Source organism: Haliotis rubra, unplaced genomic scaffold (genome assembly GCF_003918875.1).
Source record: "Haliotis rubra isolate DU_JTF1 unplaced genomic scaffold, ASM391887v1 Scf1529, whole genome shotgun sequence".
Taxonomy (NCBI): Eukaryota; Metazoa; Mollusca; class Gastropoda; order Lepetellida; family Haliotidae; genus Haliotis; species Haliotis rubra.
The window spans coordinates 27,437-87,680 of record NW_025765480.1 but is presented as its reverse complement, the minus strand read 5'-3'; the positions used below and the strand labels follow the sequence as shown (position 1 = coordinate 87,680).

At 41.2% G+C, this 60,244-nt stretch overlaps 2 protein-coding genes, 2 long non-coding RNA genes and 1 pseudogene across 8 annotated transcripts; 2 read left to right on the top strand and 3 right to left on the bottom strand.

Moving 5' to 3' along the window:
* Positions 1-1,968: 1,968 nt before the first annotated feature.
* LOC124270576 lies at positions 1,969-15,556 on the bottom strand. 3 transcript variants are annotated; one of them, XM_046705593.1, is made up of 9 exons: positions 15,439-15,556; positions 8,997-9,314; positions 8,139-8,471; positions 7,524-7,577; positions 6,610-6,678; positions 4,877-4,930; positions 3,545-3,644; positions 2,879-3,117; positions 1,969-2,771 (listed from the first exon to the last, which is right to left on the bottom strand). In XM_046705593.1, exons 1-9 carry the CDS (start codon positions 15,512-15,514, stop codon positions 2,464-2,466), a joined length of 1,551 nt encoding a protein of 516 aa, XP_046561549.1. In that variant the 5' UTR covers positions 15,515-15,556; the 3' UTR covers positions 1,969-2,463. The 3 variants fall into 3 exon arrangements, with proteins under 3 accessions (XP_046561549.1, XP_046561550.1, XP_046561551.1); XM_046705594.1 differs by lacking the exon at positions 6,610-6,678; XM_046705595.1 differs by lacking the exons at positions 1,969-2,771; positions 3,545-3,644 and having other exon boundaries at positions 2,863-3,117.
* An 8,438-nt stretch (positions 15,557-23,994) lies between these two features.
* Positions 23,995-26,851, bottom strand: LOC124270577. The gene is made up of 3 exons (XR_006896827.1): positions 26,311-26,851; positions 24,715-25,000; positions 23,995-24,285 (listed from the first exon to the last, which is right to left on the bottom strand). It is a non-coding gene; the product is annotated as an uncharacterized LOC124270577 (long non-coding RNA).
* A 4,247-nt stretch (positions 26,852-31,098) lies between these two features.
* On the top strand, positions 31,099-41,561 carry LOC124270575. 3 transcript variants are annotated; one of them, XM_046705589.1, is made up of 8 exons: positions 31,099-31,250; positions 36,310-36,627; positions 37,504-37,836; positions 38,399-38,452; positions 39,606-39,675; positions 40,140-40,202; positions 40,539-40,620; positions 40,858-41,561. In XM_046705589.1, the coding sequence occupies exons 1-5, from the start codon at positions 31,175-31,177 to the stop codon at positions 39,650-39,652; spliced, it is 828 nt and encodes a 275-aa protein (XP_046561545.1). In that variant the 5' UTR covers positions 31,099-31,174; the 3' UTR covers positions 39,653-39,675; positions 40,140-40,202; positions 40,539-40,620; positions 40,858-41,561. The 3 variants fall into 3 exon arrangements, with proteins under 3 accessions (XP_046561545.1, XP_046561546.1, XP_046561548.1); XM_046705590.1 differs by lacking the exons at positions 36,310-36,627; positions 37,504-37,836; positions 38,399-38,452; positions 39,606-39,675 and having other exon boundaries at positions 31,121-31,250; XM_046705592.1 differs by lacking the exons at positions 36,310-36,627; positions 37,504-37,836; positions 38,399-38,452; positions 39,606-39,675; positions 40,140-40,202 and having other exon boundaries at positions 31,123-31,250.
* LOC124270579 lies at positions 32,455-32,547 on the top strand (annotated as a pseudogene).
* A 10,763-nt stretch (positions 41,562-52,324) lies between the features above and the next one.
* On the bottom strand, positions 52,325-53,550 carry LOC124270574. Its single transcript, XR_006896826.1, has 2 exons — positions 53,511-53,550; positions 52,325-53,167 (listed from the first exon to the last, which is right to left on the bottom strand). It is a non-coding gene; the product is annotated as an uncharacterized LOC124270574 (long non-coding RNA).
* Between the last annotated feature and the right edge of the window lie 6,694 nt (positions 53,551-60,244).

Below are 60,244 nucleotides of genomic sequence, written 5' to 3'. Positions count from 1 at the left end.
GTCTCATGGCAAGAGTAGTATTTTTGCGGCGTCTGGCTGTGAATAGTTACTTTTTTTCAGGCAGCTTGTGTGAATGGGTGCTACCGGTGGGGACAGACGTGCTTCTCCTGATTTTAACGAACTCCTGATGCGATCAGTGATTTCCTGAGGTCGATTCATATAATTTTGCACAGATAATGTTGCCATACCACAAGGGGGATTCGTTTTCTGGGGAGAGTGACGACTTGGTATTCCTTTGCTCTGAGGCTGTATATGTCATTGCATTTGTCAGACAAATCCTTTTCGCACTAATGTCGTAATACTAGGTTGTATCTTACATTGGCGAATACGCACTTTACCTGTCTTGTTTTTATCATATGTGGTTCTTTTTTGTAACTGTACCTGGGTCCCTATCCACAAAACGTTCGTAACGCTACGACATTCGTAAGCCTATGTTACACTATAGAGTTACGACAGTTCGTCCGCTTTGTGGATCGGGATCCTGTTCTTCTTGACACGTCGTATTTGAACTCATGGCATGGTTACGATTTATTTTATGGAGGTTTCCGAAACAGACAATATTTAATGAGCACGTTTGCTTCCTGACTTTGGGGTTCAACTAAAGTGTACAGATTGGCAGTTACACATGGAGGCATTTACGTTTTGTGACTCCTTCATCCATCCGATGAAGAAGCAAGAATTAGCTCTGAATGGTTATTTCAAAAACAAAGAGATAGAGAATCTCACCCAAGTGTCTTCTGATATCAATTATATCAACACGAGTTGATAAAGTTACAAATATCCGAGGCTTGCCCTAGGAGATGTCATCATTGTTTGATCTCACACAAATATCTCACCCAAGTGCGATATCTCCGTGATCTCACACAAGCGATATCTCCTGTGGAACACAGTTTTGGATGATAAAGGTTGTTATCCATCAAAACGTGTCAAGTATTCATGTTCGTCCAACTTCTAAATACCTATCAAGATCTGCGTTGGGGGTCTTAAATGATACAACCCTATTTCTCGGGAAGAATAGATAATATTCTGAACGGAATTGTTTATACCAAAAGTAACTTTTTAGAATGAATCTGGTGAACAATACAATATGTTCTTTGTTTAATGATTCTGTTGAAACCTTATGCCATGTATATTGGGAATATGATGAAACCAAAACTTTCTGGAAGAAACTTGAACAGTGGATTACGAAACGTATCCAAACACTTAATTTGAAAAAAGAAAAGAATAGATAATGCTTCGTGTTTCAGTATTCAAGTCGCACACTGTCATTCGGGTTCTAGCATCTTCAAGGAGGTCCGTGTCACAGGGAAGGATGCAATACGAAATATTTCCTGCTTCGGGGTACAATTCAGCTAGACAAGACATTGGGACCGTTGCACTGCAGTGGACAAATGTTCAGTGCGACTGTTCGATATATTTAGGTCATGCCTTCCAGCAAATAATGGACCTTTTGGGTAGCGCTGATGAGTATGAGGCGGTCGTTTTAACTTTTAACACCAGAGAATGCGCCTTATAGCAGCATGTTTTTTCTGTCTGTTCATGTATGTGGTTAAAATGCAATCTGTATATGGTTAAAAGGCAGCCTGCCTTCATGGAACTTATCGTCTGTATATATGTAAGCTGTAAAGGGTGTTCTATACTTTCCGCGTAGTTAGGCTGTGAACCTTTCAGACAACCCTTGTCTTTAACCACCTTTAAATATGACATGATCTACAGTACGATGATTTCAAATTGTCCTCTCCTTCCCTGATCAAATTCAAACGTTAAACACTTGTTTCCGGTTTATTGCTTGTAGTAAGATGAAATAAATATCTCAAGAACGGCATCTTTAATATTACTGACAGAAGGAAATAAAATACTTATTGCAAAATAATCTAGAGGAATGGGCATTTGGTATTGTGGAATGGAAATTCAGGATAAATTCGGGAAATGTGTAAACTCATCAGACACCAACACATAAACCATTGATTTCCTTTTTTATACATTCTTTATTGTTACGATGAATACATTGATATATTATTAAAGTCGTTCGGACGTGAAAAAATAAGCATGATCTGTTGTCAAAGCTGCAATATGTATTATGGCGGCAAATGAGTGAGTGAGTGAGTGAGTTTGGTTTTACGCCGCTTTTAGCAATATTCCAGCAAAATCATGGCGGGGGACACCAGAAATGGGCTTCACACAATGTACCCATGTGGGGATTCGAACCCGGGTCTTCGGCGTGACGAATGAACGCTTTAACCACTAGGCTACCCCACCACCCCATGGCGGCAAATGAAATGAACCTGTACATGTATAATCATTGTTAAAACGAAGGAAAGATAACGTTTTGTGTATTACAAACTTATTGAATCCACGTGCTCCATTCATTTATCCAGTATATCAGTCACAACAAAAGCTAGAGAAGGATAATATTGTCACTAAAAGCACATCAGTGCTTAACTAAGGGAATGTTCCATCTTGTTACTGGTAAGGATTCACATGTTTCTCTGTAATATCATAGGTATTGTTTATGTTTTCAGTGACTGTCTTCTGTTTCAGATGATCATAGCAAGCATCAGTTTGGCTGTCCCTCGCTTGCTCCATTGCTTTAGCTGCTGACGCTGTTGTGTCATATGTTCCAGACAGGGGGGATACTCCTTGTCCCAAATGGTTGTATTCATCTTCTGGGTTGGATCCATTATTGCTCATCATCGATTTAGCTGCTGACGCTGTTGTGTCATATGTTCCAGACATGGGGGATACTCCTTGTCCCAAATGGTTGTATTCATCTTCTGGGTTGGATCCATTATTGCTCATCATCGATTTAGCTGCTGACGCTGTTGTGTCATATGTTCCAGACAGGGGGAAACTCCTTGTCCCAAATGGTTGTATTCATCTCCTGGCTTCGATCCATTATTGCTCATCACTGGATGTTCCTTAGTTTGGAGTATGAAACACGCACTTGAATCAGTTACATGATTGGAAGTTACATAATCATAATTACTCGCAAGATGTTGCCGCAAGTCGTCGATTTCGTCATAACTAATATTTTGTGGGCTATTCGCAGCTGAGTTTCTTTGCCCATCCAGAGTTGTCCTCCTTGGGATTTTTGGGATAGGCTTTGTATCAACTTTCCTAAAGATAAATAAAATAACGTACAGTTACAAACATCAAAGAGAATGCTTAATCTTGTCGAATTACAATACACATTTGAAGTACATGAGATTCATTTAAACGATTTCATTATGTCGATTAATTCATTTATGATCAGTGGACAACCTTCGTGAAGCATGATGATACACTTACAATCTAACCAGAAAAGGTTTGTAATCATAATATCATTTTGTCATCAGGGTTTCATAATTCACGACCGACATTGACCTTTTGTCTATGTGTGCTTTCGTAGACACCAATGTGTAGGAAAGTATTTATTCATCTTCTCGCGAACACCTTGTATCACCCATTGGTAGTGATTCTTTAACACGGGGTTAATCGTACCAGGGACACTTTTGGAGGAGAGTATGGAACTGTATCTGTCGTTTCTATATATTCTATGTATTACCTGTTTCTCCAACACCATAGGATTACTAAAACCACTGCTACAAATAGAAGTGTTCCAACAACAGCACCTGCAACAACGCTAGTCCTGTTCGGGCTGGAGTCTATAAGTAAAACAATTGATTATATTTTAAAGTCTATATCTCTTTGCTATTATAAAAGATTTAATCAGTTAAATACTGGTGTGTATTTGTGTTGCTTTTTCGTGAGTGAGTGAGGTTATGGTTTATATTTGCCAATATTCCAGCAATATCGCGGTGGGGGACACCAGAAAGAGGCTTTTCAAACTTTGTACCCATGTGGGGAATCGAACCCGGGTTCTGAGCGTTACGAGCAAACCCTTTAACCACTAGGCTACCCACCGCTCTTTGTTTTTAAGTGTGTGAGTGAGGTTTTGGTTTGACGCTGCTTGTGCCAATATTCCAGCAATATCGCGGTGGGTGACACCAGAAAGGGGCCTTATACACTTTGTACCCATGTGAGGAATCAAACCAGGAATTTTGGTGTGAAAATCAAACGCTCTGACCACAAGGCTACCACACCGCCCATTTCTGTTTATTTCATGCCGGAGACACTGTATATTCAGACTATTAGAAGTGTGATGTATCATGTTTGTTGCCCATCCCTTGTAACGTAACTGAATGAGTTTCAGTGAGTAGCTTTAGCAGGAAGCAGTATTTCCGTTATGTGATGGCCATCTGCAAATATCCTACAAACCGCTGAATTAAAAACAGGAACAACAATCGAAGCACGATGACCCTCAAACAGCCTAGTAAGGAAGCCCCACTCTCCTCTTACTATAAGTCATACAAACCTAAGTAATATGTTATATTTGAAGTTGTCGAAAACGTTTTACACCGCAATGGGTATAAGAAGGTAAATGTTTATTTCCTGAATGTCCTCTGATGAATATCACGAACATCGATCGACGCAACTGGGACGCGATGACCTCCACAAAGAAGTCAGTAAACCTTGATATTTCCATAAGTCACCTGTATGAGTTGCTGAATACTAATCCGACCCGCATCTACACGGTCGTGGGTGGGTCAATATACAAGTAGGTAGAGTGAGTACTTGCGTTTTAGCTTTAGGGGCTATTAGCAACATCACGACAGGGATCACCAGAAATGGGCTTCACACTTTGTACCCAGGTGGGAAATCGAACCCGGGCCTTCGGCGTGACGAGCGGACGCTTTAACCACTAGGCTACCCCACCCCCAAAAGACTGATTCATCTGTAAAGTCACATGGTCGAAATTATCAGAAAACTCCAATATTAAGTTATGGACATTTTTGTATGGTCAGATTATCTTAAATATGTTTGTCATAAGTGTTACCTGTTGTGTCTGGACTCTCCTTCGTGCTACTTCCCATCGGCGCCGTCACGGTAACTGTGGAAACAGTGAAGACTTTTACTTCATTAGACCGTACATGTACACTGGACCACGAGGAGTTCATTATTTGTTTACAGAGTAATGTGGAGTTCATTACTTGTTTACAGAGTAACGAGGAGTTCATTACTTGTTTACTGGAGTAACGAGGAGTTCATTACTTGTTTACGGAGTAACGAGGAGTTCATTACTTGTTTACGGAGTAACGAGGAGTTCATTACTTCTTTCAACTTGTTTACAGTAACGACCAGTTCATTACTTGTTTACTTGTTTACAGAGTAACGAGGAGTTCATTACTTGTTTACAGAGTAACGAGGAGTTCATTACTTGTTTACAGAGTAACGAGGAGTTCATTACTTGTTTACAGAGTAACGTGGAGTTCATTACTTGTTTACAGAGTAACGTGGAGTGCATTACTTGTTTACAGAGTAACGTGGAGTTCGTTACTTTACATAGTAACGAGGAGTGCATTACTTGTTTACAGAGTAACGAGGAGTTCGTTACTTTACATAGTAACGAGGAGTGCATTACTTGTTTACAGAGTAACGAGGAGTTCATTACTTGTTTACAGAGTAACGAGGAGTGAATTACTTGTTTACAGAGTAACGAGGAGTGCATTACTTGTTTATGGAGTAACGAGGAGTTCATTACTTGTTTAGTAACGAGGAGTTTACAGAATAACGTCCTTTAGTTTCAACGAACTAGAAGGTTGAAGTTCGAACCTCCTCCCCATGGTTGGTAGATTATCATGCTACAAAATAATTACCATTCCGCGAGAGCGCCATTAGATATAGATCTAGAAGTCGAGACACCAAATATGGGCTTCACACACTGTACCCAGGTGGGGAATCGAACCCGGGCCTTCGGCGTGACGAGCGAACGCTTTAACCACTAGGCTACCCCACCGCTCCTAGCGCCTTTAAATGTAGACTAGAAGTGAATAAATATATTATTACTGACAGGTAAAGTTTGATGGGATAGTATTTATCTGTTTGTGTTAGTCTAGTTTGGGTAAGATTATCTCATGTGCTTAAAAATATGTCAGGATAGTTACGTGAATGTATACGAGGTTAAATATAGAAGCTGTGCACACAGGGTATAAGGTGAATTCGCTGACAAAATCAGTGAATGTGGATTCGAATCCTGGTTCGATTTTGTTTCTAGGTCATGGCAGTTCATTATCCGGGAGTTTCAACAAAATGATAAACATAAAATGTCTTACAGCATTCCTTCCCCTTTAAATTGATAAGCCCACATAAAATCAAAATATTCTTTAAAACGTCTTCCAGACCAGCCCATACTCCTTATTTTGATAAAAAGCATTCTGCAAAAAATACCACCAGTCCTAATTTATTCATACAAATCTGACATCATGACTAAAAGGAAAAACCATTTAGTGTCAAAGCCTTGTCAATTCAGCTCTCAATAATTCTGATGATCGACATAGTTTCGTTGAGTGGCATTTAGAAGTTGGTGTGATGAACAACGAGGAGAGTTCTATGGATCTACTATCAATATAATATGAGCGACGTTTCAGTGTAGCTACTAACGCTTGCTTGATAACGGTGTTAGCAGCTACACCGAAACGTCGCTCATATTATATAAAAGAACTTGTATGTCCACAGAACTCTCTTTGTTGTTGATCGAGATCGTGTTAAATGCTCAATGATAAGAGTTACCTGTAGTGGGTGTACTCTCTCGTCTACTCCCTCCGGTCACACTACCAGTTGTCACAATCCGAACTGTCACTGTGGTAAGACACAATGCTTGATTTCAACTAAACGTTTAGGACTTGTGAAACATTCATGCACTGGTCCACATTACTTTGCATATAGAGTTACGCCCCTTTGATTTCTGCGGATTAGCGGGTTCGAATTTCGCCGCGATTATTAATATTATCGTTCAGGACTCTATATATGGTCATGGTTTTCACCAATCAGGTCACGTCTACAAATGACATCATTTTCGATACTCCTCTTACTTTCAGGTATCACGTCATGATACAAATAAAATCTGTTCACGTTTAACAAGCCCATTCATTCAAGTTAGAAGCTGTAAAATCGGGTTAATTAACCCGATCAAAGCTTTCTTACATGATGTCAATGCCAGATATCTAACACAAAACCATACAGCCATGTCTGCATGCTATTTCTTTAAAATGCATAATCCTACACAATCCTACACAACCAAACACAATCAAACAAAATCCTTAATATTCAAACACAACACTACAAAATCAAACACAATCCTTAATATTCAAACACAACCCTATACAATCAAACACAATCCCTCATATTCAAACACAACCCTACACAATCAAACACAATCGTACACAATCAAAGGACGGAGCTTCGCTGAATACTAAAGGATCTATTATGATTAACAACCTAATGTGTTGTTATGGTTACGAACGACTATGAATCAGAGGGTGTGTAATGCAAACCAAAGCCTGATTTCAAAATATTGACAAAACCAGTCACTGTATTAGCAATGACACACTGTGGAACCAAATTAAATCTAACCAAGGTTGTTTGCTTAAAACGTTCAATCATATTGAATTGTCGCGCTTTTAAAAATATGTAACCAGACTCACCAGTACGTCGAGTCAAATCTGTAGTACCGCAGTTGATAACGAAGTTGCTTGTGGCTAAAATAGGAATGTATTCATCAACTGACAATACAGAATTGACTGTACATTTGCTCTCTGAAGGTCTGAAGTTGTAGGATTTGACTCGGTTGAGTGATTTTACATGTGATTGGCAGCGGCCTTTGTACGCATGCCAAGATACAATGCTTTTTCTTTCATGAAGCAAGATATGATATTTAAGGAACAGAATCAAATTTGACTTTGAGATTAATTTACTTCTCAGATCGTTTGACAAATTGTTTCAAATAAAATTCTGCCCCTGGTAAACATACTGTAGAAAAATGTTACAGTAACGCTCATGTCGATGAAGGAGTATGCTGTGCCGCGTCAAACAAATAATACGCCCATTATTACGCACATTTTGTGAATGGCGGGTGCAACCGGTAGGGCAATAGATGCTTACCCTTATAGCGAACACCTGGTGTCATCACTAATTTTCTGTGATCAATTCATATTATTGTCACCGCAATGTTTACCCCTACACCTTGCGGAGTTCGTTTCTGAGGATAGTCACGAATGTATACTTTTGCAATGAGGTTGTATATTTAAACACAAACTTACAAGTGATTCCAAGCCAGACAACTGGTCGTGATCCTTCCGTAACTTCAAGTGTAATGTGTGACTGTCCAGGTGATTGAATTGTTTGGAGCTGTTTATAGGGCCAAATCTCGTCTGAGCAGGTATACGGTGTCGTAGTAATGGTCAGACGGGAACAGTTTTGGGGTTCATTCCCATCTCCAAGACGTATATCAAGAGCGGTGATATTTACAGGCATCTGTGACTGAATTGTACAAGTATGCTTGGAACTGGGTATGTCATCTGTATGCTTGTAGATGATAGTGGTTTCAGATGCATTCCGTTGTGAAGCTTCATCGATGGGTGTAATTGAATCTCCTATAACATATGAACGTTCAGTGGATGAGTTTGTAAACCTTAAAAACAACGTGCACAAATATGTTAGAAATGTAACGCTTATGTACAGTTTGGCCTCTTTTGATACATACTTGAGGCGCAACATATGGACTCGAGGCAACAGTGGATATGGCTTCCGGTTCCAGGATAGCTAATGCCACCCGTACTTAGGGGTGGATAACCATCATTTCTACAAGTTATCTTCACATCATGTTTCGTAGAAAATATCTCATAAATACGTACAATCTGAACCGGTTTAGTTCATGAATAATTATCTTTTTTACGATTGATGAGTATTCACTCATTACCTTGAGAAACAAGTATTTTGGATATTACAACAGATATATAGCAGGTTCATTATTCCGATACCGCTCATGAATCTAACATGTAAATGGTGAAAATCTGATGAAGAGGGACGTCATCTATGTACTGTTAAATTTCAATATTATTTACATTATTTAATGTAACCTTAATTCTAAATTTTAGTGTCTCCAAAAACACACATACCTTCAATGCACCGATATTTGACAATGGAGAATGTATCGGCTGCATTCATCCGGGGAGCCTGATACTCACATTGGTTCTCTGTAGAACAGTTGTTGTAGAGGGAGATGAGGTAGGTGTTGTTGAAGCTGTTACTGCACCTACTTACTGTCACATTGTCAGGGTTTACATGCTGGCAGTCAGCGATCCCTGCACCACATTCTCTGTTGAAGGTGAAGTAGGCGCCAACGATGGCGATCTTCTGGCTGGGGTTGCATCTGATGCTGTGCTTAGTGCAGGGAAGGCCAACAGGACCATAACAGGCTCTACTCGTCCGGTTCTCTACATGGAGAAATATTCAGGCTTTTATTTATTTTTAAAATTTATATTCGATATGTTACAGCGCAGCAGGCTTATACTGAGTGAGTGAGTTTTGAGCATTAGTTCAGCTTCATGCACATTTAAAAATAAACATCACTTACAACTAATGGTAGTTCAAAATTAACTATAAAACGACATGATGTGATTAAATATCAGTACACAGGAAATCATATCGTGATGCTCGAATTTGTCTCCATCCAAAGGGAACACATTTATATCCATCAAATCAAATCATGTAGATGTCATCAGATATTTGACACCTCTTATTGACACCATCGACCGGTTTAGATTGGGGACAGACAATTCTCTTTATGGTGAAATTCCTTCCTCGTGTGGATTGACTGCTTAACTGACAATAACTAGCAAGTGATATTCCAAGTAAGACACAGACCATGTGGCCTATTATCATGGTTCAGTGATTAATGATGTGTATTAAATTTAAACACACAACGAATCCAAACAACAATAAGTGAGTGAATGAGCCAAAATTTAAAGTCGCCTCAGCTCTATGTCTTACTAGAATCGGTAGTTTATTGAGACAGTGTCGTGCCAAATATAGCATCTGCTTGATTTGACCACTTACTGCACAGTATTCTGTATTCATACTTTTCGGCCGTGGGAGCCGTGGGAGCCGTTGGAGACGTGGGAACAGTGGGAGCCGTGGGGGCAGTGGGAGACGTGGGAGACATGGGAGCCGTGGGACACGTGGGAGCCGTGGGAACCGTATGAGACGTGGGAGACGTGGGAACAGTGGGAGTCGTATGAGACGTGGGAACCGTATGAGACGTTGGAGCCGTGGGAGATGTGGGGGCCGTATGAGACGTGGGAGACGTGGGGGCCGTTAGAGCCGTAGGGGCCGTGGGAGCCGTTGGAGACGTGGGAACAGTGGGAGCCGTGGGGGCCGTGGGAACAGTGGGAGACGTGGGAACCGTGGTAGCCGTCGGAGCCGTGAGAGTCTTGAGAGCCGTGGGAGTCGTGGGAGCCGTGGGGATTCGTGGAAGACATGGGAGCTTCGGAGGCCGTGGGAGCCGTGGGAGACGTGGGGAACGTGGGAGCCTTGGGGGCAGTGGGAGACGTGGGAGACATGGGAGCCGTGGGAGACGTGGGAACCGTATGAAACGTGGGAGACGTGGGAACCGTATGAGACGTGGGAACCGTGGGAGACGTAGGAGACGTGGGGAGAACGGAGGACCCGTGGAGACGGAACCGGAGACAGGCGGATGTGAGACGGAACCGACGCGAAGACGTATGAACCGGAACGAGACGGAGCCGATGGAGACGGAAACCAGCCGGGAGACGTGGAACGTGGACGGAACGGAGACCGGAGACGTGGAACACGTGAGACGGAGACGGGAGAAGGAACTGCCGGAGAAGGGAGACGTGGAGACGTGGAATGGATCCGTGGAACAGTGGAGCCACAGTGGAACAGTGGAAGACCGGAGTCGGAGACGGTGGTGAGACGTGGAGACGAGGCATGGAGACGGAACAGGCACGGAGATGGAATGGAGATCGTGGAAGGAGACGTGGAGACATGTAGATGGAACCCGTGGACAGACGTGGAACCGTGGAGCCGAGGAACCCCGGTGGACACACACGGAGGAGAACCGTGGCGAGGTGGAGACGAGGGAAATGGAGAAGTGGAGCCGGAACTGGAGATGGTGGAGCAGGCACGGAGACGTGGAGAACCAAGTGAGGTGGAACGAGTGAGACGGGAGAACAGTGGAGACGGAGGAACTGGACATGGAAGGATGGAGAATGGAACAATGGATCTGTGGAGATGAGAGCGGAAATGGAGATCAAAGGTGGAGCATGGAAGCAGATGGAGACTGTATGAGATGGAGACGTGGAAATGGAGATGGAGAGATGGAAGCTGAAGAAGGAGAATGGAAACTGGGAAGGAGATGGAGATGTGGAGATGGAACTGGAAGGAGACATGGAGACTGGACAATGGAATGGAACTGAATGAGATGAACTGGAAGGACAATGGAGATGGAAACTGTAAGGAGATGGAGATGGAGTGGAAGCCGTGGATGGAGAATATGGAACTGCATGGAAATGGAGTGGAGATGATGGAAGGAAAGTGGAGATGGAACTGTAAGGAGACATGGAATGGGATGGAGATGTGGAGACATGGGAGACGTGAAAGCATGGGAGACGTGGATGATGGATCTGGGAAGGGAGAGATGGAATAGTGGGGAACTGTGGAAATGGAGAATGGAAATGGAGATGGACATGGAGCGGGAGAACCGAAACTGGAGATGGGAACTGAAGGAACAAAGGATGGAAATGGAAACAGTGGAAGGGGACCACAGGGGCAGTGGATGTGGGAACAAATGAAACATGGGAGCCGGGAAGAACCCGGACCGCATGGAGCCGGAGCCGTGCCGGACGTGGAAAACCGGAAGGACGCCGGAGGACGTTGGACCGGACAAAATGGAAACTGAGGACGGAGACGCCCGAGGTGGAGTCAAATGGATGACCGGCCCGAAACCCATGAGGACGGAGATGGAACCGTGGAGACGTGGAACGGACGCGGAAGACGTGAGAACGGCATGAGGTGGAAACGGAAAGACGAAACGCATGGAGATGGAGGACGTGGAGGCGGATGAGATCGCGGATCCACATGAGACGCCGGAAGACGTGGAGCCGGACGTGGAACCGGACACGTGGACAGTGGAACCGGATCCCGGACACGTGGAAACCGTGGAGGAGATGGAGCCACGGAAAAGACCCATGACGGACGCGGATGGAAACGGAGACGGACCGTGGAAACCGGACGGACGTGGACAAATGGAATGGATCCCGGACCGTATGGAGACCGACGGAGCCGGAACAAGGCCGGAGCCGGAACGAATGGAGGTGGAACAAAGACGTGGACGTGGAGCCGCACGGAGACGTGGAATCGATGAGACGGAGACATGAGAAACCGGTATGGAAACGGATGGACGTGGAACCCGGATGAGGACGCCGGATCGATGGAGCCGGAGCCGGAACGGACATGAGAAACAGGATCCAGGATCGAGGAAACGGGATGACGCTGAACCGACACGGAGACGTGGAATGGAATCGTGGAGACGTGGAAGGAAGGCATGAGACGTGGAGATCGAACCGGAACGAAGATATGGAGGATCGGAAACGGAATGGAAGACGGAGGACGGAGCCGGACGTGGAGACGTGGAACCGAAGACCGGAGATCGCTGGAAATCAACATGATCGGGCCGACGGAGCCGGATGGAGACGGGGACCCATGAGCCGGATATCGTGGAAGGAACGTGGAAACCGGAAGACGTGGAGCCGGAAGACGTGGAACCGGTATGGATCGATGAGATGGAACGGAACGACGTGGAGGAAGTGGCCGCCGGAACGGATACGTGGAACGTAACCGGAAGATCGTGGAACGAAGACGTGGATCGTACGGGGCCGGAGGATGGAAACGCGGAGCCGGAGTGGAGAACACGGAACCGGAATCGAACGAAGACGCGGAACGGAAGATGGAACGGGGATCCGGTAACGAGACGTGGAGACGTGGAACCGCATGACACCCGGAGGACGGATCCGTGGAGGATCGGGAACGCACGGAGGAACGTGGAGAAAACGGAGACACGTGGACCGGAACGACGGAAAACCGGAAGAGGATCGTGGAGCCGGATGGAACCGGACGGACGGAGCCGTGGATAACGCGGAACCGATGACGTGGATAGCGGAAGAATGGAACGAAGGAATGGAAGGACGTGGAATGGAGACCGGACGGAACGATCCGTGGAAGGAACCCGGCGGAGACCGGAACGGAAAATACGGAACCGGAGCCGGAGGGTGGAGGACCGGAAGACCGGAAACGGAATGGATGGAATACATGGAAGGATGGAGCCGGAACCGATGGACGTGGAAAACTGGCTGGAAACGTGGAAACCGGGAGCCGGAATGGAGACGGAACGGATGGACGGAGGACGTGGAACGGAGTCGAACGGACGTGAAACCGGAGACGTTGGACAACAATGGACGTGGAAAACCGAAGGACAAACGGAGACGGATGGAACCGGAGCCCGGAACGGACGGAAACGGAATGGAATGGACATGACCGGAATGGTGGAGGACGGATCATGAAGGATGGACGTTGGACGATGGAGCCGGACAATGGAGGAATGGACCCTGAGACAACGAATGGAGCTGGGAACCGGACAAAGAATGGACGTGGAGATCGGAACAGGACGTGGAGGACCTGGGAGCCTGGAGCCGTGGACATATGGAATGGATCCACAGGACGACGTGGAATCGATGGATACGTGACATGGAACCGGATCCTTGGGATGGAGGACTGGGAGAATGGACCGGACGTTGGAACTGCATGGAAGACCGGATGGAATGGACGGATGGAACAATGGAGCCGGAATGGAAGAAACCGGACAACGGAGGACGGATGGAATGGAATGGAAACGATGATCCGGGGCCCCGGACATGGAAACCGGAGGAGACGGAATGGATCGTCGGAAACTGGCGGACAATGTCGGACGACGAATGCCGGAGGATCGTTAAACCGAAGGACATGGAATGGAATGGAGGACGGAATGGAAGGACCGGAATGGATCCGGAACGAAGGACGTGGAAGAATCGTGGAAGGATCGTGGACGTGGAATCGAAGGACAGGACGGAGGAGCCGGGGCCCGAGGACGTGGAAACCGGGAGCCGGGAACGGAAGGAGGACGTGGAGCCGTGGAGGCGTGGAGACGTGGAAGGATCGCGGAGATCGGAAACATGAGACGGGAATGGAACGGAAGGAGACGTGGATGGACGTGGAAGATCGGGAGGACGTGGAAATGGACAATGGAACTGGAAGGATGGACAAGGAATACGTGGACAAATGGAATGGATCTGGATGGAACGGAATGGTACGGAGCCGGGGCCAGTGGAACCGGACGTGGAAGGACATGGAACCGTGGAATCAGGAACGTGGGAGACCGGAATGGGATCTTGTGGCGTGAACCGGCGGAGTCAAATGGACGCGAAACCGAAGGACGGATCGTGGAGCCGGGGCCGGATCGGACGTGGGAACTGTAGCCGGGGCCGGAATCGGATCAAATGGAATGGAAGGAATGGAAGATGGAATGGACGCTGGGAGGAATGGAAGTGGCGCGATACGTGGGAACCGTATGAGACGTGATAAACGTGGAGCTGGAACCGTATGAAACGTGGGAAGGAGGTGGCCGTGGGAGACGTGGGAAACGTATGAGACGTGGGAAACGTGGGAACCGTATGAGAGGTGGGAGTCGTGGGAACCGTGGGGGCCGTGGGAGACGTGGAAACCGTATGAGACGTGGGAGACGTGGGAACCGTGGGGGCCGTGGGAGACGAAGGAACCGTATGAGACGTAGGAGACGTGGTAGCCGTGTGGGCAGTTGAAGACGTGTGAACCGGATGGGACGTGGGAGACGTGGGAACCGTGTTGGCCGTGGGAAACGTGGGAACCGTATGAGACGTTGGAGACGTGGTAGCCGTGGGAGACGTGTGAACAGTATGAGACGTGGGAGACGTGGGAACTGTATGAAACGTGGGAGACGTGAGAGACGTGGGATCCGTATGAGTCGTGGGAGACTTGGTGACGGTGGGAGCCGTGGGGGCCGTATGAGACGTGGGAGCCGTGGGAGCCGTGGGAGACGTGGAAGTCGTTCCAATTTACACTTGTCAGAGGGGTACACAAAGTCCGTGACTAAGACTACCAGCTGTCCGAATTTCAGTTTTGTGGAAGCCACGGTGGTTGACGTGTTAGATCTCCGACTCGTAGGTTCGTATCCCGAATGGAAATCAACCTAGTTCACTCTTGTACAGAAATCGATCAGAACACGTCACATTGAAGAGCGGTTTTTTATGTACACATTTCAACATTACAATACTATTTAAAATAACCCAGACTATCACAACATTATTCATAATTAAGAACATGGGTTAACATGGGATAATGTTGAGGCTGCAGTTATTGTGTCAACGTAATATTGAATGAATGAAATTTGGGTTAAAAGTTGAAGCAACTGTTATACACTCTGTTGATATTTTGTTAAATATTTTGAAATGGTTGTGTTGAAGAACATACCCATAAGTACGGCACCCTGGAGAACACACCCTGCCAGATATATGACACGCCAGGAGATGAATGTCGTGGCTGACATGATCCAGTGTTGAGTAATGCTCGCAACCGTTATCTATTCACATACATGTACACATGTGATATACACAGATGATGCAAACAAGGAAGTAGAAGTTTCGCTGTGGCGTGTCTGCTCAGTTTCCTGACATGAATTCATTGTGACCAGTATAATCTGTTGCCCTATCCGTGGATCCGGGTTGAAATCGTCTCAAGCAACCCATGTTTGTCGTAAGAGGCGACTAACGGGATCGGGTGGTCAGGCATGCTGACTTGATTGACAGATGTAATCGTAGCCCACCTCTGTTGATTCATACTCATGATGTTGATCACTGGATTGTCTGGCCCAGACTCGATTATTTACAGACTGCCGTCATATAGGTGGAATATTGCTGAGGGCGGTGTTAAACAACAAGCAAAGAAAAACATTTCGTCGCCTGCAAACCAGAGTGTTCTAAGTCCACGTTTGACAAAATTAGAGTTAGTATGCTCAGGGTAGGTTTTAGAGCATAATTTATTACTGTAGCAACTTTTTACAGTGCTATCTAGCTTTGAAAGTGGTTTTTCAAACACAAACTTTGTTCTATCTCAATGAAAATTCGATCACGGAAGCACAATTTGATCACGTGACATTGAGATTTACCAATTTTGAAGTGATTGTTATAATGGAAATGGAACATTTTAACTCTGTTCTTATTTCTGCTTTATTTAATTAAATATAGTCCTTATGAAAGTAAATCAGATTTAAACGACAAAAATACAACCTGGTAATAAAGAAATAACAATCAAATATCGATATAATAATAACAAAGCTGAGTTTTTAGCTGTGTTTTTTGACACTTAAAACACTTTCTTATTTATTTCAATAGTTTGATCATATAATTTGAATTTTCCGATACTGTTTAACATGTCACTTGCATGTGCAAAATTTGAAAGAACTCGATTGAAAAGTTTAGACGATATTGTTGTCCTAAACTTCAAGATAGAATTTCTCGAAAATAGGTTTTTGTGACTTAGTACACTCTGGTTTTCAGGCGACGATTTGTGTGATACTGTAGTTTTCACAATTCCTCTTGTCAGAGTGTATGTATGTGTCGCGTTATTGACCCTATGACTTGCCTTTTATTGATTAAAACCAAATTGAGGATCAGTTCAAAGCCAGAATTAGCAATTAACCAATTCCAATGAGTGAGTGAGTGAGTTTAGTGTTACGCCACACAACGCAATATTCCAGTTATATGGCGGCGGTCTGTAAATATTCGAGACAATCCAGTGATCAACAGCATGAGCATCGATCTACGCAACTGGGATACGATGACATGTCTTAACCAAGTCAGTGAGCCTGACCACCCGATCCTGTTATTCGTCTCTGACGGCAAGCATGGGTTACTGAAGATCAGTCCTAACCCGGATCTTTAGGGATCTAACCAATTCCAGACCAAAGCAATGTTGTAATATTTTTGAGCGGAAAAGATGTGCCACAAGTTGAACGCGACACAGATGAACAATGTGTCATTCGTTAATTCTATCGTCACGCAACCAGCTATCGTGTTGCCATCTCTAAATACATCCGGTGGGCCAGGACATGACGCCCTCACTACATTGTCATTGTGTTTGAGTATTTTTGGAAGTCTGCCAGAACATTGTTTCTGAAACTCGTGATATAATATGTAAACCATCTGACTTAATATATGCAAAACTGTACAAAAATGTATATAAATCTTTGAAAAAAAGATTGTGTACACGTAAGCCGAGTTATGGTGTGAATAATTTATAACACATTTTTCTATCTCGAGTGAACTCGACATAAGAAACTGTGAGTTGAGTGAGTGAGTGAGTGAGTATGGTTTTCCGCCCTTTTTAGCAGTATTCCAGCAATTTCACGGCGGGGAACACCAGAAATGATATCATCATTTAAAGATTAGAATACGAATGCAGCAAAGAGGGGATCCTGGCAATGTTTCATCAGAGCCCATCTGTTAGACCTCTCCCTTGTTGCACCAACAGAGACCTTTGTGAGAATGTGACGTCTCCCCAGCACTGCAGCCCCATGCACTACCCACAATGTCAGAATGCCTCTCAGTGGTAGTGGTCAATACCAGGCTAGTGTTTGCATAATCATAAATAAAGTAAATTGCACCGAACAGTGCACAATGATCGTAATCTCAAGTGTTCTGCCCATATAAGATTTGCGTTGATCGTAATTCGAGCCAGATAATCTTGCCAGGAAACCCATAGATTCTCTATAAATTATTTTTCTGGTTTTGTTGGGTTCCCCAAGGAGTTTTTCAGGAAAGGGAACATTTCGTTCACCGAACAGATGTGCACTATTTTGGATATATTGACTATAGCCCCGATAAACAAACGCAGGTAACCACTTAAGATGATCAAACAGTATTCAAACTGAATTATGAACATAAGCAATATCTCCTACAATCCTGGTAACAAACAAATGATCATATATGCATAATTATCTACAATATATGAAGCCCGTGGGGATGCAGAGGAAGAGCACATGTCCTATGCTTGTCGTTGGAAGACACTAATTATATGCATAAATGGAAAGGGTTGTAAGGCACGGTGAGTTGGTTGGTTACTCGTGTATGCATGAATCGAATCTTACCATAACAATCATGATTGTCTGACCCAGACTTGAGTATTCGCTGTCGTAAAGAAGGAATGAGTGAGTGAGCTTGAAAATCAGACCCGGACCTTCGGCGTGACGAGTGAACGCATTAACCACAAGACTACCCAACCACCCCCGTCAAGATGGTATGCTGATGAGGTGGCGGTACGTAGCTAAAGGAAGATAGAAACAAAACTGTAATGTCACATGTGCATTGATACATTAGATGAATAATGTTGCGTGTACTAATCCTATGATGCTGTACCTTCAATAGTCCAGTGATAATGAATGACACATCTGCTATAACGTCAAGACTGACTGACTGAGTTTTGGTTTTACGTCGCTTTTAGCAATATTCCAGCAACGTCACGGCGGGGGACACCAGAAATGGGCTTCACACATTGTGCCCATGTGGGGATTCGAACCCGGGTCTTCGGCGTGACGAGCCAACGCTTTAACCATTAGGCTACCCCACCGCCCCTATATAACGTCAAAATGATAATGTAACAGGTACATTGGTATAATTTCAGTTAAAGAATTAACGTATTCTAACAATGGAGCACGATGTTAATCATTCTTGTTCTTGTCTGCCCGCTCGTCATCTGTATCCTGGTAGTGGTTTTGTGAAACTCTACCTAATGAATACGATCCTTCTGATGTGTCAGGAATGTCATCAATTTTGCGACTACATCTGATTGCCAGATTCAGATGCCATGTCGATGTGTATCATCAATATAATCTATAGGAGGAGTTCGTCCAAACATGTGGTCATAACCTGTATCTTTCCCTCTGGTAATCCTGAAATTTTAGGCATACCAGCTGCATTCGTATCATTGTGGTGGCCTGGGGGTCTCACCAATGTGATCATATACACTGGAGTGGTTAGATAGGTTGTCATTATCAGATACAATTACACGAGGAGCTGTCTTCTCGTCGATGTGATCATAGACATTGGAATGGTTAGATAGATTGTCATGATCAGATACAATTACACGAGGAGCTGTCTTCTCGTCGACGTGATCATAGATATTGGAGTGGTTAGATAGGTTGTCATGATCAGATACAAGTACACGAGGAGCTGTCTTCTCGTCGACGTGATCATAGACATTGGAATGGTTAGATAGATTGTCATGATCAGATACAATTTACATGAGGAGCTGTCTTCTCGGCGATGTGATCATAGACACTGGAATGGTTAGATAGGTTGTCATGATCAGATACAATTACATCAGGAAATGTCTTCTCATGGATGTGATTACAGACATTGGTGTGCTTACATAGGTTGTCACAGTCATGATCTCCAGCAGTGGCCTGAACACATGTGATCATAGACACTGGTTTGTTTAGAGGGGTTGCCACAATCCGGATCAGACACAGTTACGTGTATGGATGCCGTCTCACTGATGTGATCATAGAGATTGTTGTGGCTAGGTGGGCTGTTACACTCACGATCACTGGCATTGACCGGAGCAGATGCATTTCCACGGATGTGATCATAGACACTAGTTTGGTTAGATGCGCTGTCCCAGTCATGATCGCAAGCAGTGTCATGAGCAGTTCTGTCCCGACGGATGTGATCATAGACACTGGTTTGGTCAGATGGGTTGCGACAATCACGATCAGACACAGTTGCATGAGGGAATGTCTTCTCATCCAAGTGATCATAGAGATTGCTGTGCCTAGATTGGTCCTGACAATCATGATCACAGACAATGACCTGAGCAGATGTGTTTCCACGGATGTGATCATAGACACTAGTTTCGTCAGATAGGTTGTTATAGACCAATCTTCCATCTCGGTATTTGTGAAAATTTTCCATAAAATAAAAATATTTCTCATCAACAAATCGCGTACGGACGGAACAACAGAATTTTTACATTCTACACTAGGAGTGAGTGAGTTTTGCTTTACGCCGCTTTTAGCAATATTCCAGCAATATCACGGCTGGGGACACCAGAAATTGGCTTCACACATTGTACCCATGTGGGGAATCGAACCCGGGGTCTTCAGCGTGACGACCGACCGCTTTAACCACTAGGCTACCCCACCAGTTCACATAAGGAGATATCAGGCTACCAAAAAAAGAACTCGCATATATCGCTTGAGACACATGTCTCGAGGGGAGGTGGGGTAGCCAAGTTGCCAAAGCGTCGCTCGTCATGCCGAAATCCGGGTTCGATTCCCCATATGGGTGAAACAAATTTCTGGTGTCCCCCGCCGTGATGTTGCTGGAACATTGCTAAAAGCGGCATAAACTCACTCACTAGCATGTCCCGACTGAGAAAGGTTAAGAGTAAGCGGATGATGATGCACGTAAACATCCTTGACAAACCATGGTCCATACTGCCATGTAAATTAGTATGTTGTGCCGAGTACTGCCCCCCTTTCCACGTCAGAATGAGTGAGTGAGTTTAGTTTTACGCCGCACTCAGCAATATTCCAGCTATATAACGGCGGTCTGTAAATATTCGAGTGTGGACCAGACAATCCAGTGAGCATCGATCTACGCAATTGGGATGCGATGACATATGTCAGTCAAGTCAGCGAGTCTGACTACATTATCCCTTTTGTCGCCTTTTACGACAAACATGGGTTATTGAAGATCAATTCTAACCTGGATCTTCACGGGTCTAACCAATTCCAGAAGGTATGATGGTAGCGATTATGTGTCCAGATTTGTCATCATCATGCCCTTGTTCTTGGGTTCCACCCAAGTGGTAACGCCTCAAACTTACATTACTCCAACTTACATTACTCAACTTACATTACTCAAGCTTACATTACTCAAACTTACATTACTCAAACTTACATTACTCAAACTTACATTACTCAAGCTTACATTACTCAAGCTTACATTACACAAGCTTACATTACTCAAACTTAAATTACTCCAACTTACATTACTCAACTTACATTACTCAAACTTTCATTACTCAAACTTACATTACCCAAACTTACATTACTCAACTTACATTACTCAAACTTACATTACTCCAACTTACATTACTCCAACTTACATTACTCAAGCTTACATTACTCAAACTTACATAACCAGGATGCTACTGAGAAGTGGCGCCCACTCACTCCCTCACTGCACTAAGTGAATGAGGCTGTCAAATTTCGTCATAATTCGTATGGCACACTAACAAAAATGACACACAAAATAACGGGTTCGATACTCTGTATCAATATGATTCATGTGTAAGATGAAAAATAGTTAATCCCAAAGACCGTAAGACCTGTGGAACCCCAACTTGCTGTAAAAAAGTGAATCAAATGTACGCTCAGTCATGATACCAAAGTGCCAAACCAAAGGATACATACATCCGTTACCTGCAGTTCAACATGTCGTCATTTAAACTGTTTGAAAAATACATTTAAGAAGGATACATCTAAGAAGACAAATTTGGAGGGGTATTCTGAGAATGGCAGATGATAGAGGTTAAATGGTTATATCGGAGGTGGTATCAAGGCATCAGTTGTTTGTACCGGGTGGGATATCGGCTGCTGCAAACATCATGAGCCTGTATACACCATAAACCTTTATATAATCAGCTGCATACAGGTACAACCTTCAATATTTCGAGTTATACGACCATTCGATACAAACCCAAAATAGTAACTGAAGAATTTACCTCCATACGAGAACAATCGTAAGATCTACACCTCGACCAAAAATCGACATAAAGGGTATATCTGTTTTCGTTTTCAACTCTTTCTCGGTACAACCAGAAGATATATACATACATGCTTACGTACCTACCTACCTACCTACCTACCCCACACACACATACATGCATACCTACATACATACCTACATACCTACATAAATGCTTGCATGCAAGTACACTGTGTATACTGAATACTGATACTCGTGGTATACAAGCAGACTCTGGGTGTGATTAAACAATGCCATTCTGCGCCAGTCAGTGATAGGAGAGACGCATTCCTAAAGGTATATGTGACTCATGTCGACCACGAAGTGTTCAGCATCTGTTGTAGGTTTGTGGTCGAGAAAACCTCAATAATATTCTCTTGTAAAAAACAGGCTCTTGAACCTTCTTCATGGTGAGTCTTCAATTAAAGCAATGCCGGTGGCACTGGTATAAACAGGAACCAGTGGCTGCATCAACAACAGTGGATGGGATTACATTATTGATCAAAATTATTTCCAAAAGTTGTCAATCTAGCGTATATTAGCTGTGGATAATACAACTATCTCATACAAGGATACTACCATAAGTGCAGTCATACAGAAACTATTGAATAAAACACTGCGGTTAACGGAAATGATCAAGTGGTTTGGAAATATTTAGTTGGTATACGTACCTTCTCCGATTTGAGGAAATCCAGTTTCACACTAAATATCAAAACTGGCAGAGGCTGATACACACGTTGACATGTATTAACATGTTATCTCTAAGGGCAGGCATGTTTAATGTTTAAAAATTGTTCTAAGGGGTGAACTGAAATTGGGATTTGACGTCGATTTCAAGATAGTTTCAGGCAATCACCTGTCTCAAATATTGGCAGAAAGAGTTTTAGATTACGTAGATTCGAATTCAAAAAAAGGAAAGGAAAACAAAAGAAAATTCGAAATCAAGTATGTCCTGGATTATTTTGCAATCTCAGAAAAGACGAAATTTCAATCATAACTGCCTACAGACTTGAACTAAAACTTCGTTCAACACGACGCCACACTATGAATTCCTTCCTGATATATATATGTGGCGATCATGTTATTCCTATGCCTTCAAGGTTTAGGTCAATTAAGCAATTGTGATCAGAGTATACGTGGAATGTTAGTCATCATTGTGTAAAATTAGGGCATGTGGGCAAAAGATATTCAAAACTATACTTCTCTTCAAAAGTTTAGATTGACTTACAACACTCACTATATATGTTATGTGTATATGTTTGGTTACATCGAAGATTGATTTGTCCGCTAACTTGAAGGGACCAACTGCAAACTTTATGCAGATGAATGGCACGATAATCATGCATCAAATTGCTGAAAGCATGTGCAAACATCGTGTACGTGAACAGCTGCGTTGTTGCATAAAGGTTTGTTAAGAATTCTCCAATTTTCACTGTTTTTTATCATTTATTCAACTCATGACAATGATCTTTTTAGTTCATGTGTAAACAGAACCTTTAGTTTAGAACAGTTGCGTGAAGTAAGTGGCTATATTTAAACTAGCGAGTCTAAACTTTTGATGAGAAGTATATATGCATCCGTTGTGGTCGCTCCTTGCTGATCTGCTTCTAGGGCATGTGAGTGTGAACTACAGTTTGGAAAGGCAACTGGACTGAAGCGTAGATGCATTGATGACCAAATATTGTTCAATAATGGTCAGATATTAACTTTTTGTCCACCTATTTACTGACTAGGTTGTTTCTTGTTAAGACCTAAGCTTGAATATTAAGATTATCGACAAAATATGAGACAAGGATCATGGGTACAAACATCACTCTTCCACATAGAATTGAAATTACAAGTCTTTATGGAAGTTGTATAGGACACGACATTTCAAACAATTAATAGGACGTTTCTTACATGAAGAGATAAAGAGGTCTCTGATAGTAATAAAATGATTTTGTCGCCATTATTTGAATGGCGACGTGTATGCGAGTAAAAGTCGGTTTTAAAGTCATTTAGATATGATACCGTGGTTTAACATTGATCCCCTGCTCAGAAACAGAAAACAATTCCTTCTGTAATCCTCATATTGCCCTCTGTGGACAGACGCTTTATCGATCGATACACACACCACATTGTTTAATAATGAGGAAAACATAGCTATTACATGAAATCCAAAGCCACGACACAACTTCAAAGCGACTACTTTCGGAACGGTTTTCCAAGAACAGAGTTATGATGACTTGAGTAGAGGTGGTTTTATTATATCTAGGACAACGCTCATCTTCAAATGTGCAGACACATGTCATGTTTAGATCTCTATTTTCTATTATCAAGTTTCCGGCACACTGTCCCTGCGTTCCCAGTCGCAGATCGAGGGAGGAAATCTGTATAGTGGAACGTGTGAAATTTACCGCACATGTATATACGGACGCATTTCGCGTTACAACCGAATCTTGGGAAACGTACTGAAGTGTCACCTCAGTTTTGTTCTGAACTTGACTCCCGTTCATACTGATGATGTCGGTATCTGCAATAGAATAGTGACACCAGCAAACGTTTGGTCCTTGTTGAAAGCGTAATTCAAGCTACGTCACTATTTGCTCAAATAATTACGTCTGCCAAGGCAAGGCTGCCAAGCCAAGGCAAACCAGAGGTTGTTCAGAGCACGATGTACATTAATCAGACAAGTCTCTGAGTCTGAGCCACAAGAACATATTCTTACCTGCAATTCCATTAGCGGACTAACAGACACACACAATATTACTTTATAGATACAGTTTGGACTGTCAAACAAATTGATTCCGAATTAAAGTGAACATTCAGTCTTCAAAAGCTGAAATTGAGTCTGTTTTATGAATAGAACGGAACACATAGTTCATCTATCTTCAAATCTCTTTAACACGAATGTTATGCTTGAGATCAAATCTATTTAGGTCATTTATCTGAAACTAGTTACCTTCAATGTAGGTGTGTTTCACCATCGACACAAAACAATTCCCATTTGGCCAAGGAGGGACGAATGTGCACCATGTCTAGGCGGAACAGGTCATTAAAAGAGCTTGAATCTCCGTGTGGTTGTATCTAGTATCACATTCTGAGCTTGAGTTCGTTGACGAAGCACACTGTGTATCTGATGTGTAACATGCCTCTAGTATTGCGATCCTCTGATTGCTTTCACACGTGGCATTGGTGACGTTGTATATCCCCCGCACCGTAACACGCTGTGCTTGAATGCATTGTATCTACAGATTTCAGCATTTTAAAATAGAAATAGGAATATGCATATAAATGCAATTCATATCAGTAAACATAGACTCATCAAACCTATGTTTGTCATCTCTGAACCAGAGTGTTCTCTCTTACACCTTTAAACACTTACATAGAGCTGACATTGGTCCTGTCGCTAATTGTGTCACGGCTCGACTATTGTAATTCCTACAACGTGTTCGAAATTATGCAGCAAGGATTGTTACACTAACTAAATCAGAGCACATCACTCCTGTTCTCCATAGCCTTAATTGGCTCCCTGTGGAACACCGTATCACATACAAGCTCCTTTTTTCTTGTCTTCCAGTGTCTACGTTCCCAAACAAAAGCCCTGCACCATGCTCCCATGGTAAAAAAGCTATGGGTAGAAAACATTTGCATATTCGGCCACTATTGCCTGGAACTCTCTGCCCCAGTACCTCAAAGACTGTGAACCATTGTCATCGTTTAAGACCTAACTCAAAACCTTCCTGTTCAGACTTGGCTTCTCAGTGTAACTTCTCTTCTCTCCTCTCCTCTCAGACATGTGCGCTTAGAGCTTGTAGTGTACAAGGATTCAACGCGTTTCAAGTGGACTATTATTATTATTTATTACACGATTCGTACCAAGGCCCTCTCAGTACTACGCACTATAAATAAAGAGATACCACCTCCTAACAAAATGTTGAAAAACTGTTGTTAGTCATAACTGACTCAAGATCATATCAGCAGTCGAGAGGAGTGATATTAATTAAATGGTCAAACACATTGTTCATGGACAATAAGGAGATAAACATACCGTGTTGGAAAAGCAGAGGTATATAACAAAACTATAATAGCTCTAAATTTGATTCAAAACTGAAAGCGTAGAACGTCAGAGTCATATATCCAATATATTGTCATTCCTATCGTTTGACGTTATTACCCAAACGCTACGTGTACATTGTCTTTTGAATATAGATCGTGGCTACCCTGATACATTCCACCTTCAAGAAATACATGTATATCACTCTAAGCAAGGACAGGTGCTATCTATCAAATGCCACTTGCATTTCGTATTTCATATGTCTTAGTATCAGGTCTCGAAATTATAATTCTTTTCAAGATTTAGTGAAAGCAAAGTATATAGTGTTTACTTTGATTAGTAATCCTAGTTATATCTTAGTATCCTACTAATACCTATATAATATTCCATTAGAGCCCGCAGTAATGGGATTTCTACTGTTCTCAATACATGAGAGTGCCTTAAACAGGTGAGCTACAAGGTTCCCATTTACCATGAATCATTTCACACACATTTCCTCACCTGAAATACTTGCTTCACAGAAGGATGTGTAGATCCCCACACTGCACACGAAGTATCTCAACCACCGTCCATTTGGTCTGCTTTGTCGGGTGACACAACCGCTGTTTATGCAGTTAAACTCTCGACGTAAGGGAATTCAATACGATCGTTTTAATACTGCAATGTGATACCAGATAATTTATGTGTACCAGGTAAAGGCGTACGGGATCAGGGTGTACATGCATTACATCCGTGTGCACAGAGGCTGGTAACGTCACTCAATCGGGTTTGTGATAAATATGAATACAGGTTGCAATCCTAGGCTTATATGTACTGCGATATTCAACATCGTGACATGCCTGTATATATTAAAGTCATACAGCTTGTGTAGTTTAAATTAGAATCCAGGGTCACTTCATGAGAACAATGAAATGGGGCATAGTCTTAAGACAGTGTGGTCCACGGCAGTGAGTACCCTGTACCTAACAATAACTACGATTTGTTTCTTATACTTATCATTGGAAACAGTTAAGACAGTACCAGATGTCATATCCTGATGACTCAGTTTGCATATTTCCAGAATACATGTGTTGGTAAAATCATAATAGTAAAAACCGTATATACACTGACACTGAGGTCGGTTGTTACAAATATATTGTTCTACTTTATCGTAAGGGTAAGGTATGCTTACGATTGAATCTGAAATTTCAGCAAAAGAGGTATAAATATTTAAATAAATCACAGTCAACATCTCCTCTTCACAAGGAAGCATTACCATTAGCAGGAGATGCTGAGAATGCATCATGCATATGAATAATGCATCACAAGTGTATTCGTACTTCCAGATTCTCTATGTATTTAAAAAGGTGAGGTGAGGTGAGGTGAGGTGAGGTGAGGTGAAATTGGGTTTAACGTCGTGCTTAAGAATGTTTCGCTCATATGGCGACGTGCATGCGTGTGTATGTGTATGTGCGGTGGCTTGTACCAGCCCAGATTTAAGCTGGTTTTATAGTGCTAACCCACTGAGATACCATGCTGCAGTGAAGCATTAATACCCCACTCAGACACAGTATACTGATTCCGAGCCGACCAGTCCCTGATGTACCCATTAATGCCGAGCGCCAGACAGGGACCAACAAGTACCATATTTTAACGTCTTTTGGTATGACGCGGTCGGGGATCGAACCCGCGAACTTCCGCTCTCCGGGCGGACGCTCCATCCACTACACCACGGAGGCGGTCTGTTTAAAAAAGAAGTCAGGTAGTTAGATAGGATTTATCGCTCTCAAGATCAATGCACATGTATAAAAGCATGAATGCAGATGTGTTTGCTTAAACAAGTCCGGACTAATACCGGCTTTATATGCAAAGTCCTAAGATTCCATATGCTGATTAACTCCACTGCACATTATACTGACTGGGCCAACAGATATTTGATACATAAACTTAATGGTGAGAACCAGGCAGGACAAAAACAAGTATATCATTTTACCACCAAAGCTTTTGAAATGAATCGAACCACAGACCTTTCAAGGCAGACACTCAATCCGATTTGCCTTAGAGTCGGTCTTTATGATACATAAGAACTGTGTATCATTGTTTATGTGTACCATTTCCAGACGAGGTAGAAAAATGCAAATGTGGGTTTGTATTCAACACAGTTATAAACGTGTCACGTATGCAGTCTTTTGTAGAAATCATATAAACTTTAAAACAGTACAGATGTCCTTTAGATGTGCGTCTGCTGAGACGAATGACATGAAAATTAGGATTCATGTGACTTGAAAGTCACATTCAAAACAATCAAAATATTCAAGGGACGTTGTTGTTTTTAAAACAAGTTACCCAAAGTACTAAGCGGGTACTTTCTTATGTACTTCAGTTCATGTGGTATATTCCTACAGTCGGATGATTTCCTGAACTGACATTCACACTAACACTAAACATCCAAACAGTGTTGGAAGAGTTATACCCCTTGCACTACATGCTCTCGCACAAAGTACGTATCAGTGGTTAGCGTAGCTCCTCACGTAAAGACCGTCAACGTCAACGGTCAACTTGTTTCAGAGAGAAACTCCAAACTATACAGCTAATATTTTGTTAGTCCGCTGTTGGAATATTAGACTATTAGAATATGTTCTTGTGGCTCAGAGACGTGTCTGATAATATGTATCGTTCCCGTAGGTTCCCGCTGCTCTTAACATCAACCTGTGTTTTGCATTGCCAATCACACCAGAGGGGTTTGCTGGTGTCACTCTTCTATTGCAGGTACCCACAATATCAAGATGAACGGGAGTCAAGTTCAGAACAAGAGTGAGGTGGCGCTTCAGTATGTTTCCCAAGATACAGCGATTACTCGAAATGCGTCCATATATACATGTACGGTAAATTTTACAACACGTTTTCCTATGCAGATTTCCTCTCTCGATCTTCGACTGGGAACACAGGGAGACTGTGCCGGAATCTTGATCGTAGAAGATTGAGATTTTAACTTGACATGTATCTGCACATTTGAAGATGAGCTTTATCCTAGATATAACACAACCGCTTCTACCCAAGCCATCATAACCCTATTCTTGGGAAACCGTTCCGAAAGTAGTAGCTTGTAAATTGTGTCATGGCTTCGGATTTCATGTACGTGTTTCATTTGTTTCGTTATGAAAAACTGTGGAATGTGTATGTGTAACAAACTATATTACTGGAATAAAGTAACTGTGCATTATATGATGTTACGCACTTTGTTAATGAAAAGATAATAACATGATTTGGGGTGTTTTCCTATAATTAATCACTGTATAAGTGTTGACAGGATAATAACAAAATATCTGTATGATTTGACTATAGGCATCGTGATACTCCCTTGAAGAGATGTAGTGTTTAATGTCAGTTCACAAATTCAGTATCGTGTGTGTCCACCATTGGCGTAGAAGCAGACTTGACAACGACGACCCATAGACGACACCAAGCGATTGATGAAAGCTTGGGGAATGATGTTCTATGTATGTATACGAACCAACGCATGTTCCACTACTATGATTTGACTATAGGCATCGTGACACTCCCTTGAAGAGATGTAGTGTTTAATGTCAGTTCACAAATTCAGTATCGCGTGTGTCCACCATTGGCGTAGAAGCAGACTTGACAACGACGACCCATAGACGACACCAAGCGATTGATGAAAGCTTGGGGAATGATGTTCTATGTATGTATACGAACCAACGCATGTCCCACATCAGCTAACGTCGCTCCATTTTATCCCAAGCCTGCTCGATAAAGGACGGGTCCGGAGAAACAGCTGGCCAGGGGAGTCTCCGAATGTTCTGCTGTTTCAAGAAATCTGACACAACATGAGTGGCATGTGGACGGGCATTATCTTGCTGAAAGGTGAAGTTACGTCGCTGTCCTTGAATGAACGGCTACACAGGAGGCCTAAATATCTCATGCTTGTATCCCAGACCTGTCACATTGCCATTGGCAACGACAAGTTGTGTCCGACCATGAGATGTAATGCCTCCCTAAACCATAACGCTACCCCCACCAAACTATCGACGTTAAACAACACAAGTGTCAGCATACCGTTCACCCCTTGCCCTGCTGTCTGAGCTGTCCAAATTTAATCTCCACTCGTCAGCGTGCAAAACACCAACCAAATATTGTCTCCTGTACCGGAGATGTTGTCTGCACCAGGCAAGACTTGCCTGGCGGTGACATTGGAGCAAAACTGTACGTACTGCAGGCCGTCGGGACCGAATGTTGTGTTCCCTCAGTCGGTTCTGTACCGTCTTGGAACTGATTAGACGTAACCAGGAATGGTCCGAGCAGTCACACTGGCAGTCTGGCATCGTTTCCTTAGATGAATGTGGTCGTCTTGCTAACGTGACGTCACGCGTGGGCGGCCGGTCCGATGAAAACCTCTCGTGTTCCCATTGAAAACGTGTTGTCTCCATAGAGATGAGATCATGTTTCGATGGATACCAAATGTTTGACCTCTTTATATTGGGCGAGTCCAGTCTCTAGCATGCCCATGGCGCAGATACGCTGATTTGCTATAAACTGTAGGGTGACGTGCACGCAATTTAGGTTGAAATTAACGTATTTTCCACAACATTCAGCGGCAAGCGAATAATGAACTTCAATTATCAATATCAGGTTTATGAACTTCAGGTGTCAAAAAGTAAGTAAGTTCATTGTACATAAAGTGCATTGCTACATTTTAACTTAAGGTTATTTATTATAACTTTTCAAAGAACTTTAGTTTATTCAATTTTATGTGATGCACAGATATCTTTTTCCGTTAGTATAGTTTCTTTCCAAGCCTGACAACACAATCCATTATATGAAGTTCAAACTGCTGAGCCACACAGCAAGTAATATATGATGCATAGGACAGCATTCAATTTGGTTTTAATCAGTGGAAGACAACTCATAGGATGACAGTCTTGAAAGCGACACATAATATACATGAAATATATAAACGCATAATGACACATACATAAACACTGACAAGAGGAATTTTGAAAAGCAGAGTGTCACACACGTGTTTGTTGTTTAACGCGGAACAATATTCCAGCTATATGACGGTGGTCTGTAAAAAATTGAGTCTGGACCAGGCTCCAGTGATCAACATCATGAGCATCGATCTACGCAATTGGGCTACGATGTGTCAACCAAGTCAGCGAGCCTGACCACTCTATCCCTGGCATGGTCTACTAATCCAATTCTAACCGGATCCACCACGGGCCTCACACAGACAGGGATGTATATGGTTATTATACGAGTCATCATGCATGTCAGGAAACTTCTACTTCCTTCTTAGCATCATCTGTGTACATGTGTACATGTATGTGAATAGATAACGGTTGCGAACATTACTCAACACTGGATCATGTCAGCCACGATGTTCATGGCTTGGCGAGTCATATGCCTGGCAGCGTGTCTTCTCCAGACTGCCGTACTTATGGGTATGTTATTCAACACAACCATTTCAAAACATGTATTTAACATATTATTAGCTGGGTTTATAACTGTTGTCTAACGTTTATTACAACATTTCATTCAATTAATATTATTTTAACTATATCCTCATATTATTATTGTAGTATTGTTTTAACCCATGTTAATAATAAATAACGCTGTGATAACTTGGGTTATTTTAAATAGGGTTATTTAACTTGGTTGAGTATGGAATCCTGGAAGGACGTTGTCCCATTGTCGCGTTGTCGCCCTCTCAAAAACAAGTGAAATGAGGCCAAATTAACCAAAGCGCGGCCATTTGTCGCATTGTCGCGATGTCGCATGTCGCGTTTTGAATAATATTTTTCTATTCCTCCAAAGGGTGACAATGCGACAATTTTCAAGGTCAAAATATGTCGCGTTGTCGCCCATCTAAGATGTGTGAAACAAGCCTAAAAATGCGCGACAATGCGTTGTCGCACTTTTCGATTACCGGTGTGCATGCGTAGAAAGTAAATTAGTCTAAGCATGCGCAGAAAATGTTATACTCTATTTCAGACTTCACTGGTCTTTTGTTACTTCCAATGGTTTTTAAAATGAAGTAGTGCTCGTTATGTCAATGGGGGCTGCTTTTCTTGAACTTAGTGCAAATCTGTCATTGTTGCTTTGAAAATTATTTTAAATATTGTAAATGTAATTAGCCAATCAAGTGTGTTTTAGGAGCAAAACAAATTATTAGTGATTCTCCCAGGAAACGCTGCCTAGTCGAACCCCCAAAGAACTTTCCGAAGAATATGTAGACTCCCCAACACTGCAGCCTTCTGCATTACCCAGAGTGTCAGAAGGGCTGCGCTCCCGGCGGAGAACCCAGGCACTTCCCTGATCTGCGCCAAGAGTTCAGGAGGTACCAAACCGAGGGTACCGAGAACAATGGGGAGCCTGACGACAGTGTACTTGTGATGCAAGCGATAAATTTCAAAGGCGAGGTCCGTATATTTAGAATGTATTTCCTGAATCTTGCCAATCACATTGCTGTCGAAGGGGACAGAAAAAAATTCAATGATATAAATAAATTCATTGGCTTTTTCAAAAAGGACAAGATCAGGTTTGTTGGCTGGAATTATTCTCAGGTTGTATATGCGCCTATTCCACAGAAGCTTGAAAGCATCATTTTCCATGACGCCCTGGACATGTTCAGGGTCGTACCATGGATGGATCATACTTTTAGGGATCATTTCTATAGTATGCATCGCCATGACTTCAGGTAAAACTGACAGTCTACCAAACCAAAGCCACAGGCATGGCTAAGACGATAGGAGAAGCAGCGAGCCATGCCATCATGTCGTTTAAGATATGCTGTTTGTGCCAAGGAAGGGCATCCACTGACAAGGTGTTGGACAGTCTCTGTAAATTCATTACACAGTCGACATTTCATGTTAATATTTTGTTTAAGAATCACATTTTGGCGATTGCGAGTGGGAAGGTACTGTTCCTGAGCAGCAAAAAGGAAGCCCTCAGTTTCACATTTGAGACCAGCCGACTTCAGCCAGGCGAAGGAGTCGGTCGAATTGCTATTCTGTTCCACACACTGCATGTACACACGATGCAATGGTTTCTCAGAAAGCTTCTCCACCGACCGACTCTGAGCAGACTTGGTGAATAACTTCACCTGGTTTACTCCCATCACTGTACTGTCCAGCAGTACATCGCCATCAACAAAATCAACCTCAAATTTCAGATTCTGTCCAACAACCTTGGCACGCTTAAAATAGCTGTGGAATTCCTTGCTTTCATCACGTGTCTTGACATGCATCACCAGAGGATCATCCGGTAAATAAATACGTGCAAAAGTACACAAAAAAATTCTACCAGGAAGAGCCTCCACATTAATCAAACCCCGACCTCCAGAATTGATTGGCATATATAAACGATTGAGAGAGGAACGAGGGCGGTGGGCCATGTTATCAGACATGATCCTTCTGGTCAGGAGGTCAAAATTCTCAAAACTAGGAGAGGACTGGCACAGGAAAAGTATTGGTGGCTTTGACCTTGTTTCGAGCATTTAGCTTTGAGCTCCAGATTATCTTTAAGCGCGATTTTTACTCGGCCCAAACTTTGTCTTGAATATGGGCATTCTGATGGTTGTCTCGAACTGGCATTCCAAGATAGGTGTAGGCCTGATCTTCCACAAGATGCTCATAAACTCTTCCCCCTTGTAACTTGACCGATCCATCATTAGTTACCTTGCCACGTTTCAAATGAAAGGTATGACATTTGTCGAGTCGAAATGTCATGCCAATATCATTAGAAAAGGACTCGACAAGGAGAACCTGCTCTTTCAAATTGGCATCTCCTTTGGCAAGGAGCTCAATATAATCCATGTAGAGGGGATGAGTAAGTGGTGTTGGGGATCTGTGCTGAGGAGGTCCGGGATGGTAATCCTCCTCTTTATTGAGCAGAAACCTCAAAAGATTTAAAGACAACCAAAAAAGCAGAGGGCTGAAGGAGTCACCCTGGAATATTCCCCTTCTGATGGGAATAGATTCTGAAGCACCTGCCCTTTCGAGTACATCTCAAGTTGAGTCGAACTCATTAAAGACTTAAGTATATCAAGTTGTCGCTCAGGGAGGTCAATACAATGAACATACTTCAGAATCCATTCGTGAGGGACAGATTCGTATGCTTCTTGTAGTCAATCCAGCGCATGGAGAGGTTGCGGTGATATGGTTTAGTCTCTTCCAAAATAATTTTCTATACAGGACGTTGATCCTTGCACCCCCAACATCCCTTTCTCGCTCTCTTCTGCTCTCTGTAAACTATATCATTGGAAAAGCAGTAAGATGACACGAGTTTGTCAATCTGGTGATATATAACAGACAAACGACCCAGCTATTTTCTCATGCATTGCATGACCGTAATCACTGACCCATAGTGCCCCCAGGTTACAGTCGCCGGGTACAAACCACAACTGTTTCCAGAACCATTCATTGGCATCCATGGGAGGTCGTCTATCATGCTCACCATCACCCTTTGATTTGAGTTGCCTGTAAACGTTTATTCTGTTTCATAAAGATATTTTTCTTTTCCCAGTTTTACTTTCTTTCAGTCCAAACCTTTATTTTGGCCTTAAGGGACTCGACAACTCGAAATATCTTTTCTTTCGTTCTTTTGTATTTCAGTTTTAATTTTCTCCAAATTGCCTTTTGCCGTTTTGACATTGGACTCCCTGATGATCTTAACTTCAGGCACAGCTCTATCCAGGAAATGTATTTACTAGTTTCCGTTAGTTTTACTTGAAATCGGTTTTTCATTGGTGTATTGTTCTTAGTATTTTTTCTTTGGAAACTGTGTGAAGTTCCTCCAAGGTACGAGCGGCATTAACTTCATGTGATGAACAATCGGCAGAAAGTTTCATAGAAATAAGTCATTTAATAAATTAATTTCATTTTTGGGAAAAGATTCATTCGTTTGTTTAATTGGCCTCCGTTTTTCTAAAGGTAGGTTAGATATTCCATCATAAATAGAATAAAACAAAATATACACAGGATTTTCAGAAAGATCTGCAACTGAGGAAGAGGAAGAGTGAGGGTAAGAAATGTCGGGGCCAATTAGCTCTATGCCGGAAGAGTTTGTTTCGGAAAGAGGTTCACGCGGACATCCATAAGAAGTTTAGGGGCTGCTGCCACTTGAGCATTCTGCTCATGCAAAGGTTCCTGACGGGCACCAGTTTGTGGGTTGAACTGGCTCACGGCGCATGAAATTTTAAGACGCCGGAACTGGTCTCGGAGATTTTGCTCCGTCAGGTAAGCATACATGGGCATGGCATTGTCCCAATGAAGCTTAAGCGTCTTGCCATTGATACGTGAAGTTTCAGGCCATCCTGTCGCTCTCGCACACTCAAGTAGTGTCGTTCTCAGATGGTTTGACCAAGATATTCTTGGTCGGGTTATGTGTCTTCCCTGCAGCCTCCCCATCTCCAGTATGGTTTGTTTCAAAGTACCGGAGGAAGACTGACTGGGCTTTCGGTAATCCAGTGAATTACAACTGGTGTGGTGGTGTGATGTGATGGGGTGTGGTGTGGGGTGGCGTGGTGTGGGTGTGGTGGCAAGGTGTAGTGGTGTGGTGGTGTGGTGTGGTGTGACATGATGTGGACTAACTGGGTGATGCACGTTTGGATCAGGAAATAATTCCCCTATCTAGGCCCCCCAACGGAGAGGCGTACATCATCTATCATTATTATAATTATTACTGTAATATCGTGTTAACCCATGTTTCAAATCATAAATAATGTTGTGATAGCCTGGGTTATTTTAAATAGTATTGTATTGCTGAAATGTGTACATAAAATCGCTCTTCAATGTGACGTGTTTATGGATTTGTGTACAAGCGTGAACTAGGTTGAGTTCCATTCGGGATTCGAACCTACACTCTCAGAGTCAGGGATCTAATACCTCAACCACCGCGGCTTCCGCAAAATCGGAAGTTGGACAACTGGTACTCTTGATCACGTGTACCTATCCCTTTAGGAAGTGTAAATTGGCACGGTTCCCACGTCTTCCACGACCGAAAGCTATGAATGCACAATTTAATATAGAAAGTAGTCAAATTAAGCATATGTTATATTTGAGAAGACACTTTCTCTATCGATAGTAGAGTCTTCTATATTCTAGTACGAAATAGTGCTGAAGTGACTTTAAATTTTGACTCACTCACTCACTCACTTATTGCTGATATGATTCGTCATGCGTTTCTATCATAAACAAGTGTTGTACATGTAAATGTTCTATGTCTTATTTGAAATGTCATTCGCTAGTTGTTGTCAGTATTTCACCGTGGATGGAATTTCACCGTAAACTGCCTGTCTCCAATCTGTTTGTAATTCAAGTATAAACCGGTGGATAGTTAGGGGGATGTCAAATATATGATGACATCCTCATGATTTGATTTGATTGATGTGAATGTTTTCCCTTTGGATGGAGACGAACTCCAATAACGAAGTCATTATAAGACTGCTGCACTAAATATATATTTAAAATATGATAAAAGTGTGACCATTTCTCCATGTAGAGATCCAGACGAGTAGAGCCTGTTATGGTGCTGTTGGCCTTCCCTGCACTAAGCACAGCATCAGATGCAACCCCACCCAGAAGATCGCCATCGTTGACGCCTACTTCACCTTCAACAGAGAATGTGGTACAGGTATCAATAACTGCCAAGCTGTAAACCCTGACAATGTGACAGTAAGTAGACGCAGTCTCACCTTCGACAAAACCGAGCTCATCTCCCTCTACAACAACTGTTCTACAGAGAACCAATGTGGGTATCAGGCTCCCCGGAGTGATGCAGCCGATACATTCTCCCTTGTCAAATATCTGTGCATTGAAGGTATGTGTGTTTTCGGAGACACTAAAATTTAGAATTAAGGTTACATTAAATAATGTAGATAATATTGAAATTTAACTGTACATAGATGAAATCCCTCTTCATCAGAGTTTAACCATTTACATGTTAAATTCATGAGCAGTATCGGAATAATGAACATGCTATATATCTGTTGTAAGATATCCGAAATAAGTGTTTCCCAAGGTAATGAGTGAATAATCATCAAAATCGTAAAAAAGGTAATCATCCCATGACCCGAAACGGTTCAGTTTGTACATATTTTGGGGCTATTATCTACGAGACACGATGTGAAGACAACGTGTAAAATAGATGGTTATCTATGCCTATGTACGGGTGACATAAGCTCTACTAGGGCCGTAGGTCATAATCACTGTTGCCTCAGGTCCACATGTTAAGAGTATGTACCAAAAGACACCATTATTTGTACAACATAATTACGTTTTTAAGAAGGAACGCTTGAACTTTCCTGCGTTCCTTTATATGTTTCTCTCAGTATATTTTTACCCTTATGATCAAGAACAGAAGAAAAAGAAAATTTCAGACATCAGTTTTGGAAACTGTTAACTGAAAAGAAATCAAATTTAACAAATGCAAACTTTTTATGGAAGATTATTTAGTCATTCACAGAGCATTCACATGTTACAGGAGATTTAATTATACCCATGACTGAAGCCTCACAACGGAATGCATCTGAAACCACTATCATCTACAAGCATACAGATGAGATGTCCATATGTTGCGCCTCAAGTATGTATCAAAAGAGGCCACACTGTACATAAGCGTTACATTTATAACATATTTGTGCACGTTTTTTTTTAAGGTTTACAAACTCATCCACTGAACGTTCATATGTTATAGGAGATTCAATTACACCCATCGATGAAGCCTCACAACGGAATGCATCTGAAACCACTATCATCTACAAGCATACAGATGACATACCCAGTTCCAAGCATACTTGTACAATTCAGTCACAGATGCCTGTAAATATCACCGCTCTTGATATACGTCTTGGAGATGGGAATGAACCCGAAAGGTGTTCCCGTTTGACCATTACTATGACACCGTATTCCTGCTCAGACGAGATTTGGCCCTATAAACAGCTCCAAACAATTCAATCACCTGGACAGTCACACATTACACTTGCAGTTACGGAAGGAACACGACCAGTTGTTTGGCTTGGAATCGCTTGTAAGTTTGTGTTTAAATATACAACCTCATTGCAAACGTATACGTTCGTGACTATCCCCAGAAACGAACTCCGCAAGGTGTAGGGGTAAACGTTGAGGGGAAAATTGTATGAATTGATCACAGAAAATTAGTGATGACACGTGGTGTTCGCTATAAGGGTAAGCATCTATTGCCCCACCGGTTGCTCCCGCCATTCACAAAATTTGCGTAATAATGGGCGTATTATTTGTTTGACGCGGTACAGCATACTCCTTCATCGACATGAACGTTACTGTAAACATTTTTCTACAGTATATTTACCAGGGGCAGAATTTTATTTGAAACAATTTGTCAAACGATCTGTGAAGTAAATTAATCTCAAAGTCAAATTTGATTCTGTTCCTTAAATATCATATCTTGCTTCATGAAAGAAAAAACATTGTATTTTGGCATGCGTACAAAGGCCGCTGCCATTCACATGTAAAATCACTCAACCGAGTCAAATCCTACAACTTCAGACCTTCAGAGAGTACATGTACAGTCAATTCTGTATTGTCAGTTGATGAATGCATTCCTATTTTAGCCACAAGAAACTTCGTTATCAATTGCAGTACTACAGTTTTGATTCGACCAACTGGTGAGTCTGGTTACATATTTTTTAGAAGCGCGACACTTCAATATGATTGAACATTTTAAGCAAACAACCTTGGTTAGATTTAATTAGGTTCCACAGTGTGTCATTGCTAATACAGTGACTGTTTTTTTTCAATATTTTGAATTCAGGCTTTGGTTTGCCTGCACACTCTCATTCATAGTCGTTCGTAACCATAACAACACATTAGGTTGTTAATAATAATAGCTCCTTTAGAATTCAGCGAAGCTTCGTCCTTTGATTGTGTACGATTGTGTTTGATTGTGTAGGGTTGTGTTTGAATATTAAGGATTGTGTTTGATTGTGTAGGGTTGTGTTTGAACATAAAGGATTGTGTTTGAGTGTGTTTGGTTGTGTAGGATTGTGTAGGATTATGCATTTTAAAGAAATAGCATGCAGACATGGCTGTATGGTTTTGTGTTAGATATCTGACATTGACATCATTTAAGAAATATTTGATCGGGCTAATTAACCCGACGTTACAGCTACTAACCTGAGTGATTAGGCGAGTTCAAGTTGAAATGATGTCATATGTAGACTTTACCTATTTGGTGGATCGGCGACCATTTATAGTCTCCCGAGAGACAACAATCTTCATCGAAATTCGAACCTGCTCGTCCGCAGAAAACTAAGGGGCGTAACTCTGAATGCGGTCCAGTGCATGTATGTTTCACAAGTCCCATGGTCCCAGTTAGTGAAAACAATCATTGTGACAGTTCAGATTGTGATAGCTGGTAGTGTGACAGTAGGAAGTAGGACAGACAGTGCACCCACAACAGGTAACTCTTCTCATTGAGCATTTAACACGATCTCCATAATAAAGAATTATCGGCAGCTCAATATTTAAGTTTGTATGACACTTTATACGATATGGTGAATAATTTGGTGAATAAATTAGGACTGGCGGTATTTATGGCAAATACTTTTTCGTCATTTTAATGAGTGCGGGCTGGTTTTGATGCCGTTTTAACAATATTGTGGCTTTATCTCGGCTTAGGTCTGGCGGTATTGTTTGACAGAGACTGCTTTTGTCAATATGATGGGTGCAAGCTGATTTTAAAGACGGTTTCAACAATACTTTGGTTATATGAACTAAAAGCCTTGGTAGTGAAAACAATCATTGTGTCTTTTACCACAGTGACAGCTCAGATTCTGGCATCCAGTAGTGTGACAGTGGGGGAGTAGAACAGACAGTACATCAACAACAGGTAACTCTTCTCATTGAGCATTAAACACTCTCTCGATCATCTAGAATTATTGACAACTGAATATTCAAGCTGCCAAAACCTAGAAACAAATTCAAACCTGATTCGAATCATTGGTTTAGTCAGTGATTTGCGACGACCACCTTATCCCCTGTGTGCACAACTTCTATATTTGACATAGTGTACATTCATTTATCTACGTATATATTCTTGTGGCAGAGAAGGTTATCTTACTCAAACACAACCATAAATATAATCCTCCCAAATTTCAGTGATGATATTTTTGTTCACGTCCAGGTGTACATTTAAAGACGCTCTTGGGATAGTATGATAAAAGTATGATGTGACAAGGTGTGTTTTAAATAATTGTTATTTTGAGTTACGATTAACATTAAGACTTGTTCCTCAGTAACGATTACATTGGCTATGTTTTATATTGTGTGTTGGACATAAACATGTTTCCACAGGAGAGGTCACAACTTTTCCAAATAAGGATCGACTTCCCGTATCCTCCCCTTCACGATTCCCAGGTATGGACTATACAATGCGCAGGAACCTATACACAGTGTTTTAAAACTTCAGACAGATGACAACATTTTCATGTTCAAAAGTTTTTTCCATCAAGATAGCTTAAAACATTCAGCTGAAAAATGACATTTGCGTGTTCATGCCTCAACTTGTTTTAGCTTTGTACAAAATTGAAATTTGTCCTCTATGTCAAGTAGTGTTGGCCTTGTGAAGTAAAAACACTGTTGACCAAGTTCATGGGAAAGACTCATGTTCTGGACTGTGTTAAATGTTATTTCAATAAAATGTCAGAAATAATTGATCTCTGTTCAATTCAAAGTGTCTGTTTTTTGTTTCAGCTGGTGTGTTTATGGGAGGGGTGGCTGCCGGAGCTGTTATTGTCATCCTGGTCGGTCTTGCAGTGTACGTCCTCGTTATCAGGTATATTGTAAAGTACATTCACTCTCTACACTTCCGGCTTCATCCAGTGAACACTATACTATGAAATACTACAGTCATCCTGTGTATCTCATTTGGGATATGTGTGACTGTCTTTACGTTTGCAAAACCATCCTAAAAATTCGCACCAAGAATGGGATTAAACCATTTATCAATGATTGGATATTTCCTTAAGTATGCTTAAACGAAATTCACATGACACGTTACTTGTCGTTTCAGACGTCGGTACGATCTGACTGCGAAGAAACAAGGAGACACTCCAGCTTCTGTTGAACACCCCACTTACTCCGGCCTGTTAGCTGAGGCTGATGCCAACAATTATGCCATTATCGAACAGACCTCAAGATCTCAAGAGGATACTACACATGGGCCAACGGCTACTCCAGATTACCAAAACATCTGATTTACCTACATTATCCATTTCATCAGTCACGAATTTGTAAAAGTAACACAGCCAGGGTAATTATACTTTGTAATTATCTTACAGTTATCCTGAAGCTGATACAATGTGTGTGTTCAGATACGAAACTGGTGAGTGGTGTGGATTGAGACACGTTAAAACTGACTGTTTTTATACAAGTGACTATCCAGAAGGTGTTGGCTTTTACAGTAAGTAGACTGTACTACCTACTGTCCATCGAACTTAAATATTCTTAGTAGTTATACTTCTTAATTTTCGATACTTGTGTGTCCTTATATAGTGATGTTATATCTGCAGGGCAGCTCATTGTTTTCATTTTGATTGTATAGACCTACCCATAGCAAATGGATAAGAAGGAGAGATACATGCATACGTCTGGTATATACAGCGTGAACAATAGCCAGGTTGATATTGTCGCTTTGATGAAAACTGTTCCTGCCATGTGTACTGTAAACTCAAATGTTATATCTACAATATATGTGTCGATGTGACACCTGTCTTCTTTAATTTCATATTCCATCATCCTGTCTTCGCAGTATGCAACTATTCTAACTGAACCAAGTCAACAATCTCGCACGACAATTGTTTATGTATCATGTACAGTTAAGATTCCGATTACTCCATTATTTCAAATGATACTAACTTCTATGTTGTGGTAAAATTTAATTACATGGCAATCGTGCTCCTCAATGTTTGTGTAAATATCTTCTATGTACATACTTTTATATGTATATTTTCATAAAACTCTGTGCATAATTGCATAAATAGAAGCGTAAGGTATTGGAAATTACAGTGATCCACGAGGAGCGAATATATGCATATGTATTTTTGCCTTTATTCTACAATGAGTATATTTAAAACTGGTTTGTCACCCCCCATATATTCAATGTATTCCGTTTTATGTTCGCGAATTGCTGTAGGCTTTGTAAACTGGTGTGGAGGTTGAGGTTGTCACGTTCGACCTAAAGGAACCCCTGATCTACTGTATAAGGCTCTGTCGCGAATTGACCTCAATAATCCCTCGCCCTTCCCTCTGTGTACATACTTGACAAAAACGCCCATCATGTCACTATCTATAATGTATTGCTTACGCCTTTTGATACGTTGTTACTGCAAATAGAGCTTGCCCTTTTGGAACCAACGGATACCATTCCAAATATTTGTCTCACCAGTTGGTATGCCATAACTGCTTCTACTAAGTCCTAGCTGCAATTTGTAATAAAATGATGACGTTGTTTATATCAACAATATCAGATCAAGGAGGAACAATATGGTGAGATACAATCTTTACATTTCCCTCGAACTCACAGGGGATTTCCCTCCCTGACAATGACAAGGATGTTAGTTCGTCAGCCGACTTTACATGACGATATATAGCATCATGTCAAAAGCATTGACAGTGAGATCGTAGTTGAAATATGTGAGGGAAATAGTGGCATTATCTTATCACATATGTTTGCAGCCGCAGCAAATGTTGAAAACCGTCAATGTTGAAAACAAAACCGACATCCCAACAAACCGATCATGCGATAATTAATTTGAATTATACCAGCAACATGAATATAAGTACTTAGGTTGTATATAATGTATGTTGAAGTAAATCATCACAGAAGCGTGACCGTAGGAACATGGTACGAGTACGTAACCATATGTTAAGGAAAAGGGACATTTGAAATATATTTACCTTACAATTATAATGTAATACGTTAACTATAGAAATACTGAGAAGCACTATTTGCTGAGTGTTTCTGTCAAAGGTTCGATACATGTAAGTCTACGTGGTTTTGAAATTTCCTCGTTTTGTTCTTATACTACTTTTTAGAAGACCCTCTTAGGTATCTTTGTATAGCAAATCAAATGTATTTAAGTGGAAAGAGGATAGAGATGTTATATTTGCAATACTAAGTGTAAGTAGAAGTCTAGTTACGGTACATCACGTTGGAGCGAACATTGATCACACAACAGTCTCGTTTCCTGCTGCCTGTGCTCCGTCATATTGCGCAATATTACAATATCATATCCTTTTACAATAACCAGTCTAGAATGTTAAGACAACTTCATTCAACTGGATATATAAATATTAATCAGCATTATTTGATACATCTAATCACTTGTATATTGCAACACTACGCTCTTTCTAATCCTTGCAAACACGTCGTGCAGCGTGTTCTGTCGTACAGCGTGCTCTAACAAACGGAAATCTGGAAATCGTGGAAATCTCAAAACGAGGCTCGACCGCGAGAAACGTTTGGCGGTTTTGTACGGACTTGATATCATATCAATCACACTGTATGTTACAAACATTCATTGAATAAGCGCAAATGACAGATAACAGGTGTAACCAGTGAGCCAGATGAATTGTGATTCATTTTACGACCTCATCAAACAAGGGCAGCCTGTGACGTCCTAGTTAAGGTCATGCTGCCTAAACCGCGCCACGAAATATAGAAATTCGATTTTATTAAAGTTTAAAATTAAAATTCATTTGTAAAAAACAGTTTCTTATGGGACAAGGAATTGGAATTTAGTGTAATCATAGTTGTCATAGTGTCTCTTTTCACTTTCACAAGAGAAAATTCGCATCGGCTGAAAAGTAGGTCATTGTCTAAATGGGACTCATGTTCCGGTTTACATCCCGTGACTGTGACGTCAATATGTAATGATTCTGGAAAGGAAGGAAGGAAGGAAGGATGTGCTTTATTGATTTAATAGCACAGTATATCATATCGCATTGCACCCGTTTTAAGTTATGTTTCGTTGAATAATAAATTGATTTTTCCTGATCTAGTTTTTCGTTTTCTACTTTGCATTACACCAGTGGTTATAACACCCCTGGTTATTATATCACACTGGATATAATACCATGTTTTTGCCGGATTTCCTGCCTATATAATACCCTGGTTATAATGCCAAACTGGCATTTGCCAATGGTTCTTGAAACAAAAGTCATTTTTAAAGTCTTTTTCCCTAGTTATAATGCCAGTTATACTGGCTGCATGTACTATACATACCTTAATTAGTTAACTGACTTGACTCAAGTTACTTGACCAAACTTATTAATGCTTTAAGTAGTCTTGTAATCTCAGATGGGATAACACATGTGACAATACACTTCCTGCCACTTACAACAACAAGTCACCTGCAGCCCCTAGACGCTGGAATTATCCATTCAAGATTCATTACAGGAGACATCGGCTCAATGACCTTGTTGATTGAATAGGGCCTCTAACTGTCCTACCCGGTTATAATGCCACCCTGGATATAATGCCATATTTTCACCTGGACAAACAGTGGCCTTATAACCAGGGTATACTGTATATTGTTTACCAAGGCTACTTCCTCTTAAGAGATGCCCTCAATATGTACGTTTATTGGTGTGTTATGTAGGCAGTTCCAGGTAGATACATATATTTGATGAAATTAAAGTACTAGGCTTCAGGTATCGAATGGCAATGAAAATATATATAATTTCTATTTATCATATTAAATCCAAGTGAGTGAGTGAGTGATTTTAGTTTTACGCCGCATTCAGCAATATTCTAGCTATATGGCGGCGATCTGTAAATAATCGAGTCTGGACCAAACAATCCAGTGATCAACAGCATGAGCATCGATGTGTGATCAACAGCAGGGGCATATATGTACGCAAATGGGATACGATGATGTGTGTCTACCAAGTCAGCCTGCCTGATCACAAGATTCCTTTAGCTGGCTCTTGTGACAAGCATGGGTTAAGATCAATTCTAACCAGGATCTTCAGGGGTCAATTTCAAATGCGACTGTGCTTGTCGTAAAAGGCGACTAACGGGATCGGATGGTCAGTTTCGCTGACTTGGTTGACACATGTCATCGGTTCCCAATTGCGCAGATCGATGCTCATGCTGTTGATCACTGGATTGTCTGGTCCAGACTCGATTATTTACAGACCGCCGCCATATAGCTGGGATATTGCTGAGTGCGACGTAAAACTAAACTCACTCACTCACTCACTCACTCACTCACTCACTCAATTTCAAATGATACGGCTATCGTCCTAATGGCAGAACATGGAAATTCTATCAATGTAAAGACCCCATACAGCTCAAACAATTCGTCTGTCGTGACCTTGATATCATTAAATGTTTTCTTAGAAAGTTATAGCTCATAATGGTGTGAAATAAAGACTCAATTTAGGTCATATGTGCAACAAGGCAAAGAAAATAATGAGAAAAGTAAACGAATCGGTAATAAAACAGGATATGAAATAATATGGAATGCAAAGTAGCTTCCTTATAGAATTCGTTGATTGTGTTACAACGAGCATGAACAGCAAACACCAGATATTTAGATAGAGACTGGATTTAGGGGGGAAAGCATAATACACATTGATTATGGCTTTGTGTAAGTTACACCTGATAAGTGGCTAGGCTTTTGTGTATGTAAAGTGGAAATGCCTCTCAGATAATGAAACAAATAGCAACGTCCACGATACGTTTTATCAGAAATATATAGCAGTCAGATTTGGGGTCTCCGAACAATCCGTTTTTTCCTTACTTTATTACAAGTACAAATACTTTTACTGCACATGATACCATTGTTCAAATATTCAGGCATGCAGTTGTCATAGACTTCGCCCTGTGAGAGATTTGTATGAGGAGAACAAAAAGCACAGTAATTCCTGTTAAACTGCGACATGGTACATGTAACTCAAAGGACTAGGCCAAACTATATACACATGTGTATATATGTCACTATGTCAATGCAATAATCTAGCACCAGTAACAAATGTATAAACCATTGTTCAAAGGTACTGGAATTTAGAAAATAAATTATGTCAAACCGTAGCTCATTTGTGGAGATTTGCCAGAAGCTTCATTCACTGTGTAACCGGGGTTATCAAGGGAGGTAAATCTGGTTTGTACGATGTGCATTCTGAGAGTAGTGAGTGAGTGACTTAACATTTAACGTCACATCAGCAATGTTTCAGTTTTCAGCCATATCGTGACGAGAATTTGAACATAAATATTTGATTTATTAGGAAAGAAATCTGTCAGCGATGGACAGTAGAATTACTATAGTACCACAGGTATAAGGTAGAACTAGCTGATCGCATTTAAAAGAATAGATTAGTAAACAACAATACATTGTAAAAATGGGCTGTAGATCTCCAGCAAATGAAGGTAGATCACCATACTAGGAGCCATGGGGACTTACAGTACCCTTGCAACCTGCATGGACCCTAGCTGGATTTACACAGTCCCTTTAGTCGGTGGCGATTGTACTGGAATTTAGCCGTCACTTAAAAGGACAAATATACGTCGATTAAAAAACTGGTAAATACTAACATACTTGAGAGACATGGAATAATTTGCGGTACTTCAACCCTTGTCGAGGGCATCGCCATGAAAAATTTCAGTTAATAACCACATGTATATCCAAATTGAATAAAACTTATATAACTACATAGATCAAAATTTACCAATTAAATCAATTTCTTTTTAAAAAATGATTACATGTGAACTAATTGATGATGAAATATTGATCCCTTGTAATGGAAAATCAATAGTCAAGCAGGACATTCTGAGAGTAAACTGGCTGTGTAAACACGCATTTTTGTCATGACTTGCATGCAGAAAAGGCTGAAAATGATTGAAAAGTATTGAAAATTGTAAACACTTATATATATTCGGAACAGGTACAATACACGACGTTTCACCCTATGCTTATGTTACTACCTGCAAGCCTTAAGCAAGCCTCTGATGCCACATTTGCATAAGCTTCATCAAATAAACATATCTACCTGGAACTTGGAACAACATAACACACCTATAAACGTGAATTGAGGGTATAGTTTTAGAAGAAGTAGCCTTGGTAAACAGTATACTGCTAAGTAGAAAAAAAAACAAGATGAAGAAAAAAGTGGTTTAATATTCAACGAAACATAATATAAAACGTATGCAATGGGACATGATTAAATTAAATCAATGAAGACATTGCCCAGTGACTTCACAGTCACGGGATGATATCGTTCTCACGTGATGTCCCATAACTAAACTGCCATTGTACACTTATGCCCATGAATTCATTAGCGCTGCAAACAAAACGTTTCTTTCCTCAAATAGCACCCTGTACCTCACACCAAAAACACTTAAAGCATTCATTTGATTTAGCATGCTAAGATACCTAGGAGGATTTATTAGAGCAATATAAGAACAAAACGAGGAAAATTCAAAACCCACGTTGAGTAAGCAAACGTTTGATAGAAACATCCAGCAAATAGTGCTTCTCAGTATTTCTATAGTTAACGCATTCCATTATAATTTTCATGTAAATATATTTCAAATGGGCTTTTTCCTTAACACATAGTGACAACAGTGTTGCAGGGTCGGTTATCACGTTACAATAGTCAAACATTCCTGTTGCTATTTGTTGACGTAATTTGGAATAACGGCGCTACAGTATTTGTAGATTACTGGGATATATTATCAATACTTCCAACAAACCTAGAGCATTGTCCTGTTCGTGAAGAGATGATACTTGCCCAAATGTAGCGACTCTTCATTAATTATACACAGGTCAATCTACCACGTATTGTAACATAGGATACCACTGCGGTGAAAGGGAAAACTGATTAACTGAAAGGCGGAACTAAAATTACATTGTCGTAACAATGGTCACTCTTCCGTTATAATTTATTTCAACATACGTCCTCCTGAGAGGGTACGTAAGTCCCAAAACTTTCAAAGTTAAATTTAAGCTGACCAGATTTTTAAACGAAGTATATTTGTTCTTTTAAAATTCGGCTAAACCTTTCCTACAATCGCCAGTGGCTGAAGGGATGGTGTAAATCCAACTAGGGTCCATGCAGGTAGCAAAGGCACTGTAAGTCCCCATGGACCCTAGTACGGTGATCTACCTTCAGTTGTTTGCGATCATTATTTTAGATTTAATTACTAGTTTTAAGTGTATATCTGTGATAGTTTAGTTGGTTTTACTGTCCTTTGTCGACAGCTATTTAAATTGATTACCTTGTTTTCATCGCTAAATGGCTGTAGTGTTGCCGATGCGATGTTACATTCTAACTCACTCACTCACTCACTTCAACATACATTATATACAACCTAATTACATATATTTATTTTGCTGGTATAATTCAAATTAATTATCGCATGATCAGTCTCTCTGTTGGGATATCGTTTTGCTTCAACTTTAACGATGCACATGCTGCGATACAGACATACCTGATAACAAATGTCGCTATTTTCCTTATGTGTAACTACGATCTCACTCTCCTTGTTTTTGTCATGTAAAGTCGACTGACGAATTAACATCCTTGTCATTGTGAGCGAGGAAAATACCCTGTCAGAACGAGGAAAAGGTATAGTTTCCATCTCACAATATTGTTCCTCCTTGTTCTGATATTGTAAACAAGGTCATCGCCCACTACAAAACTAAAGGTGAGGCGTTGTGACGGTGCCTAGTACATGCATTTATGCATTGGAGAAACCACGACTCCTTGGGTGTGGTAGAGATTGTGAACCCTTCTCCGAGGTCAGGGTTTCACCGACGATCAGGGTTTTATAATCCCTACCACACCCGAGGATGTGTGGTTTGTCCAGCTTATCAACCGCTTAGGACGGGTATAAATAGGGTATATCATAATAAATCAGCATTGCATGTCATTTCATTCGTAACAACTCGTGTCATTCTGGCAAACCGGTCTCGGAAAGGTGCCGATTTGCATGGAATGCACCAGGCGGTCATGGAGGAGACAACATGGACTCAGATAACGACAGAGACCTATTCGTAACACAGAATTCTTAGAGAAAAGATTCGGAGGATATTTGTAAGATAAATAGTAATAAATATAAATAATAATGGATAGCATTTATAAACCGCTAATCTCCGAAAGGACTCTGCGCATTTCTCTCACAAAAAAGGGACGGAAAGTACACATTAAAAGAAAGCTTGTTTAAATAAGAATGTTTTTAAACCGGTCGTGAATGAACTTAGAGAAGGGGAATTGCGGAGTTCATTTGGGAGAGCATTCCAAACTGAGGGCGCACTGTATTTGAAAGTGCACTGTCCTGCTGAATTTAAGTTGTACTTTGGGATTTTTAACAACTTATCACTGGAAGAGCGGAGTGTTCGTGGAGCTTTGTTAGTAGAGAGCTCACTGGACAGGTATGGCGGTAGTGAACCATCAAAATGGCGAAACACAAGTGTTGCAATCTTGCATTTGCACCGAAGCGTGATAGGCAGCCAATGCAGATGCTGCAGCATGGGAGTCACATGATTGTACTTGCGTCTCTTCATCACAAGACGAGCTGCACCGTGCTGTACTCGCATGAGACGAGTGATCTCGTCAAGAGAGTGGCCAAAGAAAACTGAATTGCAGTAGTCCATCCTTGAAGTGACAAAGCAGCTTACAAGACTGGCTGCTGCGTCTTCAGTGAGATATGGGCTAATAATTCCTTTGCCTGCTCTGCCCCTCTACTCTGGAACTCTCTCCCTGTCACCATTAAATCAGCAGTTGACTTTAATTCCTTCAAACGACTTCTCAAGACTCATCTGTTTTCACTGCATTATGACTAGCTACTAGTCCCTCCTTGTATATATGTTTATTATCCACCCACTTTGTTAGCGCTTTGAGCATGGGCCTTGTGCATGGAAAAAAGCGCATTATAACTTCACATTTATTATTATTATTATATAATAGAGGTGAGGTGAGGTAAAAATTGGGTTTAACGTCGTGCTTGAGAATATGTCGCTCATATGACGACGTGCATGCGTGTATATGTGTGTGTGCGGCTGCTTGTACTAGTCCAGACTGAAGCTGTTTTTATAGTGCTAGCCCACTGAGATACCATGCCGCAGTGAAGCATGAATACCTCACTCAGACACATTATACTGACTCCGAGCCGACCAGTCCTTGTTGTACCCAGTAATGCCGAGCGACAGGAAAGGGACCAACAAGTACCATTTGTTTACGTCTTTTGGTATGACGCGGTCGGGGATCGAACCCGCGACCTTCCGCTCTCCGGGTGGACGCTCTAACCACTACACCACGGAGATTATATAATAGAAGCAAGTCGGCGGAACTCGAGAAAGCAGGCACGGGACACACTGACGATATGGTTATGGAGAGTTAGTGATTGATCTAAGTGCACCCCCAGATACTTCACACGAGGTTGGAAGGGAATATCACTCTCTCCTATAAAAGCTGACTCATCCTTGATGAGTTTTAGACGGTTAGGTGCACCAACTGTAACGGTTAAATGACAACGACGACTTCAACTTTCGGTTTGGAGAACCTACACCTTCGATTTGGAGAACATACTGTCGGTGATGATACTCCCCAGAAGCTTGACGATTTATCCACAGTTGTCAAACACTCAATAATATATAAGTCGCAGTATACCCGTCTTTGGCTAACTCGTGACCATTTTGTCAGTTTTAAGTAATTAGTTTACGACATATGTAACTAATTATTGGTATTTAATAAACAAACCTTTTGGTAATTCATCAAAACATAAAACATTTTATATCGGTTTTATCGACATTAGAGTTGACCTTAAATGTAACAAGTTTAATATTTCACAGGGCTACACTTTGCTCTTAGGGGTGGAAAGGACATAAGAGTCTGGGAATGGTTACCAACCCTCACATTACCGGCCCCCATACTGACCGTAACGGTGGACGTTTTCTCCTCTATGTTGAAGGCGTCTCAAAGACCAACTCTGGAGGACTAAATCAGAGGAAGTTAAAGTTGTAAGAAGTACGGGCCTAGCTGCTATGTCCGCATGTACGAGAAGTGCAAATGTTTGTGGTGAATTTCAGTAGCGTTTCGTAATTTTGTACCGTTTTGACAAGAACAGATTTTGCAAATAAATTTTGTTGAGCAAGTTGTTATTATATATTGCCACACGTTTGTTTTCAGCCCAAAAACCTTAGATGCGAAGGATGCGTGATATCGAAGCCCACTGAAAACGTCCAAAGAAAAAGAATGGTTTCACGGGATTCCGGGGTCATAACACGCTCCAGGATACCGTCAAGCGCTTGCGGACAGACAGGTAATTTGCTATTTCCATACCAAACGTCAGTGTACATTTGAAACAACATTTTAAGATATTGATATCTGCAGTTTCAATTCAAAGTAATAATATATAGGGCAGTTTGTATAGTATAAGGGGCGGTGGGGTAGCCTAGTGGTTAAGCGTTTTCTCGTCACGCCGAAGGCCCTGGTTCGATTCCCCACATGGGTACAATGTATGAAACCCATTTGTGGTGTCCCCCGCCGTGATATTGCTGGAATATTGCTAAAAGCGGCGTAAAGCTAAAAGAACTCACCCACTCATTGTATACTATAAACAAGAGAAAAAAAAGAGAAACACTTCATATCTCATCAACGCTATTTCAGGTCCCAGAAGTTAAGCGGTTCGTCTGTATCTATAAACGAGCAAGTGACGATCAGTGAGGGTGGTTGTGAGCGGCCTTTGTGCTAAATCCAGGAAAGTGGGCGAGAAATGTCAGAATAAAACACCTGAGAAGAATGAAAACAACGAAGAAGTAAAACGCTGAACTCGAAAGGACTGAAAGTGACGGTCGGACAATCACTCTCACCTTCAATTGTAATTGAAACAATGGCAATAAAATTCTCTCTGAATGTTTTTTTATTATTTGTTTTGTTTTATCATCGCTGCAGAGTTAGTTGTCAGTGGGGGTTTACAATTTGGTAAGCCCTCTTACAAGGTATCCCGGATATCAGGGTACACAATACAGTTGTAGTCACGGGTATCAGGGTACGCAATACAGTTGTAGTCCCGGGTATCAGGGTACACAATACAGTTGTAGTCCCGGGTATCAGGGTACACTATACAGTTGTAGTCACGGGTATCAGGGTATGCAATACAGTTGTAGTCCCGGGTATCAGGGTACCCAATACAGTTGTAATCCTTTGTCTCATGTGGGGTTTGTGAAAGCGAAGCCATGTGATATGATGATTTAAAAACCTGTTGAGAGGTTTAATAAGGAGCTCATAGGCTGATAAGGCATGGAAAGTGTTGAGAAAACATATTCGGAATCGTATCCGTTGGTCAAAAAGGGCAAGTTGTATTTGCAGCAGCTACGTAAAAGACTTCAGCGATAACTTAAAGATAGTGACATCATATCTTCTATTCACATTTGCATACTTTCAAATGCATTCTATTTATGCAAATATACATAGAAAAGTATACAAACGTACATAGACGATATTGCCACAAATAATGACGATTAAGAGTCAGGTACTTTCTGATTATTATTTACCACAACACTGAAGTTAGTATCATTTGTAATAATGGAGTAAACGGAATTTAACTATACGTGGTACAATGCATGGGCATACATCGGGAGATATTTTAGGCTTCCGTACTTTAGGCTTCCGTTTTGAGTAGAATAGGTGTTTACTGGGAATGCAAGATGTCTGCTCGTTAAATAAATGGTATGTGAAATTACAGCAAACAAAGGTCACACAGATACAACTGTAGATATACAATGTGAGTTTACAGTAAATATGGCAGGAGCAGGTTTCATCAAAGCGACAATATCAACATGGCTATTGTTCATACCTGTATATACCAAACGTACACTATTGGTAGCTCTATACAAACACAATAAAAACATAGAGCTGCCCTGCAGCTAAAACGTGAGTATATAAGGACAAACAAGTACCAAGACAGACAAGTACCAAGTATTGAAACAACTGACAATATGTAAGGTTGATGGACAGTAGGTTGTACAATCTAGTCACTGTCAGAGCCAGGATCTTCAGGATAATTCGGTGCATAAAAACAGTCAGTCTTAACGTGTCTCAATCCGCATCACACGCTAATGCCGTATCTGAACTTATCCAGCTACATCACTGACTGTTGCATGAACAAATTCGTGACTAATGAAATAGGTAAATCAGATGTTTTGGTAGTCCGGAGTAGCTGTTGATCCATGTGTAGTATCTTCTTGAGATCTTGAGGTTGTTCGATACTGGTATAGTTGTTGACAGCAGCTCCAGCTGACAGACCGGAGTAAGTGGGGTGGTCAACAGACGCTGGCGTGTCTCTTTGTTTCTTCGGAGTCAGATCGTACCGACGCCTGAAAGGACAGATAACGTTTCATGTGAATTTCCTTTAAGCATTTTATTCCAATCTTTGGCACAGTATAATCCTTTCTGCGATTCCAATCTTTGATAAACAGTATAATCCCATTCTTGGTGTTCTCTATATCCGTCACTAGATGAACCCGGAAGAGTGAATGTGATTTTTCAGCATGGGACTTGCAAGACAGACCAGGATGACAATAGTCCGGCACTCAAAACACATCCCAAATGAGATAGACGTGACATTTGATTAAAAGATGGACATCTTTACGTATATCCTTCACTAGATGAACCCGGAAGAGTGAATGTGCTTTCAGTTGAATGTGCTTTCCAATATACCTGATAACGAGGACATACACTGCAAGACCGACCAGGACCAACTTATTTGGCCAAGTTGTGTTCTCCCCTGTGGAAAATACATTTATTTCTATTCAAACTGTAACCAATATACAAATATATAACATGTATCATAAAATGTAAATAGTAAATTACAAAAAATATTTATTTAAAACACACCTTGTCACATCATACTTTGAATAATAAGTACCATGAATGTCATGTAATATCTACAAGAAAGTATGTGAGATTTCAGGACAGGCAAGATACACTGTACTATCTGTCCGAGGATTTGCAACGAGACTGCTTTGCAAGAGAATGCGTACCTCTCTTTTCTGTTGAACAGTTATGTTAGAAATCATGAGGTAAATACTACATACTTGGTGTTTTTGAAGGGGTGGATGCAGGAGACCTTATATTAGTTGATTCAGTGGTGATTCCTCCTGTGAAAAAGCGGACACATCTAAATGCCCTTTCTTGTTCAGCAATATGAGTATAAACTAACGATAGAAAGCACACCAATATATAAGCTTTTATATGGAATAAACATTAGGCACTGCATTATGCACATATTCGATGAGCTATTTATACACTAACAATCACATTTTGTGCCACCACAAGAGCAAGATCTTCAATAAAGCTGACCGTTGTAGGTGACAATGTAAATGTAGTCTTTGGACACAAAATGTGCTCCAGAGCAAGTTACTGAAGAAACAAAGTACTGGGGATTATCATGATAAAACATATTGTTGGGGTGTGCCCGATTTTTTGGGCCCAAATCCCGAAAAATCCAAGATGGCGTTACAAAATCAAGGATTCCCAAATCTAACACTACGTGACTTTTCCCAGCTGGATCAAAGCAGAAAACCTTGCACAGTGTTAGGGAACTTCATGATAAAACATATTGGGGGGCTCCGACTTTGTGGGCCTTTTTTTCCAAAAATCCAAGACGGCCGCCAAAAATCACCCAGAATGGTCGCCGACTATAAAACATCTTTATTTGGTGAAATATGTGAGATATATTCGCCGTTCAAAGGGCAATTTCTAATACTTTCAAGAAATCTACGAAACAAGATTTATGTTTTGGTAGTAAAAGATATAATTCATCATCCAATTAATGAAAAGTTGCTGTTTTGATCAGTCATGTGACATCATTTTGTCAAACATCGATCTCTGTGATTCTGAAGTCTCCTTTGACAGTTCCCATTGCAGTCACAGAGCGATGTGCATAGCAGTTGAGAAGATTTACAAATGCACTTCTTTGAGCATAGAAGTTGAGACTTGCAGAAACATTTGATAAAGTTGTTGATAATGGTACCAGCAGAAAACCTATTGGTGTTAATTACTTGTATCATTGCACTTTTGATCTTTAGACAATTTCAAACCTGTTTTTAAAAAACGGGATTGATTAATTAAGTTTATCAATACACGAATTTGACTTTGTCTTGAACAACTCAAAAATATATATGGTAACTACTCATGTGTTCGCTATCAATATGGCTGGAGGGGCGGTGGGGTAGCCTAGTGATTAAGGCGATCCGTCGTCACGATGAAGACCCGGTTCGATTCCCCACATACGTACAATGTGTGAAGCCCATTTCTGGTGAAGGATCGAGATGGCTGACAGAGTCAAGCAGAGTCAACTCGAATTCGGGGCTGCCCTTCACAACTCCTAATGGTTAAAGCGTTGGCTCGTCAATTCGGGGGTGCTGCTCTTCCCTGCGGTGAAATATTGCTAAAAGCGGCGTAAAACCAAACTCAGTCAGTCTAAACGAGAACAGAGAAATAAACAACATGATCATGAGGCTCGAAGACAGGCTAAGTCGCGGAGGGAAGACTCCACTTCAGTACCTTGATGCGTTGGCCAACCTCATAAAACTTTCATAAATGGACATCAACTATATGATGCCAGTTGAAAGCTACAGTGCTACCCACTGATACTGTGCTACTACTTATTGTTACTGCTTTAATTAAAGATAAATTAGATGTACAAATATAGGGAAAATATTTCGATTGAAAAGATGTATCTACTTGAAGCTATTGTACCTCCATTATACCGTGTTATTTTAAAAATATGTTATTCTTGTCATGAAATAAATTTTTACTTGGCATTAGATATTTTACTTGTGGTTTTCTATTTGGGTTATTCCATTATAATGTGTAGGTAACAGGTAGTAGCTAATCTGTTCATTGAACCGTAAATGTTGTTGTTTTAAGGCGTCTGCGAACTACCTGTCTGCGTTATGGGAGGATACCATTTAGAAGTTGTAAAGATGAAGGAAAACCACTGTTTATGGATAGTCAACTTCTTAATAGCAATAAATGCGACGTTTCGGTGAAGATGCTAACATCGTTATCAAGCAAGTGGCTTGCTTGATAACGGTGTGAATTATTCTTTCTTCACCGGAGTGAGTGAGTGAGTTAACATTTAGCGTCATATCGGCAATATAGCAGCCATATCGTGACGAGATCAATTTAATTCATGTCAATATTAAAATCAATGGAATGGAAAATCCTGTCGAAGGACAGTAAAAATACTAGAGCATCACAGATATGAATATAAAAGTAGCAAGAAAAACTAAAACATTTTAAATATAGAAGACAATACAATATAAAACACAGGCTATAGATCGCCAACAATTGAAGGTAGATCACCATACTAGGGACAATGGCTTTCTACACAGGTGTAAGTATTCTTTACACTGTTAGTATTCTTTCTGCACCGGAATGTCGTATTCATTGCAAGACAGAAGCTTACTATCCACATTCAAGTCTGAGAAGGAGACCCATATATCAGAACAGAGAATGCAATAAATGCATCTTACTGGAAAGTTAACAACCATCAGAGCGTGGGAATGACAAGTCTTTATAGATGCATATACCGTTTTCAAGCATATCGAAAACGGTATAAGCATCAATACCGAAACGTCGCTATTATACAATAAAGAAGATGATCATGCATCATTCCTATTACTCGCAGCTTCTAGAATGCCTCTCAAACAGTTCATCTGAGAGCGTTTTGTGGTTGTCTTAGCCAGTCAGGTTTGTATGCACATGATCAGTTTGTAAAATGCTGATAGATCTGGACATATTTACAACATAATAGATAGAAGCGCCAAAACCCTTGACACATTCATAAGAAATGTCTGCTAAAAGCAGAGTCGACTGCTCAATTGTGACTCTGAGCATATATTTGTTTAAAGAGGTTTGATACCGTGGTTTGTGCGCATACCGTATGCGACGGGATGTGACAGTAGGAGCGCGTATTTATGTTACGCAGTTATTTCCCTTTATCTTGTCTTCTTATTATACTTCATGATATTTTGGCAAGCACAAGCATTTATCCTGAGGTAAACCAGGGCAAGAGTTATCTCCCCTTATCAAATTTAATTTGGGTATGCTGTTTTAATTGGAGATAATGTTGATACCCTCTGGTAACATATTTGTTTTAATTTTTGAATATTAATCTAGTGTGAATTTACTATATAAAAAATTATTTATAAAAAATCTTGTTATTATAAAAATGTGTTTTTCATTCATGAATCTATATTTTCTTTTTTAAATTCTTGTTTTTTTAGAGGTTAATTAATGTGTCAAATCCTACATACCGCCTTGAAAATTGATTTTCCTGCTTTATTTCATATCAATACTGTAATATCTTTATAAAAAACACATATTGAATGATAAAAGTAAACAATTTACTTTTAAGATAACTTTTTATTGACATATTGTGCCACAAGGGGGCACAACTTGTCAAACGAATGCCGTTGTGACTTGTTAGTTTTATTACATAATTAGATTCGGGACACATTTTTCTACAAAATGATACCAAATTTAGCAATTTCTTGACATTTTGATATTTTGTATCAAACCTCCTTAAGCAACATTACAGCTGTATGATGTTGTTTGTAACACAGGAATAGATTTGATGGATTTGTGTGCCACAACCTTCTGTCTCCGTCCACGTATACTTACATCTTTTCAGTATAACAAAAGGAATAACAAAGACAAGATTTTAGTCTAAACTATACTATACACTTACCTTCAATACACTGGTATTTCACAACAGAGAATGTAAAAGTTGCATTCCGCTAGGGAGCACGATACACACACTGACTCTTTGTTGAACATTTGTTGTAGAGGGAGACCAGCTCGGTGCTGTTGAATCTGTGATATCCATGTTCTGTCACATTTTTTAGATTTACAGTGACGCTGGAAGTGAGACCTGTCAACCTACAGTCTGTGTTGCTAGTGTAGTAGGCGTCACTGATGGCGATCTTCTTGGCGGAGTTGCATCTGAGGTCATGCCGAGTACAGACGAGTCCACTGGATCCATAGCATGCCTTACTGGTGTATGTTGTACCTACACGAACAAGACACATCACAGATTCAATGTATGAAGATTTACGGTCCAGTTATTTACGATTGTAATATCAGTTACCTTGTAGTCCATAACGCGTCGTTTTCATAACGCACAGATCGGATGTTTCATACATATGTCAGTACAATTTGAGAAAATGTAATGGACGATGAACAAATACATCCCTGACACTTATCTTATCGGATCTGGTGGTTGACAATGGAAGCTCCTCATCCACATGATAAATACGGAGCCAACCATGATACTATGGGACGAGGAGAAACTATGGAGTCTGGCAGGAGATCGACTAAACATCATGGAGAATCTCTAAAATATTGAACTGCAAGTACTGGCAAGTTAGACCTTTCATTTCTGTACATTGGCAATACTGAAATCAAATTCTTCATGGTTACCTCTTATGTACAGCAGATACACGATATGCTTGCAAATACATGATATGCTCTGTAATAGCCTACACCATTAACTTTGGACCCAGCCGTGAAGAGACGGGTAAGAAAAGATCATAAGTAACCTTTCTTGTTTTTAGAGGCGACTAATGAGATCAGGTAGTCGTACTCGCTAACTTGGTTGACACATGTAATCGTATCACGATTGCACAGACGGATGCTCATGATGTCAATCACTGACTTGCCTGGTTATTTACTGGTTACAGGCCGCCGTCAGATACCTGGAATATTGCTGACAAAATTTGGTCATCAAGTTTGTATGATATTTGTTGGCTATTCAAAGAGCCTCAATTTGGAGTCATGGTTGGGGTTTTACTATTCTAGACGACATCCTTTATCAGAGTTCATTCTACCCAAGTTAGTTGTACGTCTATTCCTTCTATTACCGATATTTGTATAATATATACGAACTACACATAAGATATACTGTCAATAGCATATCAACATATACGTGTCTACTAGAACGCATACATGTCTATATTACTGTGTCGACTGTAGCTCATTTAACCTTTTCAGGGACACTCGGTGTCATCATTAATGTTCAGGTGTCCATTCATACAGTTGTCCAAATTATTTGACTATACATTATTGTACACTATTGTACGCCATGCATTATCGGAGCGTCCTTAGTTCCAATCGTAACCTACTCACTGGAATAAGTAACCTGGCACCGGAATCAAATACAACCATCTCATTATCTTGACTAACACCATATGACCACTTCTTTGTTTGTCATGGAGTAGTAAGGTGCCAGCGCTTGCCCGAGGTGACGTAATATGCCCTCGGGGAAGCGCTGGCCCAACACCATGACGTCACGGGGGGCGGTCATGCGTTGACCGCCCTGTGACGTCGGAAAAAGACCCACCACCACCATGACGTCACAGGGAGGCGATGACGGAAAAGAGGAGCTAACCACGCTATGACGTAGGAAAAAGACGTCACAGTGTCTGACGTAGGAAAAAGGCGCTGACTCGCCATCTCTGTGACGACACACACGCAAATGGCGGCCATAACAATCCTAGTGCGTCCGTCAAATAATCTCCATTTTTTACCTCACCATTAGCGTACCATTAAATTTTGAAGGAGGCTAGGGAATGTTGTACAGTCTATGTAAAGCTCTCTACAATACTAGACCGCAAGACATACCTACACACTCTTAATCACACGTCTGTGTAAAGCTCTCTACAATACAACACGGTGATATTCTACATAAAAACAAATCTGTGAGGTAGAAAACGGCAAAGCAGTACGGAGTGTTACGTTCTTTACCTCGTATAGTAAACCCCAAACAGGGAACAATTTTGAAAGAGGTCTGTAAATGTCGTGCTGTCGATGTAAAGCTCTCTACAATACAAGGCAGCAAAACAAATGTAACAAGACGCTCAATAAACGCCATCCGGTTTATGTAAAGCTCTCTACAATACATCACGGGAAGGCGGTTATATTCTACCATAGAAGTCGGACAGTCTATGTAAAGCTCTCTACAATACAAGACCGTACGAACATCGTATTCTTCATTATTTAAACCATCCCCCCAAAAATATACCCACGAGGTAGACATCGTCAACACTTTTTTTATAAAACACAACAGAGGCAAGTAAGTAACATTTCACAAATTTTATTCGTAAATATGCTTACATTACATTTTTTACTCACAATTCAGCTCTCAGTTCACAAAGCAGTTCTCGTATCACTGTCGAATTTGAAGGGACACGTAATTTTCAGGAATGAGCATGATGGGCTAAACCTGTGATGTTTAAAGTCGATATCATCCTCGGCACACCATTTCCACAATCGTAATCCACACCAGGCACACGCGACCTTGTCCGAAACACCGGTATAATAAAACCCTCTCCGGGCTAGCTGTCTACCCTTCTGAACCAACTGTTCGGGCCAGTCCTTAAAAGTAG

Bases quoted from the DNA above. Each gene is read 5' to 3' on its own strand.
- LOC124270576 (XM_046705593.1), bottom strand. From the start codon at position 15,514: ATGTCAGCCACGACATTCATCTCCTGGCGTGTCATATATCTGGCAGGG. The intron at 8,472-8,996 runs GTATGTGTGTTT...CATATGTTATAG, and splicing joins CAAATATCGGTGCATTGAAG to GAGATTCAATTACACCCATC. The intron at 2,772-2,878 runs ATGAATACAACC...CCAACCCAGAAG, and splicing joins TAATGGATCGAAGCCAGGAG to ATGAATACAACCATTTGGGA.
- LOC124270575 (XM_046705589.1), top strand. From the start codon at position 31,175: ATGTCAGCCACGATGTTCATGGCTTGGCGAGTCATATGCCTGGCAGCG. The intron at 36,628-37,503 runs GTATGTGTGTTT...CATATGTTATAG, and splicing joins CAAATATCTGTGCATTGAAG to GAGATTCAATTACACCCATC. The intron at 38,453-39,605 runs GTGAGTCTGGTT...CTTTTACCACAG, and splicing joins AGTTTTGATTCGACCAACTG to TGACAGCTCAGATTCTGGCA.